Source organism: Miscanthus floridulus, chromosome 11 (genome assembly GCF_019320115.1).
Source record: "Miscanthus floridulus cultivar M001 chromosome 11, ASM1932011v1, whole genome shotgun sequence".
Lineage (NCBI taxonomy): Eukaryota > Viridiplantae > Streptophyta > Magnoliopsida > Poales > Poaceae > Miscanthus > Miscanthus floridulus.
This window is the reverse complement of record NC_089590.1, coordinates 59,903,334-59,975,422: the sequence shown is the minus strand read 5'-3', so window position 1 is coordinate 59,975,422 and position 72,089 is coordinate 59,903,334. Positions and strand designations below refer to the sequence as shown.

The following is a 72,089-nucleotide window of genomic DNA, read 5'->3' as shown; positions in this document are numbered from 1 at the left end:
GCACTCGTCGCCGCCCGCGCCCGCGCCAGTGCCACTGCCACCGCCCGCGCTGCCCGAGCCTGCGCCCGCGCCTGCCCGCGCCAGCGCCAGCGTCGCCGCCACCGCCCGCGCCCGCCTGCGCCTGCGCCTGCGCCGCCGCCGGAGGTGGAGGAGAAAGAGAGGAGGAGGAGGAGGAGAGGAGGAGAGGAGGAGAGGAGGAAGAGAAGGAGGAGGAAGAAGGAGGAAGGAGAAAGGAGGAGGAGGAGGAGGAGGAGGCATCCCGGCCACTACCAGCAGCTCGTCGTGGACGTCGCGTGGATTGTCCTCGGCACCAGCTCTAGTCCGATCCTTTGATTCATTTTGCTTCACCACTAACATGTCCTACAAATCCTATAGTGTGTCTTGCTTTTTTTTTCGAACGGATGGAGTAGTTATTAGTTGATATGATCATATACAGTTTAATTAATCTGGTGTATAGTTGACTCTGCAAATATGTTGATGACAACTAATTTAGAGAAGTACTGAGAAGCCTTACAATGTTAGAGAAGAACAAAAATGACCGATTATTTGCGAAAAAAAAAACAGATGTATCTACCCCATCTAGAAACAGTGTCAAGCCATAGATATGTCGGAGAAAAGAAAAAATGCTAAATAAAAAAGTGTGAACTCATTTTTTAGTGATATAACATAATTAATATCCAAGATTCTTTGAATATTAATAGAGAAGATAACACGATGGGTCTTCTTCAAAATTAATGAGCACTTATTGTACTGGAATGGGGTTAACTTTCCCTGTGGTTAGTTCAAGCATTTCAATCAAATCTTTCTATTTCATTATGACTTGTCAAATTATATGAATGAACAATATTTTTTGCGAGGATATGAATATGAATGAACATCTAGCTAAACATCATACAAAAAACAAAACCAAGTAAAGGCAAATACACACACACACACACACACACACACACACATATATATATATATATATATATATATATATATATATATATATATATATATATATATATATATATATATTTTCCTCACTAGCCATGTTTTCATTGGCAGACTTTTTTCTTATGTGTTACAGTTCTTGCACATTGTATCAAGCGATGAGCTACAACAACTGAAGAAACTAATTACAATTTTAACGGTTCTCATACATTCATATATATATATATATATATATATATATATATAGGGAGAGGCTATTCAGTAGCCGGCTACAAAATAAGTTATTCTGTAGCCACCTCCATTTACTATAATTTTATATACTAATTTACCATAATGTCAATACATATTTACGATAGTTGGGTTACTATAACACATGGGGATATTTACCATAACATTATATTAAACCACTTAGTAAGGAGTTACTATAATCTCGTAAATTAACATAGTAATTATCATAACTCAAAGTGGCTACAGAATAAGTTATTCTGTAGCCAGCTACAGGATAGTAGTTCTATATATATATATATATATATATATATATATATATATATATATATATATGTAACTCATTCTAAAAAATCTTACTACTTGTTTTCATAAGCAACATTGAGCCCATCACAACATAAACAAAATTAGGGCCTGTTTGTATGGGAGTTAGCTAAATTTGTGTCCAGGCATCCATCCCAGGCGTCCGATTTTGACGGTGGCGCCAGGATGCATTTGCCTGGCAGCGCTGCATCTAAACAGACCTTGCATGCAGGGACGGGACGACGTAAAACCTTATAAAATTTTCCTAGGAGCGCTGCATCTAAACAAGTGCTGGCAGACTTGAGCTACTTATTCCGCCAGCTTTGTGCCAAGGAGCTACTTATGTTTTGTTCATTTTTGCACCTATTTCTAATTATGTCTTGTTTTTCTTTTTTATTGCAGATGATTGAATAAAGATGGCGGGCGACCGTCATAGGTCTGTGAACTCGATTTACCAAAGACCACGCTGGCTGTAGGAGGAGGCGGAGGGGGCGTTGGAGGGATCGGATAGGAGGAGAAGGAGGAGGAGGACCGCCAGCCGCAGGAGGGGGCTGTCTCCTCCCACGCCGCATGAGGAGGAGCTGGAGGAGTAGGTGGCGCCCATGGACAAGTCGGACGAGGAGCTGGTTTGGCAGACGGACGAGGAGGAGGGGCCGCACGAGGACGACGAGTGCGAGGCGGCTGGCACGGGTTCCGCTTCCTCTGACTCCTCTTCGAGTGTCTACTTGCGAGGTCCCACGAGCCTCCCACAGGTTCCGCTTCCTCACCAACGTCTAGTGATTCGCCCCGAAGAGCAAAAGTAAGTAACTTTATATGTTATCACCACTACTTCATATGATATGATGAAAAAAACTAATAATTTTTCTTAATCACTTATGCAGGAACTGGGTGGTTGTGTCGGGTGGTAGCGCATGGCTAGTCAACGGCATCCTGGGTCTTCTGTGCAGGCAACACTTCCCCGGCATTGTCACGTACGCATCGAAGACGGAGCCGGCCTACTTGTTTGACCACTACGCCGTCGCCCTCGATGCGGAGTGCCCCAACAAGGCGACACGGGTGAAGGCAGAGTTTTGGGTAAGTCTCCTCTGCACAACATTGCTCAATACGTCGCATTCATTGAACTTTTCTTGAAATAATGAATGGATACATCGCTTTTGTATGCAGACTTATTACAAATGCGAGGAGGGATTTGAGGCCAGGGCGGAGCAGGTGATTACCAAAGCCTGTAAAAAACTCATCACCGACATGCGTCACGAGGTGCGCATCTAGGCCATCGTAACCTACTACGGGTCGAAGCTTGGAGAGTGGAAAACCAAGAAAGACGCAAGAGAGATGCAGCTGACCCGGGAGCAGTACCTTGAGGTAAATGAAGAACATCAATATTGATTCATTTTGAGATTAAGTTGGTTTAATTTGATCTTCTTATATGTCCAATACTTGATGACGTGTAGATAATTCCCTGGTGGTGCCAAGCGTATCCCGAGTGCTGGGCGATAATGGTGGAGAGGTGGTTCACGGAGGAGTACCTCAAGATGCACAGGGATGCCCAGGACCATCGTTTGTAGATGCAAGGTCCAGCACACCATCAAGGTAGCCGTAGCCTCGCCGGATACAAACAAGCATGGGTATGCGAATTCATTTATCTATTGTGACGCTCAGTTCTGCCTGATTTCTAATCATCGTGCTGTCTTTCTCGTAGTCGGCGTCACATAGTGGCTAGGCTTGCTCGAACTTCTAGGCATGGTGTATGGCCCACAACGATAAGGCGACGTCCGATGTCTCCTTCAACCTGGAGGACCCGCCCGAGGCATACACGAACCCAAGCATCCACTCCTACATCAGTGAGTACACTGAGGTGGCGAAGTCGCTCCATGGGCCAGACCACGATTCGAGCTCCCAGGACTTCGATGGAGAGGCTGTCATGAGGGCAGGGCAAGGCAAGAAGCATGGGCGGTTCTGGCTTGACGATGGCATCATCGACACGGCCTCTACTCCCTCTCTCTCCTAGATCCGAGCACAGAGCACGAGCGAGAGCTCGACCATTCACACACGGCCGACCACTGCACAGCACCGGGTCGACGCACTCGAGGTTATTCCTGTTTTACTCATCATACATTGATCTTTACACACCTTAATTAGCTTTGCATTACTGAAACATTGGAGTGAAATATTGCAGGCCCGGCTGGAACAAGAAATGAGGCAACGTCAGGAGCTGGAGGCCGGGCAGCAGAGGATGGCGGCCCAGCTAGAGGCCGAGTGAGCCGAGCGGTAGGCCTAGGCGCAGAGGCTGACAGACATTACGGAGTTCCTACAAGGGCTTGGGCAATGTGTGGGCTTCTCTCTGCCAGCTAGGCTGTTGGTTCCACCTCCGCCTCCGCGTCCTGCAGCTGCAACTACTCCTGTGAGTATGAAAGTTTTATACTTTCGCTTGTGCTTTGCTTGTATGGCCTCTACCTCCCTAGATTAGCTATCCAAATAATCTTGTCTCACATGTAATCTTTTCTCCTTTGTGTAGTCTCCATCTGACGGTGGTTCGAATAATCCACCTCATGCATCCCCGAATGATGGAGCTGGGCCTTCACCACAGTCGCAGTGGCTGAGATGAGTGCACGTTGTATTTTTTTTCATTTGTTGTTCACTTGGTGATGGACTTGTGATATACTTGTGATGCACTTGTGGACTTTGATGGATTTGTGGATTTATTTGGATGGACTTGAGCACTTATTATTATATATGTGATATATATTGTGATGGATGTGATATGTGCGGATGGATGTGTGAATGGATGAGATATATATATGATGGATGAGATATATATGTGATGAATGAGATATATATGTGATGGGTGAGATATATATGTGATATATGTTTGTATGAATTTATTTGTCATTATGGAATGTAAAAAAAATAAAAAATTGCCATTTTGGGTCACTTTGCCGAGTGTTGCACTCGGCAAAGGACCCTGTTGCCGAGTGCCATGGTCACATCACTCGGCCTCAAAAAACCAATTTTCCAGCTTTGCCGAGTACCATGACCATGGTACTCGACAAAGAATTTTTTTTAAAAAAAATCAAACTTTGCTAAGTGCTGGCCAAAGGGCACTCGACAAAGAATTTTTTTAAAAAAAATTCAAACTTTGCCGAGCGTCGGCCAGGGGGCACTCGGCAAAGAATTTTTAGAAAAAAAATAAAACATCTTTGACAAGGGCCGGATAGAGGGCACTCGGCAAAGAATTTTTTTAAAAAAAATAAAAAATCTTTGCCGAGTGCCTGCAGGGCTGGCACTCGGCAAAGGGACCGTCAACGGGGCCGGCACCGTGACGGTCGCTTTTGTTTGCCGAGTGCCTGATAAAAGACACTCGACAAAGAGGGCTTTGCCGATCAATTTTTTGCCGTGTGTTCTTTGTCGAGTGCCACACTCGGCAAAGGCTTTGCCAAATGCAATTTGGCCTTTGCCAAGTGCCTCAGGCACTCAGCAAAGAACCTAAATCCAGTAGTGACGAGCTTTAGACATTTCACCCAGGTTGGTCTATAGCAGCAGGGCGCAGTGGTCAGTGTTAGTGTTGATCCCTCCAGCTCAGCTCAACGGCTGAGTTGGACTTTGACCTCGCGCCCTGATCGGGGACACCTAATCCCACATGGTTGGTGGGCCTCCATCACACTGCACTATAAAGAGAGGTGGGGGACGATGGCTCTCAGTACGAGGTTCACCGTGGGCCACCACATCCACCGACAAACCCAATCTGATCTAGTGAGGGGCGCAACTAGCGACGGGAAGCTCCACTACCGTCTTCACTGCCACCTCTGCGCCACCACTGCACTACAACTGACCTCAACACCATCACCACCACACCATTGACCCGGACCGCATCACTCTCGCCATGGCTACGTCGAGCTCTTCCTCCAAGCCCATGGATGGTCGGTGACATCTCACCTCCCTTCCCCTCTCTCTCTAGATCATGTTCTAGGAAGTTTTATCCCATATGTAAGGTTGTACCCGCTAGATCTATGTCTAGGTAATCCACTATGTCTATCACTAGTATCGGAGCAAGGTTCGAGAGCCGTTCATCCCGGTCCATGGACACCAGCACCCTGTCTAGGCGCACTAGCGTTGGCTTGTCGCGTTCATTGCTCCACGTGAGTGAATGTCTGTGTAGGTGCTGTTAGACCTTGAACATAATCTTTAGGCATAGAACTAGCATGTCTACTTGCTATTGAATAGAATCATGAACCCTAGAACATCTATTAGTGTAGTAACAGTAGGTAGAACGAGAGAAAAAGGGAGGGGTATGAAAGCATCTAGGCCCCTAGTTGGATTTCGGTGGTTAATGACAATACAAGATTACTATGGCTAACGTGTGTTTTGCAGAGGCAATTAAGTTAGGTCATGGTAATGGGGATCGATTGGGCAATCGAGGTGGTCATGCCCCTACGATGGAAATTATTTCGGTTTTCATAGGATGGACAACAAGGTTAAGGATGACTAGTTCTAAGTGTCGATTGGAGTTGGAATGACACTTAGAGTAGTTTAGGACTTTGTTTTTCCTTTGGCCATACTATTAAGGGGGGTATGAACGGGTAGCTTGACCTAGATGAGTCTAGTGAGTTAGGTGTGGTGCACACTTGTTAAAACTAGCACTAGGTAGCTCCTAAATATGCCTAAGATCCAATGGAGCAAACTTCATTCATATATGATCGAGAGTTGGAAGTGAATGGAGGGTCAAATGCTGACCGAACGCTGGCTCCGGTGCGATCGGACGCTGGCCGTAGGGTCCGGTCAGTTCATTTGACCGAGGTGATTGCGTTCGGTGCGACCGGACGCTGGAGTGGTCAACTAACCGGACGCTAAGAGGCAGCGTCCGGTCGACTCTAGTAAGGTTCCAGAGAAGGAAATCTACGACCGGACACGTCTGGTCAGTACTAACCGGACCCTGAGGGTTCAGCGTCCGGTCGAGTACAGTAAGCATCCAGTGAGGGTTTAATGTGATCGGACACATCCGGTCAGTGGTGATCAGACCCTGCCAGTGTCTAGTCAACACTTACACACTGGTGTACGAGTTGAACTAACCGGAGCGTCCGGTCAACATGTCCCAAGCGTCCGGTCACCCCGCAGAGGCTCATAATAGTTCATTTTTCAGGCTGCCTTATAAATAGAAGCTCCACTTGTGTGTGGAGTGACTTTTGCTCATTCCAACAGCTAAGAAACACGTTTGTGAGTGCTAAGAAGAGCAAGGTCCTAGTGAGGTGATTGAGATTTGAGAATCCAAGAGAGTAGCCTCATTAGTGAATCAAGAGTAGCAAAGTGTGCATCCACCAATCTCATTAGGCTTCGAGTGGTCAAGTAAGAGTTTGTGCTTGTTACTCTTGGTGATCGCCATCACCTAGATGGCTTGGTGGTGATCGGGAGCTTGGTGATCACCCGGTGGAGCTTGTGGGTGACCCAACTCAAGTTATGAGTGGTTTTGGGTGATTCACCGCGACGGAGTGTCGAAGAATCAACCCGTAGAGAGCACTTGATCCTTGTGCGGATCAAGGGAGAGCTACACCCTTGCACGGGTGCTCCAACAAGGACTAGTGGGGAGTGGCAACTCTCTGATACCTCGGCAAAACATCACCGTGTTCCTCTCTCTATTTACTTTGAGCAATTCAATACTTATTCTTACATTCATAGAATTGCCATATTAGAGTAAGTTTGGAACATAGGTTGCAAGTCCTTTGTGTGTTAGATTATTAGAAACACTTTTCTAGGCACAAGGGGTTAATTGGGCTATCCATAGGATTTAATTATTGAAAGAAAATTTAGAATTAGCCTAATTCACCCCCCCCTCTTGGGCATCTTGATCCTTTCAATTGGTATCAGAGCCTCGTGCTCATGTTTTTAAGCTAAACACTTAGAGCAAGATGTCTCACGGGGATGGACCTCCTCCTATCTTTGAGGGAGATGACTTTCCATATTGAGAAATTCGCATGGAGGCGTACTTAGAAGCTCTAGACATTGGTATACTTAGAGCTGCCTCATAAGGCTTCCCAAAACCTCGGGATGCTACTAACTTACAAGGTGATGAGGTTAATTATGAAAAGTGGAATGCAAAGGCTCGAAACACCATCTTTAGAGGCCTTTGCAAAGATGTGTTCAACCACGTAAGGAACCACAAAGACGCCCATGCACTATGGTCGGACATTTGTGCGCTCCATAAGGGAACCAAGAGTGAGCATGAGGAACGCTATCATCTTGTAATTAAAAAGCTAAATTCATTTGAGATGCTTCCCAAAGAAAGTGCAAATGAGATGTATTTACGTTTAAATGTTCTTATAGAGGAAGTCAATGGGCTTGGACTTACTCAAATGTCACCATCTGACGTTGTGAGAAAGATCTTGAGTGTCCTCTCCATTGACAAATATGGGCATATTATGACCGTGCTACATCAAGGTGATCTTTCCGCCGCTACACCGACACAAATCTTAGGAAAGATCAATGCTCATGAGATGTACATGCACATCATGCCACAAGATGGCTCATCCTCTACCAAGAAGAAAGAGAAGGACTTAGCATTCAAAGCTAGCCAAGATAAGGGCAAAGCAAGACTTGAGTATGAGAGTTCAAGTGATGAAGAAGATGATAATGAAAGTCTTGCTCTCATGGTGAAGAAGATCGCCAAGATGCTAAAGAAGCTCAACAAGAGTGACATCAAGTTTGATGGCAAGAAGAAGAAGTTCTTCACAAGCTCAAGAAGAAAGCCAATCTCCGAGATGGAATGCTACAATTGTGGAGAACTTGGCCATCTAGCTCATTAATGCACAAAGCCCAAGAAAGACAAGTTCAAGAACAAGAACAAGGGTAAGAAAGATGACTCAAGCAATGAAGATGAAGATGAGAAGAAAAAGAACAAGCCATACAAGAAGAGAGATGGCAAAAAGAGGGACTTCCACAAGAAGAAGAAGAGTGGAAAGGCCTACATCATTGGTGATTGGCTCACGGACATTGATTCATCTAGTGGATCATTCGATGATGATAGTGACGATGAGAAGGTGGCCACCATTGCTATTGATCTTTCATCTTCACCACCACCATCGCCATCATTCTCTACACACCTATGCCTTATGGCCAAGGGTGATCGCAAGGTAACTAATAATGATGATAGTAGTGATGATGAGCAAGCTAGTGATGGTGATAGCGATAGTGATGATGATGATTCACCTTCATATGATGATCTTGTCAAAATACTAAGAAAATACACTAAGATCATTAGAAAGAGTAGAACTAAAAATGAAAAGCTTGATGCTAAAAATGATTCACTCTTAGCAAAATGCGACACATTGGAAAAGGCTAATGTTGAGCTTAAAGAAACAAATGATGCTATATCATTCAAACTCAAGGAGCTCAAATCTTCTAAGAAAGAGCTTAAAGATAAAAATGATAAACTTGAGTGGGTGCACAATGAGCTCATCACTAGCCACAATAAGCTAAAAGATGAATATACAACTCTTAAGATCAATCATGATACTCTTGTTATTGCTCAAGAATTTTTACCAAATGAGCCACATGATGCTACTAACCATGTTGTTAAGATTGATATAGCTACATCATGTGATGATTTAATCGATGAGAGCATTGAGCAAGGATCTAGTGGCAAAGGCAAGAAAGTGGTTGAGTGCAATGACTATGATGAATATATCAAGCTCAAGAATGCAAATGAAAAGCTCATGAAAGATCTTGAAGAGATGAAAAGCCACAACACCATTGTGCTAGAAAATCTTGATCATGATGAAGAGTTGATCCTTGAGAATGAGAAGCTCAAAGAAGAGAACAAGAAGCTCAAGGAAGAGAAGAACAATGACGTTCTCAAGGAAGAGAACAAGAAGCTCAAGATGGAGAAAGAGCATCTTAAGATGGGATTGAGCAAGTTTGCAAGAGGCAAGCATCTCTAAAGTGAGCTACTCATGAACACCGTCATAAAGATGGATAGAAGTGGCATTGGATATGTGGCAAGTGTAGAGAAGAAGAAGGCTCAAGTTCAACAACAACAATCAAAGCCAAAGCCAAAGCCAAAGAGATGTTTTGAGTGTGGACAAGAAGGCCACTTTGCTCATGAGTGCCAAACTCCACCGCCACAACCCTTGCCCAAGCATGCTAGACCCTTTGCGTTCAATGCTCACTACATGCTTAGAAAGGATTCTAGTGGAAAGATGAAAGTCATGTTCTTAGGACCCCCTAACAAGAATAGGCCTAAGAAGATTTGGGTGGCTAAGTCACTTGTTGAGAAGGTGAAGGGCCCTCAACAAGTTTGGGTTCCTAAAGCTTGAATCTCTTATGTGTAGGTGAACTACAAGACTGGTGGAAGTCATTGGGTTATTAATAGTGGTTGCACTCAACATATGACCGGTGACCCTCGTATATTCACCTCACTAGATGAAGAGGTAGATGAATAAGAGAAAATAACATTTGGAGATAACTGAAAGGGCAAGGTTAAAGGATTGGGCAAAGTGGCAATATCAAATGATCATTTCATCTCCAATGTGCTATATGTTGCTTCATTGAGCTTCAACTTGCTATCCGTTGGACAATTGTGTGATCTTGGCTTCCAATGCTTGTTCACCGAGAAGGAGGTTGTTGTATCCAAGGTAGATGACAATCAAGTGATATTCAATGGATTTAGATACAACAACTTATACCTAGTAGACTTCACCTCCGAAGATGTAAACTTGAAGACTTGTCTATTCACCAAAACAACACTTGGGTGGCTATGGCATAGAAGACTTGCTCATGTTGGTATGAGTTCACTCAAGAAGCTAGTGAAGAATGATTTGGTGAGAGGGTTGAAGGATGTGAAGTTTGAGAAGGACAAGCTTTGTAGTGCATGTTAAGCCAGCAAGTAAGTTGCAAATACCCATCCAACAAAAGCTTTCATGTCAACCACAAGAGTGCTAGAACTCCTATACATGGATTTATTTGGACCAACAACATACAAGAGTTTAGGAGGGAATCTCTATTGTCTTTGTGATTGTTGATGACTATTCAAGGTATACATGGGTATTCTTTCTTCATGACAAATCTGAAGTTGTATCTTGCTTTAAGAAGTTTGCCAAGAGAGCTCAAAATGAATTTGAAGTGAAGCTCAAGAAGATAAGAAGTGACAATGGAAAAGAATTTGACAACATAAACATTGAAGCTTATTGTGATGAAGTTGGCATCAAGCATGAAGTCTCCGCAACTGATACTCCTCAACAAAATGGTGTAGTTGAGAGGAAGAATCGGACTTTGATCACTCTTGCAAGAACAATGCTAGATGAGTACAACACCCCCAAAGCTCTATGGGAGGAAGCAATCAACACCGCATGCTATGCATCAAACCGCCTATTCCTTCAAAAGTTCCTTGGCAAGACACCTTATGAGTTGCTCAATGGGAAGAAGTCGGACATCTCTTTCTTTAGGGTGTTTGGTTGCAAATGCTACATCTATAAGAAACGGCAACACCTAGGGAAGTTCCAAAGATGTTGTGATATTGGTTTTCTTGTTGGTTATTCATCAAAGTCCAAAGCATATAGAGTATTTAATTATGCCACCGGCTTGGTTGAAGAAATATATGATGTGGAATTTGATGAATCTAACGGCTCCCAAGGAGCACATGAGAATCTTGATGATATAGGTGATGAACCATTGAGGGAGGCTATGAAGAACATTCCAGTGGGAGACATCAAGCCAAAAGATGATGAAGATGATGTACAAGCCATTGATCAACCTTCTTCATCAAGTGTGCCACAAGATGGTGAAAAAGATGGGAGAGTAGAAAATAAAGATACTCATATCTCCCATGAGCAAATGGTGGTACAAGCACAAGATGTTGATGCTCCACAACCTCCTCCTCAAGTGGTCAATAGAAGAAATACACCGCTCCTACAAAATCATCCACAAGATCTCATCATAGGGAGTCCATCAAAGGGTGTAATGACTCGATCTCAAAAACTTACTTCATTTATTGCTCAGCACTCTTTTGTCTCTTGCTATGAGCCTACCAAGGTAGAAGAAGCTCTTAAAGATCTAGATTGGATCAATGCTATGCATGAAGAGTTGAACAACTTCACTCGCAATGAAGTTTGGACTCTTAAAGAGCGACCAAAAGGTGCAAGAGTCATTGGAACAAAGTGGGTGTTCCACAACAAGCAAGATGATCAAGGTGTTGTTGTGAGGAACAAGGCAAGCCTAGTTGCAAAGGGGTTCTCTCAAGTTGAAGGTTTCGATTTTGGAGAGACCTTTGCACTGGTTGCAAGATTAGAAGCCATCCGTATCCTACTTGCATATGCATCACATCATGAAATGAAACTATATCAAATGGATGTGAAAAGTGCATTTTTAAATGGCTTTATTAATGAACTAGTCTATGTTGATCAACCTCCCGGGTTTGAAGACCCTAGATATCCTAATCATGTTTATAGGTTGTCCAAGGCACTATATGGGCTTAAGCAAGCCCCAAGAGCTTGGTATGAGCGCCTTCGGGACTTCCTCATTGAGAAGGGCTTCACCATTGGGAAGGTCGACACCACACTATTCACCAAGAAGCTTGATGGGCATATCTTCATTTGTCAAGTATATGTTGATGATATCATCTTTGGATCATCAAATGAAGACTCATGCAAAGAATTTGGTGAATTGACGTCGAAGGAGTTCGAGATGTCAATGATTAGTGAGCTTACATTCTTTCTTGGTTTTCAAGTCAAGCAAATGAAAGAAGGCATCTTCATCTATCAAGAGAAATACACAAAAGATCTTCTTAAGAGATTCAATATGGATGAATGTAAGCCAATCAAGACACCAATACCTACCAATGGACATCTCGACCTAGATGAGGGAGGTAACCCAGTTGATCAAACTCTCTACCATTTCATGATTGGTAGCTTGTTATATTGAACCGCATCTAGGCCTGACATCATGTTTAGTGTGTGTATGTATGCTAGATTTCAAGCTAATCCTAAGTAAACACATTTAATTGCCGTAAAAATAATCCTTAGGTATCTTAAGCACTCACCAAGCATTGGCCTTTGGTATCCCAAAGGAGCTATATTTGAATTAGTTGGCTATTCCGATTCGGATTATGCCGGTTGCAAAGTTGATAGAAAGAGCACATCCGAAGGGTGCCATTTGCTTGGTAGATCACTTGTGTCTTGGTCCTCCAAGAAACAAAATAGTGTGTCTTTGTCCACCGCCGAAGCGGAATACATTGCCGCGGGTGCTTGTTGTGCACAAATATTATACATGAAACAAACTTTGCTAGACTATGGTGTAGTTCTAGAAAAGGTACCTCTTTTGTGCCACAATGAAAGTGCGGTAAAACTTGCAAATAATCCGGTTCAACACTCTCGCACCAAGCACATAAATATCCACCATCACTTTCTAAGAGATCATGTTGCTAAAAATAATATATCACTAGAAGGTGTAAGAACCGAAGATCAATTAGTGGATATCTTCACTAAACCACTAGATGAGGCTACATTTTGAAGATTGCGGAATGAGCTCAATATACTTGATTTTAGTAACTTCACTAAAAATTGAGCTTGTGTTGTCCCTTGCATTCATTGTAATATACAACATGTTTAATTTTTTGTAATGCATATAGGGCTTGTCTAACATGGTTAAGATAACCACCGAAAAGCGTGTGAAGAAGCTTAACCTTGGATCAAACTTGACAAGCAACTAGATTTACTTGCAAGTATTGCATATGCATGGATGTTGTTTTGTCGTTTTGTTCCATTTACCCTTTTATTGCCTATTTTCTTAAAAAGAATTATAGCCTAAGGCAAAATATTTTGAAAAATATGAGGGTTTGAGAGAGGTCACTCACATCAGTCCCAATTGGTGTTTATTTGGATCTTATACAAGTTGGGACTTGATTGGGAATAGGCAGCATGGAGGAACATTGAAGATTCGCTGGAAAAGAGTGACCGGATGCTGCACCGAACTCTGCTGTCCAGCATCCGATTAGTTCATAGGAGGTGAATAGAAGCTGAAGGAGTGACCGAACTCTGCGTTTGAGCGTCCGGTCAGGAAGGGTTCCAGCGTCCGGTCGATCTACATTGCGTTAAAGGCAACTAACCAGACTCTGGCTGCGTCCGGTCATGGACCACCGGATGCGTCCGGTCATGATTCCAGAGGATTTGGACCTCTCTGGAATCGACCAGACGCTGGGTGGTAGCGTCCGGTTGCTACCACCAGAGCGTTCAGTTAGTAGATCTCGTGTAGCTTTAGGACTCTTTATCCGTTTCCTTTCTTATCACGTCGGGGGGACCCTATTTAATCAAATCGGCCATACCTAGCATTGCATCCGCCTGTGCCCTAGCCTTCCCTGTGCCGACACCACCTCAGCTCATCCATGCCACCACCATCACACTAGCTCACCGCACCAGCTCGCCATGCCATCGTCGCCGAGCCCTGCAGCCACCGTCTCCAATCGCCAGTGCACTCAACGCCACCAGCCAGCATGCCCGCCGCTACCAGCCCACGTCCACACACCGCCATCAGCTCACGAGCCTCCACCAGCCAGCACGAGCTCCACCACCGTCCACTCCTCGGGTGCCTGCTATGCTCCCTTATCGCCGAGTCACTGCAAAGCTCTCACAATGCCAGGCAATTGATTCATCGCGAACCCTAACCCTAGCGGTCCTAGTGTTCCCCCCGCGTGTCACTTTTCTTTTCATCGGATCGCCGGTTCGTCAGGTAGCAAGCCAGTCATTTCTATTTCGCATCTAAATTGCTTGCTCTCATAGGGTTTTGCATCTTTTAGATATATCATATTTACTTGTATATCCTTCTATTCCATCGTGCAACGAGTTGGTGTCATTGAGGTGTCTATGACAGTTGACAGTTAACTCGGAGCCAAGCTCGTGAGTACGGATCGAGGCCAAGCCTCGAAAGTGTCAGTGGACAGTTGATCTTGTTAGTGGTAGTTTTTTCTCTTGTTAGATCAGATGGCTCACACCAAGAACATTGGTGGTGGTCTAGGAGATGATGATTAGAGGCCTCTGCCTTGCTTGCCTGCAGGAACTAAAGGCAAGGCGATAAAGCAGGTTGTATCCAAGAAGCACAAGTACCCTAATGCAGAGACAGCGAGGGCAGTAGCAGTTGCTAAGGCCGCAGTGCGTGCCGAGTGAGGAGGTGCCCACAGTGGAGTTGTCATTGTAGATCATCTGGCACCAGACGCACAGGGCAGACTTGAGTAGATTGAGCATCTTCATGGTAGTCCAGCTGGGACTGTCATGATGGCAGGACAACGTCTTCCTGTTGTGGATCCTCAGCCTTAGGGGGAGTCATAGGAGAAGTCAGAGCAGTAGCCCCCACCAGTAGAGCCGCAGCCAGCTCAGGAGACACAGGAGGGACAGCAGTCATAGCAGCCTCAGGAGGGTGAGGAGGGCCACTAGGCCAAGGAGACCGAGCAGGCACCCCAGCCACTGCTACACCACTCTGGTCATTCTCGTGTTCTAGTCTCACCAAGGCCGCCTACTCAGCGGAGGGGATCTCGTCCACCGCCTAGACCATAGGGTCCGCCTCTAGTGACCCACCTTGACTTGAGGGCCGCCACGGCCAAGCAGGTCCGACAGTTGAGGTTTGTAGAGTTTGAGGTGTGGTTTCCTCTGAGGAGGGATGAGAGAGCAGCAGAGGGTTTCTACACGCCACTATAGGAGGATTTCTACAATGCTTATCTCAACAGTGGGGCAGTGTTCAGAACTCAGCGAGTATGTAGTATTGAGGCTATTGTGGCAGTAGCCGAAGAGCATATCCGCCCCTACTTATCATATTTGTTGAGGCTGATAGATCTGATTGGCTGGACAGGATTGTATGTACCATCTTGGGTTCGGCAGTTCTATGCTTCGCTCTATGTTGACCCATAGCATAACTTCATACACTTTGCATTCAGAGGTAGAGACTACAGGGTGATGAGTTTTAGGGCTAGGGAGATACTGAGGCTATAGGAGTAGCCTGTCAAGTAACATGAGGTATGTTATGGACAGCAAGAGCCTCCTAGGTGTCCTCATGGAGGTTTGGTGCCCCCTACAGATCTTGTGCGCTGTTGCTTCAAGGAGCCCTTTGGTGAGGGGTCGAGGAGGAACCCTAGTGACCTTACTCCTACAGCTCAAGTGCTAGAGGCTATCATTAGGAGGACACTACTTCCCAGGTTGGGATACAGAGAGGGCTTGACTCGCCTCCAGCTTTGGCTCCTCAATGCCCTGATGCAGCAGATCGTGTTTGACATTTGGGACCTCCTTCTATCAAAGATGGAGGATACTATAGCTAAGGGCTTCAAGGGTCATAGGCAGCTTCCATATGCACATTGGATCACATTCTTGATGCTCAAGGCTGTGTAGGTCAGGACCCTAGAGATGGTTGCCGAGTACAGAGGTGCCACCATAGAGTTTCTAGCTTATAACATGGCATAGAGGATCAGGCATAGCACACCACAGGCTCCCACTCAGCCTCACCATCGTCCAGATGTACCAGAGTCCATAGCTCAGCAGGACGAGATTATCAGAGGCATAGCAGCTACTGAGGAGGAGCAGCTTGAGGCTCAGCAGGAGAGGAGCGAGTCTAGTGATAGTTCAGATGATGACTACTGGCCTATTCCTCAGATGCCTCCACGTAGACATGATGTAGAGGCCGGTAGTTCTAGCTTAGCTCCACCTGCACCATAGACGGACCCCGTGTTGATTGCTATTCTTGAGCGGATGCAGCAGGATCAGGCATGATAGGCTCAGGAGACCACTACCAACTTTGCATAGTTTCAGGCTCGTCAGGACGAGTTCTAGCGACAGCAGCAGGTTCTCCAGTAGCAGCAGCAGCAGATGCATCAGCAGCAGTTACTCATGCAGCAACAGCTTATGGGATTTATGCAGCATGTAGTAACAGCACTTGGGGCTCCACAGTCACAGCCTACACCCCAGCTTGCTCTGCCTGCCACCACTATGATGACTCCAGCAGTATAGCCTAGTGGGCTTCAGAGTCAGAGATAGCCTCTAGCTCCATTTGCTTTTCCCATTGTACAGGTGTCCTAGTGGTTATCCTTGCCAGTGGTAGCCCCGTAGTTCACACCATATCATACGGGCTTCACACCGGATCAGTCACCCTCGCCATTTGTGCCTAACACATCAGTCTCCAGGAGTCTTGGAGCATCTTTTAGCGAGTTGATATGCATGCCTACACTGCCACATATGCATACTGCTGGTCCTTCTATAACAGCTCCCATCGTCGTGACTACTCAGAGGCTTCCTTTGTCTATCGCATCTTCAGATCCTACGATAGATATACTAGCAGCATCATAGGCAGCACCTACCCCAGCTCAGACCTAGACTGCTTCAGCAATGCTTCCAGCCACAAAGGGTCAGTCAGTCCAGAGCTCAGGGTCAGATGATGATGGCGCCCAGTTTTAGCTTACTCCACGTACCTCAGCGCCTAGCTCGTCCGCTATAGCCTCACCGATCGACCCTTAGGTTTTGGTGTTTGACGCCAAAGGGGGAGAGGGTTTGAGTATGTAGACTTAGGGGGAGCAACATTTAGGGGAAGCTAGTTATCTATTATTAGCTTATTATCTATTACATTTGGAGTTTCTATGTGTGTGATACATTATGCATCCATGTTTACTATTATATCTATGTGATAGCAATATCTACGTGATTGTGATATATGACATGTGTGCTCTCTACTTTGAATTCCTTTATATGTCATATCACTTGTGTTATGCTCATTTGCCTTTGCTTTCGTGTTTATACTCGGATGCAAATGAGTTTTACTACTTGTACTCATGCTTATTTCATATCCTTTGAGTACATCATGTTGGCTTGGGTCATATAAGCTTACCTATCTCTTTTTTTCTTGTTGACAAAAGCTTATATGAACCAAGCATGTCAAAAACCTCACTCTTTCACATACTCTAGGTGGTATTGTCATCAATCACAAAAAGGGGGAGATTGAAAGCATCTAGGCCCCTAGTTGGATTTCGGTGGTTAATGATAATACAAGATTACTATGGCTAACGTGTGTTTTGCAGAGGCAATTAAGTTAGGTCATGGTAATGGGGATCGATTGGGCAATCGAGGTGGTCATGCCCCTATGATGGAAATCATTTCAGTTTTCAAAGGATGGATGACAAGGTTAAGGATGACTAGTTCTAAGTGTCGATTGGAGTTGGAATGACACTTAGAGTAGTTTAGGACTTTGTTTTTCCTTTGGCCATACTATTAAGGGGGGTATGGATGGGTAGCTTGACCTAGATGAGTCTAGTGAGTTAGGTGTGGTGCACACTTGTTAAAACTAGCACTAGGTAGCTCCTACATATGCCTAAGATCCAATGGAACAAACTTCATTCACATATGATCGAGAGTTGGAAGTGAATGGAGGGTCAAATGCTGACCGGACACTGGCTCTGGTGCGACCAGACGCTGACCGTAGGGTCCGATCAGTTCATTTGACCGAGGTGATTGCGTTCAGTGCGACCGGACGCTGAGAGGCAGCGTCCGGTCGACTCCAGTAAGGTTCCAAAGAAGGAAATCTACGACCGGACCCTAGGGGTTCAGCATTCGGTCGAGTACAGTAAGCATCTAGTGAGGGTTTAATGCGACCGAACGCGTCCGGTCAGTGGTGATCGGACCCTGCCAGCGTCTAGTCAACACTTAAACACTGGTGTGCACGTTGAACTGACCGAAGCGTCCGGTCAACATGACCAGAGCATCCGGTCACCCCGCAAAGGCTCATAACAGTTCGTTTTTCAAGCTGTCTTATAAATAAAAGCTCCACTCATGTGTGGAGTGACTTTTGCTCATTCCAACAGCTGAGAAACACGTTTGTGAGTGCCAAGAAGAGCAAGGTCCTAGTGAGGTAATTGAGATTTGGGAATCTAAGAGAGTAGCCTCATTAGTGAATCAAGAGTAGCAAAGTGTGCATCCACCGATCTCATTAGGCTTTAAGTGGTCAAGTGAGAGTTCGTGCTTGTTACTCCTAGTGATCGCCATCACCTAGACGGTTTGGTGGTGATCGGGAGCTTGGTGATCACCCGGCGGAGCTTGTGGGTGACCCAACTCAAGTTGTGAGCGGTTTTAGGTGATTCGCCACGACGGAGTGTTGAAGAATCAACCCGTAGAGAGCACTTGATCCTTGCACGGATCAAGGGGGAGCTACACCCTTGCGTGGGTGCTCTAATGAGGACTAGTGGGGAGTGGCGACTCTCCGATACCTTGGCAAAACATCACCGCGTTCCTCTCTCTCTATTTACTTTGAGCAATTCAATACTTGTTCTTACATTCATAGAATTGCCATGCTAGAGTAAGTTTGGAACATAGGTTGCAAGTCCTTTGTGCGTAAGATTATTAGAAACACTTTTCTAGGCACAAGGTGTTAATTAGGCTAACCATAGGATTTAATTATTAAAAGAAAATTTAGAATTAGCCCAATTCACCCCCTCTTGGGCATCTTGATCCTTTCAGGGTAGAAGATGGATGTGTCAAACCTGACACCATAGAGGGAGTTGATCCAGAGGCGTCAGCCATCTCATTCATCGGTGAAGTCTGCGCATGGGCAGCGACGTTTGGAGAAGAGGTCGATGAAGCCATCGACGTCGGTGGAACGGGGCGGCGTGGCTGGTGGCTTCCCATCACTGGCTATGCCCCTCTAGATCGGATTAGGGTTTAGGTTTCAGTGGGGAGCTCGGCTCATGCAAACTTCATGACTTGAGCCACCGACCCCCACCTCTATTTATTGTGCAGTGTGACAGAGGCCCTCCAGCCATAGTGGGTTGGGCGCCCCCGATTAGGACACAGATCAAAGGCCCAACTGGGTTGTTGGGCCCAGTTTGAGATTAGAGATCAATCTAACAATCTCCCCCTTGATCTCCTACCATCTTTCAATTTCATTTCATTTACTTTTGTTTATTCCATTACAGATTAGCGCATAGAGCATGTTTTATAGTTACGGTCAATTGCTGATACATTTAACAGCTACAACACACCACTCTATTCTGAAATAGATACTAAACTTTGGACCTTCTTTTGTCCAAAAATTATAGGCTTTCCCTTAAACCCATGCCGGCTATATATTCTCTGAACATGTTGGGTGACAAGCCTTTTGTAAGCGGATCTGCGAGCGTCTTTTTGGTACTTATATGCTCAAGACTTATGATATGATCCCAAACTTTATCTTTCGCAACATAATACTTTATGTCAATGTGTTTGGCAGCACCACTTGACTTATTGTTGTGAGCATACTGTACTACCGAATTATTATCGTAGTATAACTTAAGTGGTCATCTATAGATGTCGTCAACCACCTTCAAACCGGGTATGAACTTCTTTAGCCAATTCACCTGCCCCGTTGCCTCATAACATGCTACAAACTCAGCATACATTGTGGACGATGTAGTGATGGTTTGCTTTGAGCTTTTCCATAAAATAGGTCCCCATGCGAGAGTGAATACATATCTAGACGTGGATTTTCTATGATCTCCAGCATAATTAGAATCTGAATATCCCACTATATGGAGTGAATCAAATCTTCTATATGTCATCATGAGGCTTTTCATTCCTTGCAAATAACGCAAGACTTTCTTTACTAATTTCTAGTGTTCTGTTCTAGGATTACTTAGAATCTGCCAAGTAACCCGGTAATAAATGCCAAGTCAGGGCGCGTACATACTTGAGCATATTGCAAGCTTCCGACAGCTGAAGCATATGGAACCGCTTTCATTTGATCGATCTCATATTGGTTCCTAGGGCATTGAAAATCCCCACATATGTCGCCCTTGACTATAGGAGCAGGTGAGGGACTATATTTGTGCATACTGAATTTCTTTAAGATCCTTTCTATGTATGCCTTTTGTGACAGTTCTAATACCCCTTTACTTCTATCTCGGTGAATCTCGATCCCTAGAACGAACGAGGCTTCACCAAGATCTTTCATATCAAATTTTGAGGACAAAAAATTCTTTGTCTCCAGTAGTAGACTAACATCACTAATAGCAAGTGAGATATCGTCCACATACTGGACAAGGAAGATAAACTTCCTATTCTTAAACTTTGTATAGACACAATTGTCCTCAACATTCTCTTTAAACCCAAAATTCTTTATTGTCTGATTAAACTTCAAGTACCACTGTCTTGAAGCTTGTTTTAATCCATAAATGGATTTCTTTAGGCGACATCCCATTCATTCTTTTCATTCCATGACAAAAACCTTCGGTTGTGCCATGTAAACATTTTCCTCCAAGTCCTCGTTGAGAAATGTCGTCTTTACATCCATCTGATGTAATTCTAAATCATAATGTGCCACTAATGCCATTATAATTCTGAAGAAATCTTTACATGAGACTAGAGAAAAGGTCTCATTGTAATCAATCCCTTATCTTTGCATAAAGCTTTTTGCCACAAGTCACGCTTTATATCTGTCTATATTCCCTTGAGGGTCAAGTTTTGTTTTGTAGACCCATTTACAGCCTACTATTTTGGCTTCTTTAGGAATTATTTCCAAGTCCCAAACTTTATTGGCATTCATAGATTTCATTTCATCTTCCATGGCCTCAAGCCACTTTGATGAATGATCACTTCTCATGGCTTCTTCAAATGAGGTGGGATCATCCTCTATTTGAAATTCCTCAGTGTTGTATACTTCATAGTCAGCAGGAATAGCTTATTTTCTAACTCTTTGAGACCTTCTAGGGGCCTCCACATTTGACACATCTTCTGTTTGATCCTGAAGAACAGGTTCCTCATCGTCATTCATTGTTGCCACAAGCGAAATAACAACTGGTGCTGGCACCACAGTATCTTGCACTGTCGGTGCAACGACATCAGGTAGTGAGAAAAATGGCTCATGAATCATCGGAGTGGGCGCATACACCCGCTTCTCTTCAAGGTCAATTTCTCGAGCTACCATGCTCCCCCTCATCATTTCATCCTCTAGGAAGACAGCGTGTCTCATTTTCACAAATTTTGTATGTCTGTCTAGACAGTAGAAATGAAAATCTTTTGACTTTTCTGGGTAGCCAATAAAATGGTAACTTACTATTTTGGGATCTAGCTTCCCAATATTTGGGTTAAATACTTTAGCCTCAGCAGGACTCCCCCACACACGTAAGTGGTTTAGTGAGGGTACTCTTCCTATCTACAACTCATACGGTGTTTTGGGCACCGACTTACTTGGTACTCTATTGAGAATATGAATGGCGGTTTTTAACGTCTCTATCCACATGTTCAACGGTAAGGTGGAGTAACTTATTATACTATGCACCATATCCATCAGGGTATGATTGCGTCTTTCAGCTACTCCATTTTGCTGAGGTTCGCCCGATGTAGAATACTGGGTTACTATGCCATTCTCTTGTAAGAACCTTGCAAAAGGTCCAGGAACTTGGCCATATAGGGTATGCCGATCGTAGTACTCCCCCCCCCCCACGGTCGGACCTGACTATCTTAATCTTTAAATTGTGTTGGTTTTCAACTTCTGCCTTAAATATCTTAAATTTATCCAATGCTTCTATTCTTTCTTTGATTGGATAAATGTAGCCATCCACACTCTTTACAGGAAATGGACCACAAATGTCTATGTGAATAATCTATAAAATTCCTACGCTTCATTTGTCATCTTTCTTAATTTTCTTTACATACTTTCCTTTTATGCATTCTCTGCATTATTCTAAATCTGAGAGCTCTAATGGAGGAAGGATATCATTCTTAACTAGTCTTTCTATTCTCTCTCTCGAAATATGGCCTAAACGACAGTGCCATAATTTCGACAACGCATCATGAGCTCTCTTTCGTTTTCTATTTACATCCACAGAAGAGGATACATTCTCATTATCGCACACAACGTTCCCATCATCGCATACAACATTCACATCATCACGTAGTGATAACAAATAAAGCTCATTTTGTAAGATAGCAAGACCAACACATGTATTATTAAATGTTATCTTACATTTGCCATTTCCAAAATGGCAATTATATTCATCATTGTCCAAGCATGAAACACTAATCAAGTTTTCTCTGTAAAGAGGGAACATAAAGTACATCTCTAAGTAAAAGTGTAAAGCCATCAGCAAGGTCTAGAGAAAGATCGCCAACGGCTTCGACATCTGCTCGGACTCCATTTACAACTTTAACGTATCTTTCTCTTCTTTGCGTAGTCCTCGTCGAACAGAATCCCTATAAAGAATTAGCAATATGAACAGTTGCACCTGAGTTAATCCACCAAGTAGATTTCGAATACTGTACATACATAGATTCATTTATGAACGTAATAATGTTCTCACCTTTCTTTGCCATGATCATCTTTAAGTAATCGGGATAATCTTTCTTATAATGTCTTGTCTTTTTGCAATAGAGACACTGATCTTTCTCTACTGTGAACTTGGTTTGCTGAGGCTAATGCAGTATGGGACCCTTTCCCTTTAGCTTTGAGGAGTTAGCATTATTATTCTTTTTCTTGTTGTCTTTCACATAATTAATAGTGCCACCATTGGCTGCTTTCATTCTCTCCTCCTCTTGCACACACATAGCTATGAGCCTCTCTAAGTCCCACTTCTCGGGCTGTATGTTGTAGTTGACAACAAAAGTGTCAAATTCTTTTGACAAGGAAGCAAAAATCAGATGGATAAGGAACTATTCCTTGAGAGCCAGATCCATTGGTTTTAGCTTGGATGCCAAATTGCTCATCCTTAGTATGTGCTCTCTTATGCCACCATTTCCAGAGTATCTCTCTGTCATCAGTTGCTTTATCAGCTGGGTAGCATATGTCTTTGAAGAGCCAGTGAACTGACTCTTTATTCTATCGAGGTACTCAGTGACGGTGTCATACTCTGGGATTGAGCCCATAATTGCAGGCTCAATTGTGTTCTTTATCACAGCCAAACATTTTTTATTGGTAGTAACCCACTTCCTATGCTCAAGGTCATAGGACATCTTTTGAGATACAAAATCCCTCTCTCTAGTTGCCCAAGCGGCATCAACCTCATTTGTCTCCCTCACCGGTGCCACAGGCTCAGTGGGACATGGTGAGGTGACTACCCAATCCACCTCAGCCAAGATGAAGGCTATGTAAATCTTTTTCTTCCACTCCGTGTAGTTGTCACCTTTAAGAGTGGGGATCTCTTTGATACAACCCATCAAGTTGTATCCGCCTGAAAATACAATTCATATAGAGTGAGAACATAAATAATAACAATAACAATTGCATACCTTATTTCCAACGTTGGACAAAATTAAAACATACAATTGTCCTCTACACTAATTCTACATCACCGTTGGGCCGAAATAGAATTAATGCATAACAAAACCCATAAATAACATCATAATATTGCCATTAATCAACGTTGGTCAGAATAATAACAATATTATAATTAACTAAAAATATATCCATTTTTTAAAATTAAATTCTCCCGTTGGTTCAAATTTAATAATGAAAATAACAACTTTAAATACGCAGCGGAAAATAATCTCAATTTAGTGAATTTTACCCACAGGAAAATTCTCTTTTCTATTTTCTTTAAGCCATTTATCCATTTTCTGGGAAATAAAACTTTTACTGGAAAAAGAAAAACAAAAAATGACTCAAATCTGCACCGTTCCTTCGGCCCGACCAAGAAATCGGCCCGGCCTGCCTCCCTTGCACGCGCGCTGCCCTCACCCAGCCGCAACCTAGGCCTGGGCCAGCAAAGCCGCGTGGTCGCACGCGCCCACCTAGGCCGACTGGCGGTCCAGTGAATCTGGAGTGTCCACGTTGATCCGACGGCCGAGCGATGATGTCGCTGGATCAAAACCACCCCGTGGCCGCGGCTGCCCCTGAAACCCTAGGCATTCTCTTCTTTGCTCTCTCTCTCTCTCTCTTCACCGCTCTCCTTTCTCTCCTCAACGCAGCAACAACAGCAACCGAGCGGAAGCAAGAGCAAGCGGTGACGGCGCTGTCGCCAGTCCCCTCGCTAGTGTGTGCGCTCCCCAGCGGGTGAGCATGTCGTCGTCAAGCAGTCTGGGCGGCGGTGCCCTGATCCCCTCCAAAACCCTAGATCTGACCCGACCTTCATCTCCTCCTTCTCTATCTCAGAGATGACGACGGCGCCGTCATCGGCCCTCTCGTCGGTGCACGCGCTCCCCAGTGGGTAAGCGCGTCACCGTCGAGCGGCCTGGCCGCGGCGCCCATTTCCCAAGCATTCGCCCGTGCGCGCGACGAGGCGGCAGCACGGTGCATCGACGAGGTAGGCCTCTTCCCCTTCCCCTTTTCTTTTCTTTGATTTTTCTTTCTTCTTTTCTCGGATCTATCCGATTTAGGGTTGGGGATGGGGTTAGGATCGAGATTAGGGTTTGGTTAGGGTTAGGGTTTCGTTCACTGTTCATCTTCCCCGACGGATTAGTGTACGGTTGAGTCACTGTTCTTCTTCCCAACGGGTTAGGGTTCATTTCCCGATTAGGGTTAGGGTTTCAATCCGAAAACGGATCAAATCCTCTGTTCTTTTTTCTCAGATCCGAATGAATCTAATCTAATAGGCTTGATCTATACCTAAACGAGGCTCTAGTACCAATGTTAGACTTTGAACATGATCTATAGGCATAGAACTAGCATGTCTACTTGCTGTTGAATAGAATCATGACCCTAGAACATCTACTAGTGCAGTAACAGTAGGTAGAACGAGAGAAAAAGAGAGGGGTAGAAGATGGACGTGTCAAACCTAACACCGCAGAGGGAGTCGATCCATAGGCGTCGGCCATTTCGTTCGTCGGTGAAGTCTGCGCACGGGTAGCGACGTTCGGGGAAGAGATCGATGAAACCGTCGACGTTAGTGGAGCGGGGTGGCGCGGCTGGTGGCTTTCCGTCACTGGGTGCGCCCCTCTAGATCGGATTAGGGTTTAGGTTTCGCTGGGGAGCTCGGCTCAGGCGAACCTCGTGACTTATCCGCCGGCCCCAACCTCTATTTATTGCGCAGTGTGACAGGGACCCTCCAGCCATAGTAGGCTAGACGCCCCTAATCAGGGCGCGGAACAAAAGCCCAACTAGGCCGTTGGCCCAGTTTAAGATTATAGATCAATCCAACAGGTGCAGGTCCTGCAGCTCTAGTGTGGCTACTGTACTCCTGAAACGGCGAAGGTTGGCCCTATCAATCCGGTCATTGTTCTTGTCCGCCTTAGACTGACTCCAACGGCGCACGCAATCCGTGACCCAAACGCAAAATCGTTCGCCCACAGTGTTTTGCCTTCGAAAACATCGCTCCAACGGATGACCCAATCACCTCACCCATTTTGGGTACGAGGCTTGCCGAGCTGCAAATGTGCGTCGTCGAGTGAGAGGAACGCAAATCTCTAGTGGCGTCGTAGTGGTGGGCCCGTAGGAGTGGGGCGTGGCGAGGCGCGGCCAGGCGGACCGCTGCGGGGAGCCGGCGCGGCGAGGCCGGCGGGTACCGCGTCGAGGCGGGGAGCGGGGATCCGGGGTCGAGCCGTCGAGCACGATTCCAACAGCAGCGCGCGAGCGGCGAGCCTCGCGCTCGTCCATGGCGTCCGTCTCCACTCGTCTGCTCTGCCGCCGTGACGTCCAGCGGCCAGATCCTCGCAGCAGGGGTGTCCTCCGTCGCGGATCGACCGACCTCCCAATCCGCGCAGGGGGAGTGGCGGCGGGCGCCGGAGGGCTTGGCCGGGGATTCCACGAGGCTGGAGACGGAGGAGGCCGGCGGCGGCAACGAGCAGCAGCTGCAGCAGCGGAAGAAGAAGGCCACCGCGGCTGCCGCAGCCTCCAAGCGGGAGAGGGAGAGGGAGAGGGAGAGGGAACAGGGAAAGTGGGACCAGGGGAGGTGGAAGCGGCGCGGGGGAGAGAGATTGAGGAGAGAGAGGACAGGATTTTGGGGTGGCTGTTGGAGAATGTGAGGTTTGCATGCTTGGACTTTTTTTTACTGTGCACGACCCAAGCTGCATAATGGATCGCTGATTTGGGGTGTGTTGTTGGAGTCGGTCTTACATAGAATTAGATTAAAATCCCCCGTGATCGCCCACAGTCCGTCGCAGGCGTATCTGATGGCTTCCAGTTCCTCCAAGAAGAGAATCTTGTCTCCGTCTTCTTGAGGTCCAAATACTGCTATGAGCCACTGGCGTTCGGCTGTTCCGGCATCCACGGCCACCGTGACAGAGTAGCATCCGACGAGGACATTTGAGAGTGAGACATCTGGCTGGCGCCCCGCAATTAGGATCCCGCCACGAGTGTCAGACGCCGGTAAGTAAGCGAAGTCACGGTAGTTTATACCAAGCATTGAGGATACAAGGAACTGCGAGATTACAGTTTGTTTCCTGCAAACACACTATCGTAGGTCTGATGTCCCCCACCAGTGACCGAACGGTGTCACGCTGCGCCCTGGCGTTGAGGCCACGCACGTTCCAGGACAGGACGGTTGTGTTATCCATAAGAACTGGACAACGGGGTGCGCACTGGCCGGCGATCAGGCCGCCACGGCCGTGGGCTGCCTGGATGCTCGACTGGTCCGTATCCTGACAGCCGGGAACATGTCGTCGAAGGCAGCGACGTCGTTCTCGGAGAGCTTGGAGACGAAGAGAGAGTCAAATGATTTCTTCGCTGCCGAAGACGGCGGTGCCACTCCCATCTTCTTCATTAGCAGTACCTCCCCCGCTTGGAGGCAGGGATATGGCCCATCTGCTGAGCTGCGATACGTCGGCTTCTTAGAGGGATAGCAGGCTTCTTGGGTATGGCCTCTGCCTAGGCGGCGATGCAATAAGAGGCTTTGGTCTCTGCAGCTGCACCTCGGTGGTAAACTTGGCAAGTCGCCTGGCAGCCTCTCCTAGAGTCGGCGTTGCTTCAACCGCGCCGTCGGAATCGGTCACGACGGCATCCCCCGCGGCAGTCTGATGCTGCGTCTCTGCTTCGTTAGACTCCCCCGCCGGCACAGGGGTGTGCTGCGCACGTGCTCGTGGAGATGCGTTGCCTTCTTGGGCCGTCCCCCTGTCGGTCACCGTCATGATTTGTTTCGGCCCGTTCATTGCGCCAGGGATTTCTTTGTCGACTCCCTGGGCCGAGTTTTGGGCCGGCGCGCCACTAGCACCCGAGGCGAAGGCGCCCGTGCACATCGATGGCGGCTGCGGGACCTCGTCTTGGGTCACCTGTTCCGCGGCATCCGCGGCGGTCGCGCTGGAGTCCTCGGCAAGGACGGTCGTACCCAGCTGGATCAGCGTGCACTGCGGGTCCTGCAGTGCCCGCTGTTCTGTAGCGTTTTCGTCCGCAGTGGGTTCCACCGGGTCACCTCCCAGCGGAAATTGCGGCGTAGGCGCGTAGCGTCGTCCTTGGTGCCTTCTGCTTCGTAATCCTGAGGCTTCTTTAGGGCGGTTGGTGCGCTGAGCAGCCCTGCCTCAAGGACCATGGGATCCGAGGCAGGCTGTCTTCCAGCGCAGTTTGAATTGAAGGGAGTCTGGGAGATGGCCACCTGGCAGAGCTCCGCACTGGTGTCACCCAATTTGGAGTGTGGGCCCAGCTGCTTTTTGTGCGCCCCCTGAACCGTGGCACTGCTTTTGATGGCGGCCTCGATCTCGCGGTTGTCTTGCAGCTGCATGTTGCGGGACCGTCCGCTGACGCCAGTGTTCCAGGAATTGGCTTCCTAGTTGCCATTGCGGGCGGCGGCCGGCTCGCCGAGTCGCCGTCGACGTCGACGGTTCCCCGGGCACACCGGAAGCCTTGAATCCGCGGCCCGGAACCTCTGGAGAAGTGGTGGTGGTCTGGGTTGCCGTCGTGCCCGCTGTCGCCGTCGTCGGACTCTGGCGGTGAAGGTGACGGCGACGGGTCTGGCGGGTTGAAGTCGTGGACGCTTCGAAGATGGACGAGCACCCGGTAGCGTAGAACGTCTTTCCAGCATAGGTAGGGCGGCAGGTTGCAGAACTTGACCTCATTCTCGGCGATGTAGAGCCAGACCACCTTTGGGATAGCGCGCGGGTCGCTAGTCCAAGCCGAAACCTTGTACACGGAGAGGTCCGACATGGCCGCCGTCTGCTGCTCGACGGCGTGGATCCCAGCTGGGTGCGAGGATCTTGGCCGCCGTATCCTCCGCCCAGTAGTGTGGTGGGATTCCCTCAAGCTCGAGGGCCACCTTGTACTGCATGGATGCCGCCTCCGCGTGCGCCAGGCGTGTCCAAGGGCGCATCACCAGCGAGGTTCCGGAGACAGGCATCAGCGGAGCCGCCAGGATCCGATCCCGCGTCTCCTGCGACCGGCATCTGATGAGGAAGTTCTCTGGGTAGAATAGGGAGATAGAGAATGACGCCTCCTAGACGCCATGAATGCTCCGCAGAGCACGAGAGGCATCGGCGGCGGTGATCTCGCGAGTGGTGTCCGCGGCGACCGCCGTGATGGCGAGGCGCAAGGAAGCTTCAGCGTCGTCGATGGCAGTATTGCGCTGGATGATGCACACGCTGTCCCACTGGCGCTCATCCTCTGCGGCGATGCATTCCCGATGCCTTGCCCCACGGCTGGAGAGAGGTGCTCCCTAGGAAACCTGTGGCGCAAGGCGTCGGGGATGCATCGCCGCCAAAGGAGCCCGGGTGCGTAGTGCGGCTGGTCTCCCCTGCTCCGCGGTCGTGGCTCTGTCGTCAGGATTCCTGGGGAGCACCTCTTGTTAAATATGTAGATCATACTAGGGATAGATTCGAGGGGCTACTTGCGGTTAAATAGAATCACGAGCCCTAGTACATCTACTATTGCAACGAGAGACATAGAGGGGTGGAGTAGAAGATGGACGTGTCAAACCTGACACCGCAGTAGAAGATCCACTCGTGTCCGCCATGGAGTCGATCTGCGCTAGGGCAACAATGGTCGGGGAAGAGGACGTCGGTGATGGGCAGTGGCGACCGGCAGTGAAGGCAGTGAAGTCCGGTGACGCAGTCTAGAGGCGGCGCGGCTGTTGGCTTCCCATCACTGGCTGTGCCCCTCTCTGATCGGATTAGGGTTTAGATGTCGGTGGACAGCTCGGCTCAGGTCAACCTCGTGATAAGAGCCGCCGGCCCCTACCTCTTTTTATAGCGCAGTGTGACATGGGCCCTCCAGCCATGGTGGGCAGGGCGCCCCAGCCCGATCAGGGCGCGAATCAAAGGCCCAACTGGGTCGTTGGGTCCAGTTAGGATTAGAGATCAATCTAACAATCTCCCCCTTGATCTCTTTCCATCTTTCACTTTCATATCATTTACTTTTGTTCATTCCATAACAGATTAGCGCATAGAGCATGTCTCATCGTCACGGTCCATTGCCGATAGATTTAACAGCTACAATATACTACTCTGTTCTAAAATAGATACTTATCTTTGTGCCTTCTTTTGTCCAGGATTTATAGGTTTTCCCTTAAACCCATGCCGACTACATGTTCTCTGAACAAGTTGGGTCGAAAGCCTTTTGTAAGCGGATCCGCGGGTATCTTTTCGGTACTTATATGCTCAAGACTTATGACTTGATCTCCGACTTTATCTTTCACAACATAATACTTTATGTCAATGTGTTTGACAACATCACTTGACTTATTATTGTGAGTATACTGTACTGTTGGATTATTATCGCAGTATAACTTAAGTGGTCTATAGATGTCGTCAACCACCTTCAAACCGGGTATGAACTTCTTTAGCCAGTTCACCTGTCCCGTTGCCTCATAACACGCTACAAACTCGGTATACATTGTGGACGATGTAGTGACGGTTTGGTTTGAGCTTTTCCATGAAATAGCTCCCCCTGTGAGAGTGAATACATATTCAGGCGTGGATTTTCTATCATCTCTCGCATAATCAGAATCTAAATATCCCACTAGATGGAGTGAATCAGATCTTCTATATGTTATCATGTGGTCTTTCGTTCCTTGCAAATAACGCAAGACTTTCTTTACCAATTTCTAGTATTCTGTTCCAGGATTGCTCTATAATCTGCCAAGTAACCCGGTAATAAATGCTAAGTCAGGGCGCGTACATACTTGAGCATATTGCAAGCTTTCGATAGCTGAAGCATATGAAACCATTTTCATTTGATCGATCTTATATTGGTTCCTATGGCATTGAAAATCCCCATATCTGTCGCCCTTGATTATAGGAGCAGGTGAGGGACTACATTTGTGCATACTGAATTTCTTTAAGATCTTTTTCTACATATGACTTTTGTGACAGTCCTAATACACCTTTACTTCTATCTTGGTGAATCTTGATCCCTATTACGAACGAAGCTTCACTAAGATCTTTCATATCAAATTTTGAGGACAAAAACTTCTTTATCTCCAGTAGTAGACTGACATCACTACTAGCAAGTAAGATATCATCCACATACAGGACAAGGAAGATAAACTTCCCATTCTTAAACTTTGTATAGACACAATTGTTCTCTACATTTTCTTTAAACCTAAAATTCCTTATTGTCTGATCAAACTTCAAGTACCACTGTCTTGAAGCTTGTTTTAATCCATAAATGGATTTCTTTAAGCGGCATCCCATTTGTTCTTTTCCTTCCATGATAAAACCTTTTGGTTGTGCCATGTAAACACTTTCCTCCAAGTCCCTATTGAGAAATGTTGTCTTTACATCCATCTGATGTAATTCTAAATCGTAATGTGCCACTAATGCTATTATGATTCTGACGGAATCCTTATATGAGTCTAAAAAAAGGTCTCATTATAATCAATCCATTCTCTTTACGTAAAGCCTTTTGCCACAAGTCGTGCTTTATATCTCTCTATATTCCCTTGAGAGTCAAGCTTTGTTTTGTAGACCTATTTACAGCCTACTGTTTTGGCTCCTTTAGAAATTATCTTCAAATCTCAAACTTTATTGGCATTCATAGATTTCATTTCATCTTCCATGGCCTCAAGCCACTTTGATGAATGATCACTTCTCATGGCTTCTTCAAATGAGGTGGGATCATCCTCCATTTGAAATTCCTCAGTATTGTATACTTCATAATCAGTAGGAATAACTGATTTCCTAACTCTTTGAGACCTTATAGGGGCCTCCACATTTGGCACATCTTCTGATTGAGGCTATTGTTGCTCCTCCTCATTTGTGGCAATAGGTTCTATAGGATCCTGAAGAACAGGTTCCTAATTATCATTCATTGTTGCCACAGGTGGAATAACAATAGGTGCTGGCACCACAGTATCTTGCACTGTCGGTGCAGCGACAACAAGTAGTAAGAAAAATGGCTCATGAATCATTAAAGTGGGCGCATACATCCGCTTTTCTTCAAGGTCAATTTCTCGAGCTACCATGCTCCCTCATTATTTTATCCTCTAGGAAGACAGCGTGTCTCATTTCCATAAACTTTGTATGTCTGTCTGGACAGTAGAAACAAAAACCTTTTGACCTTTCTGGGTAACCAATGAAATGACAACTCACTGTTTTGAGATCCAGCTTCCCAATGTTTGGGTTAAATACTTTAGCCTCAGCAGGACTCCCCCACACACATAAGTGGTTTAGTGAGGGTACTCTTCCTGGCCACAACTCATACGGTGTTTTGGGCACCGATTTACTTGGTACTCTATTGAGAATATGAATGGCGGTTTTCAACGCCTCCATCCACAGGCTCATCGGTAAGGTGGAGTAACTTATCACACTGCGCACCATATCTATTAGGGTACGATTACACCTTTTAGCTACTCTATTCTGTTGAGGTTCGCCCGGTGTAGAATACTAGGCTACTATGCTATTCTCTTATAAGAACCTTGCAAAAGGTCTAGAAACTTGGCCATATGGGGTATGCCGACCGTAGTACTCCCCTCTACGGTCGGACCTGACTATCTTAATCTTTAAATTGTGTTGGTTTTCAACTTCTGTCTTAAATATCTTAAATTTATCCAATGCTTCTGTTCTTTCTTTGATTGGATAAATGTAGTCATAACGGGAGTAATCATCTGTGAATGTTATGAATGAATCATAACCATCCACACTCTTTATAGGAAACGGACCACAAATGTCTTTGTGAATAATCTATAGAATTCCTACGCTTCGTTTGGCATCTTTCTTAATTTTCTTTACATACTTTCCTTTAATGCAATCTCTGCATTGCTCTAAATCTGAGAGCTCTAATAGAGAAAGAATATCATTCTTAACTAGTCTTTCTATTCTTCCCCTCGAAATATGGCCTAAACGACAGTGCCATAATTTTGACAACGCATCGTGAGCTCTTTTTCATTTTCTATTTACATCCGTAGACGAGGATACATTCATATTGTCGCACACAACGTTCCCATCATCGCATACAACATTCACATCATCACGTAGTGATAACAAATAAAGCTCATTTTGTAAGATAGCAAGACCAACACATGCATTATTAAATGTTATCTTATATTTGCCATTTCCAAAATGGCAATCATATCCATCATTGTCCAAACATGAAACACTAAACAAGTTCCTCTGTAACGAGGGAACATAAAGAACATCTCTAAGTATAAGTTTGAAACCATCAGCAAGGTCTAGAGAAAGATCACCAACGGTTTCAACTTCTGCTAGGACTCCATTTGCAACTTTAACGTGTCTTTCGCTTCTTTGCGTAGTCCTTGTCGAACGGAATCCCTGTAAAGAATTAGCAACATGAATAGTTGCACCTGAGTCAATCCACCAAGTAGATTTCGAATATTGTACATACAGAGATTCATTTATGAACATAATAATATTTTCACCTTTCTTTGCCATGATCATCTTTAAGTAATCGGGATAATCTTTCTTATAATGTTCCATCTTCTTACAATAGAGACATTGGTCTTTCTCTATTGTGAACTTGTTCTGCTGAGGCTGATGCAGCATGTGACCCTTTTCCTTTGACTTTGAAGAGGAGTTAGCATTATTATTTTTTTTCTTATTGTCTTTCAAATAATTGATAGAGCCACCATTGACAGCTTTCATTCTCTCCTCTTCTTGCACACACATAGCCATGAGCCTCTCCATGTCCCATTTCTCAGGCTGTATGTTATAGTTGATAACAAAAGTGTCAAACTCTTTTGGCAAGGAAGCAAAAATCAGATGGATAAAGAACTCATCCTTGAGAGCCAGATCCATTGGTTTTAGCTTGGATGCCAAATTGCTCATCCTTAGTATGTGCTCTCTTATGCCATCATTATCTGAGTACCTCTCTGTCACCAGCTGCTTTATCAGCTGGGTAGCATATGTCTTCGAAGAGCGAGTGAACTGACTCTTTATTCTTTCGCTATACTCGGTGATGGTGTCACACTCTGAGATTGAGCCCACAATTGCAGGCTCAATCGTGTTCTTTATCACAGCCAAACACTTCTTGTTGGCAGTGATCCACTTTCTATGCTCAAGGTCATAGGACATTATTTGGGATGCAAAATCCCTCTCTCTGGTTGTCCAAGCGGCATCAGCCATGTTTGTCTCACTCACTGGTGCCATAGGCTCTATGGGACACGGTGTGGTGACTACCCAGTCCACCTCAGCCAAGATGAAGGCTAGGTCGATCTTTTTCTTCCACTCAGTGTAGTTATCGCCTTTGAGAGTGGGGATCTCTTTGATACAACCCATCAAGTTATATCTGCCTGAAAACACAATTCAAATAGAGTGAGAACATAAATAATAACAATAATAATTGCATGCCTTAGTTCCAACGTTGGTCAAAATTAAAATATATAATTGTTCTCTACATTAATTCTACATCACCGTTGGGCAGAAATAGAATTAATGCAAGACAAAACATTATAATATTGCCATTAATCAATGTTGGTCAGAATAATAATAATATTATAATCAATTAAAATATATCTATTTTTCAAAATTAAATTCTTCTGTTGGTTTGAATTTAATAATGAAAATAACATCTTTAAATACGCAGCGAAAAATAATTCAATTTAGTGAATTTTACCCACAAGAAAATTCTCTTTTCTATTTTCTTTAAGCCATTTATTCATTTTCTAGGAAATAAATATTTACTGGAAAAAGGAAAAAAAACTGATTCATTTCGTTAAGTTCCTTTGGCCCAGCAACCAAAACTGCTCGGCCCGCTTCCCTTGTGCGACGCCCGACCGCACCCAGGCCTAGGCCAGCAAAGCTGCTCGACCACGTGCGCCCGCTTGGGCCGCATCGCTGGCCCGCTCGATCTAAGCCATCCGCACTGATCCGACAGCCGAGCGGCGATATCGCGCGAATAAAACGCCGTCGCGGCCGTGCGATCCAAAAACCCTAGCTCATTCGACACTTTGCTCTCTCTCTCTCTCTCTCTCTCTCTTCGCTGCTCTTGTTCCTCTTCTCAGCGCAGCAACAGCAGCCACCGAGTGAGAGCGTGCGTAAGCGAGCAGACGACTTGGCGCCATCGCCGGCCCCCTCGCCGGAGCACGCGCTCCCCACGCGGGTGAGCGCGCCGCCGTCGAGCGGCCTAGCTACGGCGCCCCTTTTGATGAGGACATCAACACCAACGATACATCCATGCCGACACGAGTACCAGTTTCTGGTCCTATTACTCACGCCCGTGCTCGTCACATTAATCATTAAGTAAGTTCACTCTTGAGTTCCTGTCCATTATATTTAGACCATGGAGACACGTGCACTCTTGTTTTGGTTAGGAACCAGGAAGAGGACCGAAAGGGACAAGGATTCGCGGAGGCTGAATTCGGACTCCAGGACAGCTCCAACTTGTGATGGTCACCACGGTCGCATACGGACTCGAATTGGGGCGTTCAAGTACTTCATGGAATCCTTATGAAGTCTACTTTCATATGGATCTGGAATCAAGTCCATATCTATTTTGAGGCGGCCACAATGACTAAATTACTACTGAGAGCTTGTCTATCCAAAGGTGCTACGTCACCTTAGTTTGGTCTAATGGGTCGTGTATCAAGTTGGGTTCATTAGGGATGCATCCTAGGGTTGGAGAACGACCCCAACACCCCCTGGTCATCCTTCCACCTTCATATACTCCTTAGCCACCACCAAGAATAGTCGGGTTTTGTTTAGATCAAGTTTAGCTCTCGCTACTTGCTTGTAAGCGCGCGTGCTGGATCAGCCGCCCGTCTTTTTGTCTTCGGAACCCCACCTTAATTGAGATTGAGTTTGAAACTTTCATCTACATCTAGTAATTCAGTACCTGCTATACTTGTTCTTGCTAATTCTTCGATTGCTTGCAGGATGAGTGCCCTAGTGGTCGGGTGACACGCTCCACAAGATCGCGGCAGCCATTGGAGGTGGTGTATCGGTTGCTAAGGCACAGCTTAGAAGGCTGTAGTCAGGCCATGAATGTCGTCTCCACCATCAATCGAGTTATCCCACACCTCTCATTGAAAGATCGGAAACTAACCCTAGCGGGTTCATATCAGTTGGTAATCAGAGCAAGGTTTATCGGTGAGAGTCTTCCAATCCTTCGTTGTTCTAATTTTTTTCCTATAGTCTAGAAAAGCCAAAAAAATATAGTAGATTAGTTTTACCGCGATCCTATAAACCCTTTGAGCCTTTGCTAGCACTGCTTAGTTAGGGCTTGTTGAGTCGTCGGCTACATCGGTTGTGTCGAGTTGCTGGTCTTAGTTTTTGTCCTTTAGAGTTTCGAGTTCTTATCACGTTCTAGTCACAGCCGTGTGCTAACATATAAACCTTCTGTTGGCTGAATCCGAATACATTCTTGTGTTCAAGACCGAGTAGGAATCTGAGTTGGAGACCGAATCCCACGTGGTGTTGAGTTCGAGTTGGAATCGGTTTTTAGTCTGAATTGACAGCTACCTGGCTGCTATTGTGAGTCTGAATCTGAGTACATCTTTGTGCAGTAGTAGTCCTACTTATACTCAAACACTCCACGTCCTGCATATACGTTTTGGCTCGGTTTTTTTTACTCTAGAGAGAGAGTATCTTTTTTTACCGGAATACCCCTGTCCTTCAAAAAAAGTTTGTGTGGTGTGTGACTCCTGTGAAGTCTTTTTGTTTATATAATCAGTTTTGAGGATCCCTAGAAAAAAAAGAAAAAAAGGAAAAAAGAAAAAAAAAGGAAAAAAAGAAAAAAGGGGGCTGTTCGTTGTGCTTCTCCATTGTTTCCGGTGCTGTGTTGTGACCTCCTTTGTGCCCAGGCTCGCGTCTCTAGCATGGTCTAGGCTAGGACGAGCACAGTACCACCGTTGAACGATTATTCAGCTTGCTTTTGTGACTAACATGGTGCTAGTACTTCCTTGCTTCAGCCCACCTATAGCTCCACATATTTCGACTACAGCTTGATAGGTGTTGTTGTTGCGGCACCGATACACTTCATTCCATGGTTGCAGACTTGTTGGTTGCCGTTTCCTCCTGTTGAGCAAGGTAAGAATTGGTAAGAGCTTTTGTAATAGGTTGAGAGTGAGCGCCTTGCAGTAGCTATATCCTAATAGCTGTAGGGCTTTTATTTCTTCACCTGTTTTCTTGTTGCCCTTGTCTTTTAAACCATGTGCAGGATCAGAGGATGTTAACAAGAGGCCACAATCTCCTCACACCAAGGGCATCATTCAACATTTTACAAGGCAAGTGCAGCTGCATACAGAAGGACTTGATCAAGATTTGCAGGTGACCAATGACAAGATTGGGCAATTGGAGGCCACCCAACTTGCCTCCACCACCAAGCTTATAGGATTGGAGGCATCTATTGCCCGTATGGACAGAAGCCTTGCTGCTCTTCTGAAGCGTTTTGATGACTTCCACATGAAAGACAAAGAGCAGCATAATGAAGACAACAAGGACGAAGAGCGACGCAAAGATAATTATGATGATGATTACACTGCTGATACTGAACATGATGCTCATGACACTCGTGACTGGCGTCGCCTACGCCACAATCGTAGAGGTATGGGTGGTCACCGCCGACGTGAGGTACCCAATAATAATGATGCTTTCAGTAAGATAAAATTTAAGATACCTCCTTTTGATGGTAAATATGATCCTGATGCATACATTACTTGGGAAATTGTTGTTGATCAAAAGTTTGCATGTCATAAATTTCCTGAGAATACACGTGTTAGGGCTGCTACTAGTGAGTTTACTGATTTTGCTACTGTTTGGTGGATAGAATATGGCAAGAAAAATCCTAATAACATACCACGAACTTAGAATGCTTTGAAACGAATCATGAGGGCTAGATTTGTTCCTTCTTACTATGCACGTGATTTGTTAAATAAATTGCAACAACTGAGATAGGGTGCTAAAAGTGTAGAAGAATATTATCAAGAATTGCAAATAGGTATGTTGCGTTGTAATTTAGATGAGGATGAGGAACCTGCTATGGCAAGATTTTTGGGTGGGTTAAATCGTGAAATCCGGGACATCCTTGATTATAAAGAATACACTAACGTAACCCGTTTGTTTCATCTTGCTTGTAAAGCTGAAAGGGAAGTGCAAGGGCGACGTGCCAGTGCCAAGAATAATATTTCTGCAGGGAAAACTAATTCATGGCAGCCCCGCACGACTACTACTCCAACTACACGTGCTCCTATGCCAACATCCAGCGACAAACCTCGTGCTACTTCCGCAAATTCAGTGGCGAAGACGACCCAGAAGCCTGCTGCGAGTGCTTCATCCATGGCATCTATAGGTAGAACAAGAGACGTTCAGTGTCACCGGTGCAAGGGATATGGACATGTGATGCGTGACTGTCCAAGCAAGCGTGTTATGGTCGTTAAAGATGATGGTGAGTATTCCTCTGCTAGTGATTTTGATAAAGATACACTTGCTTTGCTTGCTGCTGACCATGTAGGAAGTGAGGAACAACCAGAAGAGCAGATTGGAGCAGAGGATGCAGATCATTATGAGAGCCTCATTGTGCAGCGTGTGCTTAGCGCATAAATGGAGAAGGCGGAGCAAAATCAGCGGCATACACTGTTCCAAACAAAGTGTGTCATTAAAGAGCATTCATGCCGTTAGATAATTGATGGAGGTAGCTGCAACAACTTAGCTAGCAGCGATATGGTAAAGAAGCTTGCACTTACAACCAAACCGCACCCACATCCATATCACATTCAATGGCTCAACAACAGTGGTAAGGTTAAGGTAACGAGATTGGTACGAATTCATTTTGCTATTGGATCATATCATGATGTTGTTGAGTGTGATGTTGTGCCTATGGAAGCTTGTCATATTTTGCTAGGTAGACCATGGCAATTTGATACAGATTGTATGCATCATGGTAGATTAAATATGTATTCTCTCATACACCATGATAAGAAAATTGTTTTGCTTCCTATGTCTCCTGAAGCTATTGTGCGTGATGATGTTGCTAAAGCTAAGAAAACTAAATCTGAGATCGATAAAAATGTCAAATCTGTTAGTAGTAACAAAGATGAGATAAGATTGAAAGGACATTGCTTGCTTGCTACTAAATCTGATATTAATGAATTGGTTGCTTCCACTTCTGTTGCCTATGCTTTGGTATGCAAGGGTGCTTTGATTTCAGTTCACGATATGCAGCATTCTTTGCCCCCTGCTGTTGCTAACATTTTGCAGGAGTTTTTGGATGTTTTTCCAAGTGAGATACCAGTGGGGCTGCCACCAATACGAGGGATTGAGCACCAAATTGATCTTATTCTTGGTGCATCTTTGCCAAACCGTGCGCCATACAGGACTAATCTGGAAGAAACGAAGGAAATTCAACGACAAGTGCAAGAACTACTCGACAAAGGTTATGTGCATGAGTCCCTTAGTCCTTGTGCTGTTCCTGTCATTTTAGTGCCTAAGAAAGATGGAACATGGCGTATGTGTGTTGATTGTAGAGCTATTAATAATATCACCATTCGATATCGACACCCTATTCCACGATTGGATGATATGCTTGATGAACTGAGTGGTGCTAATGTGTTTTCCAAAGTTGATTTGCGAAGTGGGTACCACTAGATTCGTATGAAATTGGGAGATGAATGGAAAACTGCTTTCAAAACTAAATTTGGTTTATATGAGTGGTTAGTCATGCCTTTTGGGTTAACTAATGCACCTAGTACCTTCATGAGGTTAATGAACGAGGTTCTGCGTGCTTTCATTAGAAAATTTGTTGTAGTCTACTTTGATGATATATTGATTTACAGCAAATCTATGGATGAACATCTTGATCACTTACGTGCTGTTTTTAATGCTTTACGAGATGCACGTTTATTTGGCAACCTTAAGAAGTGCACCTTTTGCACCGATCAAGTGTCTTTTCTTGGCTATGTTGTGACTCCACAGGGAATTGAGGTTGATCAAGCCAAGGTAGAAGCTATATAGGGATGGCCTGTACCAAAGACTATCACACAAGTACGGAGTTTCCTAGGACTTACTGGTTTCTATCGCCGATTTGTGAAGGACTTCAGTACCATTGCTGCACCTTTGAATGAGCTTACAAAGAAGGGAGTGCCTTTTAGTTGGGGCAAAGTACAAGAGAACTCCTTCAATATGCTAAAAGATAAGTTGACACATGCACCTCTCCTCCAACTTCCTGATTTTAATAAGACTTTTGAGCTTGAATGTGATGCTAGCGGAATTGGACTGGGTGGTGTTTTGTTATAAGAAGGCAAACCTGTTGTGTATTTTAGTGAAAAATTGAGCGGGCCTGTTCTAAATTATTCTACATATGATAAGGAATTGTATGCTCTTGTTCGCACATTAGAAACATGGCAGCATTACTTGTGGCCCAAAGAGTTTGTTATTCATTCTGATCATGAGTCTTTGAAGCATATTCGTAGTCAAGGGAAATTGAACCGTAGACATGCTAAGTGGGTTAAATTTATTGAATCTTTTCCTTATGTTATTAAGCACAAGAAAGGAAAAAAGAATATTATTGCTGATGCTTTGTCTAGGAGATATACCTTGCTGAATCAACTTGATTACAAAATCTTTGGATTAGAAACAATATAATTTAGGGCCAATACGTTAATGATGCTGATTTTAAAGATGTGTTGCTGCATTGTAAAGATGGGAAAGGTTGGAACAAATTCATCTTTAGTGATGGGTTTGTGTTTAGAGCTAACAAGCTATGCATTCCAGTTAGCTCCGTTCGTTTGTTGTTGCTGTAGGAAGCGCATGGAGGTGGCTTGATGGGGCATTTTGGAGCTAAGAAAACGGAGGACATACTTGTTGGTCATTTCTTTTGGCCAAAGATGAGAAGAGATGTGGAGAGGTTTGTTGCTCGTTGCACGACTTGTCAAAAGGCTAAGTCACGGTTAAATCCACACGGTTTGTATTTGCCTCTACCTGTTTCTAGTGCCTCTTAGGAAGATATTTTTATGGATTTTGTGTTGGGTTTGCCAAGGACTAGGAAGGGACGTGACAGTGTGTTTGTGGTTGTTGATAGATTTTCTAAGATGGCACATTTCATACTCTGTCATAAAACGGATGATGCTACTCATATTGCTGATTTGTTCTTTCGAGAAATTGTTCGTTTGCATGGTGTGCCCAACACAATTGTTTCTGATCGTGATGCTAAATTTCTTAGTCATTTTTGGAAGACTTTGTGGGGAAAACTGAGGACTAAGCTTTTGTTTTCTACTACATGTCATCCCCAAACCGATGGTCAAACTGAAGTTGTCAATAGAACTTTGTCTACTATGTTAAGGGCTGTTTTAAAGAAGAACATTAAGATGTGGGAAGATTGTTTGCCTCATATTGAATTTGCTTATAATCATTCACTGCATTCTACTACAAAGATGTGCCCATTTTAGATTGTCTATGGTTTCTTTCCTCGTGCTCCTATTGATTTGATGCCTTTGCCATCTTCTGAAAAACTAAATTTTGATGCTACTAAGCGTGCTGAATTGATGTTAAAACTGCATGAAACAACTAAAGAAAACATAGAGCGTATGAATGCTAAATATAAGATTGCTGGTGATAAAGGTAGAAGGGAACTAATATTTGAACCTGGAGATTTAGTTTGGTTGCACTTGAGAAAGGATAGGTTTCCTGATTTCAGAAAGTCTAAATTGATGCCTAGGGCTGATGGACCATTTAAAGTGTTAGAGAAAATTAATGATAATACATATAAACTCGATCTGCCTGTAGAATTTGTGATTAGTCCCACATTTAATATTGTAGATTTGAAGCCATATTTGGGAGAATAAGACGAGTTTGAGTCGAGGACGCCTCAAATGCAAGAAGGGGAGGATGATGAGGACATCAACACCAATGATATATCCATGCCGACACGAGTACCAGTTTCTGGTCCTATTACTCGCGCCCGTGCTCGTCACATTAATCATTAAGTAAGTTCACTCTTGAGTTCTTGTTTATCATATTTAGACCATGAAGACACGTGCACTCTTGTTTTGGTTAGGAACCAGGGAGAGGACCGAAAGGGACAAGGATTCGCGGAGGCTGAATTTGGACTCCAGGATAGCTCCAACTTGTGATGGTCACCACGGTCGCATACGGACTCGGATTGGGGTGTTCAAGTACTTCATGGAATCCTTATGAAGTCTACTTTCATATGGATCTGGAATCAAGTCCATATCTATTTTGAGGCGGCCACAATGACTGAATTACTACTGAGAGCTTGTCTGTCCAAAGGTGCTGCGTCACCTTAGTTTGGTCCAATGGGCCGTGTATCAAGTTGGGTCCATTAGGGACGCATCCTAGGGTTGGAGAACGACCCCAACACCCCCTGGTCATCCTTCCACCTTCATATACTCCTTAGCCGCCACCAAGAATAGTCGGGTTTTGTTTAGATCAAGTTTAGCTCTCGCTACTTGCTTGTAAGCGCGCGTGCTGGATCAGCCGCCCGTCTTCTTGTCTTTGGAACCCCACCTTAATTGAGATTGAGTTTGAAACTTTCATCTACATCTAGTAATTCAGTACTTGCTATACTTGTTCTTGCTAGTTCTTCGATTGCTTGCAGGACGAGTGTCCTAGTGGTCGGATGACGCGCTCCACAAGATCGCGGCAGCCATTGGAGGTGGTGTATCGGTTGCTAAGGCGCAGCTTGGAAGGATGTAGTCAGGCTGTGAACGTCGTCTCCACCCATCAATCGAGTTATCCCACACCTCTCATCGAAAGATTGGAAACAAACCCTAGTGGGTTCATATCACCTTTGGCCAGAGCCCGGCGAGTAGCGCCCCCGGCTTGGTCTTCTTTTCCCCGCGCACCGGCGTGATAGCAGCGTAGCGCAGCAGTGAGGTAGGCCTCCCCTTCCCCTTCTTCCCCTTCAGATTTGGTTCTTTTTTCAGTTCTCGGATTCAACCGATTGGGGATAGTTAGGGTTAGGGTTTCTTTTCTTTTTAGGGTTTCACTGTTTATCTTTCCCGTGAAGTCTTCACGGGTTTAGGGTTCGGCTCCTACATTCTTAACACCGAAACCCTCTTCTTTTCTCCTTTTCTTAACCTAGTTAGGGTTAGCGTTCAACCGAACCCTTTGTTCTTGTTAGACCCATACTGGATCTAACCTTCTACTTACTTTTCTAATCGGTTTACCTGTTCTAGATCTAAAACCCTAGAAACCGATGGCTCTAGTACCATTGTTAAATCTGTAGATCGTACTAGGGCTAGATCCGAGGGGCTACTTGCGATTAAATAGAATCATGAGTCCTAGTACATCTACTATTGCAACGAGAGACATAGAGGGGTGGAGTAGAAGATGGACTTGTCAAACCTGACACCGCTGTGGAAGATCCACTCGCGTCCGCCATGGAGTTGATCTGCGCTAGGGCAGCGATGGTCGGGGAAGAGGACGTCGGTGATGGGCAGTGGCGACTGGCGGTGAAGGCAGTGAAGTCCGGTGACGCAGTCTAGAGGCGGCGTGGCTGGTGGCTTCCCGTCACTGGCTGCGCTCCTCTCTGATCGGATTAGGGTTTAGATGTCGGTGGGGAGCTCGGCTCAGGTCAACCTCGTGATAAGAGCCGCCGGTCCCCACCTCTTTTTATAGCGCAGTGTGACAGGAGCCCTCCAACCATGGTGGGCTGGGCGCCCCCAATCAGGGTGCGAATCAAAGGCCCAACTAGGCCGTTGGGTCCAGTTAGGATTAGAGATCAATCTAACACCTCTCTCCAGCCGTTGGCGCCGGGTGGCGAGATCCGACGGCGGCACCGTGGAGGAGCCCGTGGACCGAGGTGCTGGTGTGCCGGCACGCGGTCGTTCCCGCCGAGACGGAGGTGCACCGGCACCCGCTCCCTTCCTCCATTGCGAGGCTGCGTCGGTTGACGCTCCGCAGTGCCGATGCTGCGCCCCAAACGCTGGTGCACGGGGACGCGGCCGCCGGGTTGGCTGGTGTCGCCGTCACCACCCATGTGCCGCGCGTGCCTCCTCTTGCGTCTTCCCCGCTTGCGCCGTGGTGGGCGCTTGGTCTTCTCCGCCTCCGCTGGCTGCTCCTCGATGGCGCAGGCGGGCGGCTGGGCGAAGGTGCCCTCAGCTGAATCATCCGCATGCGCCGGAGAGCCCACGGCGGACGGCGTCGAGGTAGGAGGAGCCCCACACCTGTGCCGAGTCCAAGCTGCAATATACTGACACATGGAAATCAACGAGCGAGGAAACCTGAAAACACAGACAAGCAAGAGTAGCGTGCTCTATCGAGATCATTCGGCAACGCCATTCTCGCTAACAGACAGATGCAAGCCCGCGAGGCTGTACGCTCACACCCGCGTGACCGCGTCTCCCCCTCCAGGTCCACGGCATAGTACACGGTGTTGGGCCTCAGCGCGGGACACAACCTGGTGGAAGCGGCCACGGCGCCTGCCGCGTCCACGAGCACGGCGGCGTCGCTGATGTCTTCCGTATCCTCCCACATCTCCCCGCAATCGTCCAGCACGTGCACCACGAACCCTTATCCTCCCGCGGCCGTCGGGCGGAGCAGCTCCACCTGCATCAGCTCGCCGCGGGGGGACTCCACCAGGAAGCTGCGCTCCACGTACGCGTTCGGGGCTTCGGGCGGCGCGTCACCGAGGGGGATGATCTCGGGGAAGGCGGAGCCGAGGTCGTAGAGCTCCGGGAAGACGTCCGTATCTCGTGTTGGCGTAGACCTGGCCCTGGCGGATGACCACGTCGCGGATGTTGGTCGGCGCCACAGACTTCTACGCGCCGTCGCCCCCTGGCTGCGTTGGTGCTGCTGCCGGTAGATGGCCAGGACCATGACGCCGCCGCCGGGGGTGGGCACGGGACGGCATTCTGGATGACGGCGTCGATTGGGAGGCCGCCGCCGCCGAGGTGCTGCACCTGGAGGCCCTCAACGCGGGCGACGAAGGGGAGCGTAGCGACGGCTGGGAGCGGCCTGGATGCCTAGCCTCGCGCCGTCGTCACTCTTCAGAGACGACGACGAAGATGAACAGAAGCAGGGGACTGAGGGAGGATGATGAACCGCACGGTTTCGCCGGAGGAAGGGAGGGAACACCTGGATTGCAGTGCCCTGGGGCGCCTGAGGACGATCGTCTACGTGCGGCGACGACGAGAGAAGCGTGTATCGCATGCAGGGAAGGCTTTGGAGATTGATGGCGTTGCCGTCTTTTTGGGCAACGGATCTCGTTTGCAGCGGATATGGCGTGGATCGAGCGGAGTCAATCGCGTGTGAGGAGTCGATCGCAGGGGTGCTGGGTTTGTTTGCGTGGAGGGGGCTTGATCGCGCGGGCGCTGTTGTAGGCGCAGAACGGGGTTCGCAGGCACGCGGGAAAACCACCGGGGCGCAGGCGCGGATCGCGCGCACGCAGTGAAACCGCTGGGGCGCATAGATCGCAGGCAAGCGGTGAAGACCGCCGGGTGGACGAAAACGCTGGCTGTTTTTTAGTTGTAGAGAATGCGACTTGCGGACCAGGTCGTCGAAGTTTTTTCGTCAGTGCGCCGGAGGATCGGAGAGGCAATTGACCTATTGCCGTTTAATAGGTGCTGCAACTACGAGAAGACAATGCTAGTTGGAGCTGCATCCGAGCGTCCGGGATCACAGCCTTCACCCAGCGTACATGGTTCATTTTTATTACCTCGCCTATACAGTGTGTGCTATAAGTTCTACTTGGATACAATTTATTTGGATCTGATTGGTTGCATATATTAGCATGTATCTGAACTTGTACAATATAGTTTGTCCGTGTTTTATTGCCTACACAACCGCACAAGCTCTTACGCTAGCTTGGACAATGCTCAAAGCAAACCCAATGTTGCATTAGCTAGTACGCTAGATTTTTTGTATTAGACAATGCAAGTTTACATAAACCGATGCACGCACAAAAATAAAATATTCTGATCCTTGTATCTTTACTAAAAACATAATACTACAACTAGATATAATGAAGGTGTCTAAATGCAACAAAATGTAAACAACCAAATACAATTTTATCAATACATCTTGCCTGTGCGGAACAATCAAACACCAAAACATTGTAAACTTTTATGCTAGCTTAGGTTATGATGCATAAGATCTAATGCAAGCTAAAACTAACGCAAGCAACTAATCAGATTCTTTGTTTCAAAGCTAGAGAAAAGTATGAAAAAGGGCAAACGTGGGGCAAGGTGATAAAGACTATTAGTGCCAAGGAAAGAGAGGTACGATCAAATTGCACTGCGAGGTTGCCACTATGAGCAAGTCTAGTAATAAGCCAAATTAAGTCATTTACTTTCTCTTTTTCGCTCTTTTCTTACTTGCTCTCTATCTCTATGTATTCTACCTATTTTACCTGACATTAATTTAAACAATAATGTTATGACTTTATACAAATATTTAATATTCAAATCCATGAATTTAAATGTGTTAATTCAAATTTAAATGGTATTGTTAGTCACAACATTAAGTTCACACAACACGAAACATAGGAATGTATCAATTCTCTTCTCCATTGCAATCAGCCGATCACCACCACTAGCTATGTTACCTCCATCCATTGCACCACTTGATCCACCATTGCTGAATACCGTCATCAATTGATTTACAAGTTGAGCCCTAGTTTTCACCACATATGCTTTCACATGGAATTCTTATTGTGTGCTGATTCTTGCTAAGTTTGTAGCGAATAAAGTCCATTAGTTTTAAAAATACTAATTAAGAGGATAAACTAACCAGAGATATTTATGAGCATTTATGTAAGGAAAGAGAGAGAGATTAAGAAGATGGCATGCAAGGAAAAGAGATATACTACGTATTCAAGAGAGAAAAGGAAAGTTCTATCAGTTATGCAAGAAAATTAATCAGTTGAAAGAGTCATAGTTAGAAATTGTGCGCTGGTAACCTGAAGCGGTGCGCACAAGCGCTAAATAAAAATTGTGGTTTTCCCATCCATCGAAGAGGTCAATAGGAGTTTCAAATTGTGGGAATTTACACTTTGTCGAGTCTCCCAATCAAGCTCTGCTCCCAATCGGCAGAAAACCATAGCATATATATGTGCTATCATCATCCACAGATCAAATTAATGAGAAATTGATGAGCAAATAAACTCTGATTTGACAAACATGTGAACCATGAACATTGAGCAATCAAATTAATGAGAAATATTGACAAGCAAATGGACTATGAATTGACAAGCAAGTGAACCATGAACCTTTGAGAAAAGGAGGTAGTGGTCGGGTAGGAAGGCGACAAGCAGTAGCGAAGTATGAGGTAAAATCAGGGGGGAACAGTTACAGTAAATTGCATATGTTTGGACAAAAAAAAAAAGATTAGCCCCAAATTCTAGGCTCCAGACAATACAATATAAGGCAAGAGTGACATCCAAATGTGCATGCAAGAAGAAGATTGATGTAATGGATGAACTCACAGGCTTACGTGTTTAGACATATTGAGAGAACTTGAATGTCTCATGAAGTCAGGAGTCAACACAAGATTAATGTGATGGGAGAGCTGGGAGATAAAAATACAGAGATTTGTACGTATGTTCATCGCTTGAGGCACTTTTAGACTAATTGGGGCAGACACCTAGTATCGCCTCCACAAGACTCCGCTAGTGGCGACAGAGACCTCGGGTAGGAGCTCGAATCAGAGGCAGAGAGGGCGATTGGCAGGTCAAGCACACTGGAGGCAGGGAGGGCGACGAGTAGCTCGGGCTGGAAGGCAATGGGGGAGCTTGGGCAAATCAGATTTAGGATCCCTGGCTAGACCTATGGTTGAGCTGCACATACTCCAACCGAAGAAAGCTGGAGAGGAGATGCGGGAGGTGGGGGCTCGGATTTGGCTGATGGGGTTGAGGAAGGTGGTGGCCGACGGGCGAACTTGAATGCAGCGGCGCACGGGTGGGGACGGGAGCGGTTGTCCGTGCGAGCAGATGGAGGGAGTCACGAAAAACTCAAAGGTCGTTAGTTCGCTCGGTTTGTGGCTGGCTCGATTCAGCTTGGCTCGGCTTGTTATGATAATGAGCTGAGCCGAGTCAAGATTTTAGTTTATTGGCTATAACAAGCCAACTCGAGTCAGCTCGCGAGCTAAACGAGCCAAGCTTTCAGAAAAAGTATCATTTAAGGTTGTTAGATGCATGAATACTATAGTATTTTATTATACTTATATATATATTAGCACATATTAATTTTTTATTCGATTTAAGGTTGTTAGATGCATTTGTTTTGTATTATTATTATTCTAAAACTTTAGATAAATGCAAATATTATATTTTGTGTATTTTTTATACCTGGCTCGCGAGCTTAACGAGCCAGCTCGAGCTTTTAACGAGCCGAGCCAAGCTGACTTTCTGGCTCGTTAGGATAACGAGCCGAGCCGAGCTAGCTCGTTATCTTAACGAGCTAGAACGAGTCGAGCCGAAACATTATCCAGCCTTAGTCAAATGGCACAGACTGAAAAGTAGGTGAGCGTGAGGAGATTATTCAAGAACAGAGCTGGCTCAGTTTGACTCGGTGTAGCTCGAGTTGGCTCGTTAGGCTAACGGCTCGTTAATATTACGAGCTAAAGGAGCAGCTCGGCTCGGCTCGTTTAGCTCGCGAGCTATAAAAAAAATATGACGCACATGTTTATAATGTTTATGCTACATTAATTTTAAAAGGTGACGTACACCATTATGTAACCATACATGATTAATACATATCAGGTTCATCAAAAGTATCAACCATACAACATAGCTGGCTGTTTACACCAAAATTTAAAAGAAGGGTCACAAGGACTCGAAAGCTCCCAAAATCATATCATCAAGAAAACAATAGCATGATCGGAACCAGCTGATTCGAACGCGAAACTAGAATCGACTTTCTTCAGATAGCACCAGCGGATAATGACAAAGGTTATGATCAGCGCAAGGATGAGACATGTTGGACTCTACAAAAAGAAAAAGATTAGAGTCCAAACTATCTTAAATTAAAAATGTTTTTTCTAGATTCAAAAATTATAATGAGTCGTGCGGAGTCATGCACAGGGCCCGGATATAAATATGAAACCCCGGCTATTGTAAAAAAAACAACAATCAATATAATATATAAGTTATTTACCTTTTCGGCTCCGGCCACCCCTTAGGAGTAGGAGTAGAGTATATCTCAGCGAGTTTTTCAGCAAGTACGACAGCATCGATCTGGTCGACCTCCACTACTTGTTGTAAGTACCGTCATGACTTATACCTCTGTTCGTACGACTGTATCGATCCGATCGACCTTCACTGCGACTCTGGTATAAGTTAGTTATCGATTCTTACCTAGTTCAAGTTTGACTGCATCGATCCGGTCGACCCCCACTGCATGAACTAGATCAAGGTCAAGTTATCGGTTGTACCTTAGAATGACAGTCTTTGGAAGATTCATTAAGTTATCGATATTGCTTATTGCTTTCATTATTCATCTAAATTACAGTAATATCACTCTGTCTGATTGGGATTGATCTAGATCGGCCTTATATCATGTTTAGCCCATCGTTTGTTAATATAAAACTAATCTAATCTGTACATTAAACGATGAGTTACGTTTTATCGGCTGTTTTACATCAATCTTGATCGTGCATAGCGTGCGATTAAAACATGTTGCGTCTTGAGTAGATTTATTGGCTAGCGAAACCGTTCTATGGCCCGTTATCATGGTCTGTGTGATTCTGCCTCACATCCCACTGTTAGCACCGTGAAGTGGGGATCGTTATTTAGTAGATCTATTCCTGATAAGGCATGACTTTAACTGTGCGCTATGTTTGAATCGGCTATTTTAGCCAATATCGAGTGCTTTCACGAGCAGTTCGCATCACGAGACCGTTAAAGTAAAGATAGGTTGAAAGATGTGTTAGTCTCATGATCTTATTATTATATTATGACCTGCATGATTCTGCCTTATGCCCCAATGATATTAGTAATGAGTTAGTGTCGTTGAGTCTATTGTTATTTCTACGGCCTGCATGATTCTATCTCATGCTCCACTGGTCATAGCGATAGATGAGATCTAACATGTTCATTAGATTTATCTTTATTAAATGGTTAAATGGTGTTGAATTGTTTTTTTATATAAAATGGGTTCGGTTGCTTATAATCATTGGCTTAGCATAAATCAATCATTATTTACATCTTATTGACATTGATTAATATCTGCTCAAATAACGACATTTATCTTGAAAGATAATCGATTCTTCTTATACAACCCAATGAGCTTTAACCGATTTATTCTCATGAATATGCTGGAATCGACTATTTAGTCGATCTTCTTTCATATCGGCTCTCAGAGCCGTATATTCAGGACTGTCTGGCAACACCGGCAAGTTCCGTCCTTAATTACTGATAAGCTTTCTCTCGTCAATTACAGGGTCAAATTGACTGGCACATCTCGGGAGGAGTGCGCATGATCGATCATCCCTGTACTGAAGCTAGGCGGATCTACAGCTCCATCGAGCATACCCTTCCGGCTTGCTGTGTGTGTTCTCGGCACGGGACGAAAATTCTGTGTTAACACTGGTCCATCTATGATCATGCAGTTCCAGCATACTAAGTAGTTGCTTGCCACCACAAACTTAGAAAAGTCCATAAATTCAATGTCAACATCATCATCTTCTTCCTGAAAAACAATCCATAAAATCAACATTTAAGTACCACAACAATTATAAAATTAAAATTCATATGAAACAGCTGAAAATAAGAATTACATACCACTAGAATAGGTGCACACTTCTAGGTCAGCATCATCATCTTCTGGATTTATGGTCATGGGCTGATAGGCCTTAGCTCGTGAGCAGCTCGCGAGCTGGCTCGTTAAAATAGCGAGCTAGACTTCCAGCTCAACTCGTGAAAAAAATTAAAACGAGCCGAGTCGAACCAAACTGAGCCAGCCACGAGCCGAGTGAGTTGGCGAGCCACGAGTATTTTATCCAGCCCTACACAAGAATGACCGTGGATGTTGCTCGAACTCTTTGAAATTTCAGGCATCCGAAGAATGGGTCATGCATGATACCAGTATATACAAGTCATGTTGAAACTTACACGTACCCAACCTTTATTGCAGTGCATCCATATATGCAACATACTTAGGGGGTGTTTGGTTGCCTCTCCTAAATTTTAGTCGCTGTCCTATCAGATGTTTGGACACATGTATGAAGTATTAAATATAGACTAATTACGAAATTAATTACATAGTTTGCGACTAATTTACGAGACGAATCTTTTGAGCCTAATTAGTCTATGATTTGACAATGTTTTGCTAAAGTAAACATGTGCTAATGACGGATTAATTAGGTTTAAAAAATTCGTCTCGTAGAATATTGATGGATTATGTAATTTGTTTTTTTATTAGTATCCAAACACCCTATGCAACATTCTTCCGACACACATTCTAAATTTTAATAGCTAGATCCAAACACTCCCTTAATATCCCAGTATGCTACTAGTACACACATAATTTTGGAACTAAGAGAAGTTTCTCTTTCCGGCGGACTACTAGCCCGAACACGTGCGACACATCAATGTCGCGGCTCTCCTTCCCCGGTGGTAAACCCCAGTCAAAACGATGCACGAGGTTCGCCAGCATCAGCTCTACAGTAGCCGTCGCAAAGTTCATCCCGGCGCACATCCTTCGTCCAGACCCGAAAGGCAGGAACTCAAAGTCACCCCCTGAAGCTAACATGAACGGCGCTGCCGCCATCCATGAACCTCTCAGGGACGAACTCCCCGGCGTCCTCGCCCCAGTAGCGCGCGTCTCTGCCGATGGCCCAAGAGTTGATCAGGACCTGTACCCCGGCGGGGATCGTGTACCCCTCGATGACGCAGCTATCCATGGACAGGTGCGGTTGTGTATCCGGAGCGACTCTTTTGTGACAGCCCTCAGGTAGGCCATGTCCTTGAGGTTGTCTTCGCTGACGATTTCTTGCCCCTTGGACGTGCTGCTCCTTTACCTCGGCTTGTAGCTTGTTCATAACTTGTGGCTTCCGCATGAGCTCAGCCAATGGTGAATTCGAGCAGCGAAGATGATGAGTCTATCCCCCCGACAAACACGTCCTGCATGTTCAGGTTTAGTTAATGCCATGCCAGTCTGATGATTGTTGTAGCAACTTTTAAGTGCAGGCGAGACAAGAGCTGGATGCGCACTTACAAGCAGGAGAGCTTTCATTTGCTCCCTGGTAAGGCCGTACTCCCGTCGAACGGAGAGCAAAACATGTATGAAGTCATCATCATCCTTGAGATCACTCGCCGCCCTGTCGCTGCCACCATCTATTGCCTTGTGTATGAAAACTGTGCTCTTCTGTTGCATGGCATGCTATCCAGACAACCAAACACCATCCCAACCTAACAGTTGGGAGGTGGTTGGAAACACTAACAGCAGGACCAGACAAACAAACATAGTCCCGCATGGACCTGCCCCAGTTAGGAATAATGCCCAAAACAAGGTGCTGTTGCACCCGTTGGGCCTGGCCGGGCTGGTCCATACAGGCTGGCGACGCCCAGGCAAACAAACACGCCCATATTAGCTCTCATGGTCCTCGATCAGCTATGGAGTAGCTCGTCCCACCTCCTCCTCAATCTCTTGGACTTCACGCGGACCAGCTTGCCGAGCACGCCGAAGCGAGCCAGGAAGGGGAAGAAGTGCTCGACGTTGAAGCCGCCCAGCAGCTTGGTGGTGTCGCGGACAAGCTCCCGGAACAGCTGGTTCCGGCCCTCTCTCCGGAAGGACGTGCCCATGACGGCGCGGCACGCTAGGTCGTTCGTGAACGAGCCGAGCAGCTCGCCCACGTCCACCGCCGCGGCCGCCTCGGCGATCCGTGCCATCACCTTGCTCACCTACAAGTACGTACCAGGCACAGCATGTGTGTCACTCAGCGTCAAATAACCCAAATAAGCAAGTAACCACGCGTAAAAAATTCATCCTTGAATCTTGATCACCGCGTACCTCTTCTTCGCGGGCGTGGCGGAACGACTGCACCCTCCTGACGCTGAGAAGGTGCGTGGTGATGAGCTTCATCGCCCGGCGCCAGCAGTCGCCGTGCGGCGCGAAACCGACATCGGACGGGCCGTAGAAGAAGATCTCGGGCACTAGAGAGTGCGCCCGCGACGCGAACACGTGGTCGTGCGTACGCAGCACGGCCTCGGCGGCGCTGGGCGACGACACGACGAGCACCGGCATGCATGGAGCCGAGGCGGAGCAGCATGAGGTCCGCGCCGTGCGTCATGGCGAGGCTGCGGAGGGAGACGTGCGGGAGAGAGCCGACGAGGTGCATGTGGCCGAGGACGGGCACCGCCGGGGGCGACGGCGGGAGACTCTGCTGGCTGCTGGTGGTAGTCCCTTGTTCTCTTGGAACCGAACAACAATGTTGTTGCTCGCGCGTAGCGTACAGAGGAAGAGGACGAGAGGGAGGAGGAGCAGAAGCAATGCTCGTGGGCTCGTCATCTAATAAGCGAACTGCCCTGCTAGGTTCTCCATGATAACGAAATGGTACCTCTCCGCTCCGTTTTACAGAGCTCGATCGATCAAAATGGAGCTTGATATATCACTCAGCCTGTTCGCTTGCTTGTAAACAATCGTAAATATCTAGTCAGGAACAGTGTTTTTCTCTTACACTAAACTAGCCAGCAGTAAATAATCCACGATACGATACGGCCTCCCGAACAGGCCGCAGAAGACGGACACGATCGACCACAAGTGCAGACGTCACTGACGTGGTACAGACCTCGCATTTATTATGAGCTAATGTTGGGTTTAGGATGATTGGATTTGGTACGCACCAATAGCCAATAGGCGCACCATTGCGTGTACGAGAGGAGTAAAATAGTGAATTGCGTGACAAACGTGCTGCCACAGTGCCACTGGCCACTGCCACGGGAAATGTAATGCCAGGCGGATTGCCAAGCCCGTGTCGAATAAGCTTCAGTTATGTACGCTACGTGAAGGGTTGGGTCGATTAATAACAGTTATGGTGCTCTAGATTTGGACGAGCGAATTGAACTCTCTATGTTGGAACTCTCCAGACAACATTTCTAGAGACGTTTTTTTTTCCCGGACACAGGCATTTTTTATTTTTAGAGGTGGATAGGTTGTTCATCTCTAACCAAACGTCACTGTTAATTGTCATGAACCGCCACTGAAAATAACAAAAGATATTCCGTAATCTTGTATTGAATATTTTGACTAAGAAATGAACAAAAATGAAAAAAAAGTTTAAAGTACAAAGTTTTAAATCTCGTCCAGCACTATAACTTTGATATAGGACGTGTCTCCATCCAAGATTGTTTAAAAAATCAAAATTTTATATCTCAAAATATGTGAATTTGAAACAAATATTTGAGACACTAAATAACTTCAAATAAAAAAACTGACCAATAGAAAAATTGGAGATCAGATCGGTCACTCCAACTTTATTTAGTATTAATTGTGTGAACATTTAAGACCGTTTAGAAATTCTAAATTCTGGATTTCAAGATCTACGAGCTTACAATATATATTTGGGACTCTAAATGACTTTAGGCCAAAAACTTTTTAACTATACTATTCAGCGATTAAAAAATTGATTCAACTTGCTCTAAACTAGATCATTAGAGATGCCTTTAGAATCGGGTGAGCACACTTATTAATCTAGAATTGGGCGTCTTGAGTTTAGCTTGGAGGAAGAAAGGGAAGCGGGCTAAAAGATGTAGTGTGCTGCGTCTCAGTGGCTGCTGAGAGCCTCGGACTAATGGTTTGAGCTGTACAGAGATGGGTTGACTCGGGCCCATGTAACATTGGACGTGTTTTCCATTGCAAGATGAGGCAGGGATTTTATGGACCATTTATTTCCTACTAGGGGTTTCATAGAAGTATTTCACTATGAAGACTTTTCATGATACTATTATCAAAGCGACTCCAAGAGATGAGCTATTATAACATGAAGTTAAATTTTAGAAATTTTCAAAAGAAACAAGCCTCCAGCAGCTTTTCTATCCGGTGTTTCAAAATAAGAAGCGATCTATTTTGGACCTCTTGCTCGCTGACAAAAACATGTTGCACTGACTCGCCATTCTCCTCCCCCGCGCGAATTCTCGCTCGCCGCTGCCCTTCTTGCGCCGGTGGATTTTTTTCCCACGTGCAACCATGAAATGATCTATGGATGGCTAGAGGGGGTGGATAGCCTATTAAAATTTCTACAATCAGAGACACTAGGCAAAGTGCATTAGTATAAAAAAATAATCCTACTAGCCACTACTTTGCCTAGCCTAGTCAAAGCAATGTAAGCCTCCTACACAATTCTAGTTGCCAACTTAACTAGTAAACACACGAGCACACAAACAACTAGAGGCACTACTAAACAACTAGTGAGCTAGTAACAAGAACAACTAAACTACACTATTCATTAGAGGGCTAAGATACACAATCAACCAACAAGCTGGAGAGCTACAACTACCAAGCAACTACACAAGCACAAGATATGAAATGTAAATGCAAATGCAAATGTAGAGAGGATGCAAAGCACTAAAGGAAAGTGACACAATATTTATCCTGAGGTTTGGTTGCTTGCTGGCAACTTAACCCCTGTTGAGGTGAATCCTTAGATCACTATTTCACTTGACCTAGTGAGCACCCCAAGCTCGGCCCTTACGACAAAGGGCACCACTAGAAGTCGGTAGATCACCAAGGACCTCTCCAAATCTCGATTGATTTCACTAGAGTTACTTTTTGAGAACTCACGTGAGGTGAGCACAAAGCCCCTCACAATAACCAATGATCGAAGCCCCTACACAACCACCAAGTGGTGTCGACGATGGACAACGAGTCGATGACGAACTTCGAGATGTCAGTGAGGGACGACAAGTTGATGACGTGTGCCGTCGACAAGTAACGACGAGTCAATGATGAACTTCGAGCTATCGACAAGGGACAGTGAGTCGATGATGAACTCCGAGTGTCGATGAGGGGCGATGAGTCAACGACATGTGTGTTGATGAGGAATGACAAGTCGACGATGAACTCTGAGCTATCGATGAGGGATGACAAGTCGACGACAAACTCTAAGCTATCGATAAGAGACTCCAAGTCGACAACAAACTTGAGCCATCGATAAGGGACATCGAGTTGATGACAAGTTCTTTATTACAATCTCAAATTGTAATAATATCAAAGTAAAGTTCTTTATTACATCGCATATCTCATCACAAAGTTATCACATAGTCTTGCTCATCAGCAACATTATTACATAAAGTGGAAAACTAAACCCATGTCGCCACAGGGACTCCAGCTGGTGGACTTTAAACTAGTAGTCTAGGACATCTTTAGGAAACTCCTCATATGTGACATCTGTTACCCATCCGGGATTTTCATTGAATGTAAAACCATCCGTGATTTGGTTGGCAAAGCATCGCTGCATGCACCGTTGATAGGTGGCACCAATGTTCTTCTCTTCAGACCGAAAGGCATGGTTACGTAATAGTACGAACCATACAGGGTGATTAATGAAGACATGACCTAGTCAAACTCTTTCATCGTGATCTGGTGGTAGCCTGAGTAGGCATCCAGGAAGGAGAGGATTTCGCATCCTGAGGTGGAGTCGACTATCTGATCTATGCATGGTCAATAGAAGTGGTCCTTTGGGCACGCCTTGTTGAGACCAGTATAGTCAACACACATTCTCCATTTTCCATTCTTCTTTTTCATGAGAATAAGATTAGCTAGCCAGTCGGAGTGGTATACCTCTTTGACAAATCTAGCTGCTAGAAGTTTGGTGATCTCCTCGCCTATGGCCCTGCGCCTCTCGTCGTCAAAGCGATGCAGGCGTTGCTTGGTGGGCTTTGAGCCCGGGACGACGTGTAGTGCATGCTCGGTGACCTCCCTTGGTATGCCCAGCATGTTAGAAGGCTTCCATGAGAAGACATCACAATTTGTGCATAGGAAGTCGGTGAGCTCGCTTTCCTATTTGGTCGAGAGCTTAGTCCCGATACGAACTGTCTTGGTCAGGTCGGTGGGGTCGATCTCCACCGCCTTGGTTTCTTCAGTCAGATGGAAAGTACTCAAGGAGGTTGGCCTATTGTAGTTAGGAACTACTAGAGTCACTGAATTCCTGAGCTCTAGGAGCTTAGTGGAGTTGATGATGGCAGTGGCGAGCTCGTAATGGTCACGGTCACATGTGTAGGCGTGCGAGATGGTGCTACCTACAGTGATGATGCCATTTGGCCCTGGCATCTTCAACTTGAGGTATGTGTAGTTGGGGATCGCCATGAACTTGGCGTAGCATGGCCGCCCCAATATGGCATGGTAGGACCCTAGAAAGTCCACTACCTCGAAGGTTAGGACCTCCGAGCGGAAGTTGGTGTGGTCGCCAAACATGACGGATAGGTCGATCTACCCAAGTGAGTATGCCTGCGTCCTAGGGATCATGCCATGGAAGGAAGAGCTCACTGGGTGGAGCTTTGACCAGGGGATGCACATGGCATCGAGGGTGTCGACGTAGAGAATGTTGAGGCCACTGCCTCCGTCCATCAGCACCTTGGTGATGCACTTCTTTTGGATGATGGGGTCAATGATGAGCGGGTAGCAACCTGGTCGGATGACGTGGGAAGGATGGTCTCTCTGATCAAAAGTGATCAGGGAGTCCAACTAGCTAAGGAAAGAGGGGATGGCCGACTCGGTGGCGTATGCCTCTCTGTAGCGTACCTTGTGCTGGCGCTTGGAGTTTATGGCGTTGGATCCCCCAAAGATCATGAGGCATTCCTCAAGATTGGGGAAGCCATCTTCATCCTTGCCCACCACGCCACCTTTCTTGGTGACCTCCTCCTTGCCTTTCCCTTCCTTTGGCTTGGTGGCTTGCCGTAGGAAGCGCTTGAGGAGCTCATAGTCCTTGTAGAGGTGTTTGACGGGATAGGCATGGTTGGTGCATGGACTCTCCATGAGCTTGTTGAAGTGGTTGGGCTGGCCCTGCTGGGGCTACTTGCCCACATGGTCGGCTACAGTGACCAAAGCTAGGTTGGCCAGTCGGTGCTGATCCTTCTTATTCTTCTTGCCCTTTTATGTGGAGGGGCACTTGCCTTGGTCCTCATGCTTGGCCTTACCCTTATCTTGGCTGCTGCTGAAGATCGCCTGGACTACCTCCTTGCTGGAGGCATGGTTTGTGGTGATGTCGAGTAGGTTGTGGGTGGTATAGGGCTTCACACAGATAAGCTTGTGGATCAGAGACTTGTAGGTTGTCCCAGAGAAGAACACGATGATAATGTCCGCGTCGATGACATCAGGAAGGCAGTTGCACTTCTTTGAGAACCTACGGATTTAATCCCATAGGGACTCATTGGGCTTCTGCTGGTAGCTCCTGAGGTCCTAGGAATTCCTAGGTTGGACATACGTCCCTTGGGAATTTCTGACAAAGACCCTCTTGAGATCTGCCCAGTCATGGATGCTGCCGGGAGGAAGGAATTCGAGCCATGCTCGAACATGCTGCCCCACGCAGATGGGGAGGTACTAGATGATGAAGTAGTCATCATCCACTCCTTTAGCTTAGCAGGCGAGCCAGAAGTCTTTGAGCCATATACCGGGGTTCATCTCCTCGGTGTACCTGGCAATGTTGGTGGATGGTCGGAAGCGCTGTGGGAACAACACTTTCTGGCTATGGTGACCAAAGGCCCGTGGCCTCGGGCCATCTGGGCTAGGGCTCTAGTTGTTTGGTCGGCCTCCATGCCTGGGGTGCATGTCTTTGCACTCCTCGATGGCCAGGCCGATGCCCATGTTGCCTGCTCCTGCCGCCATTCGATGGATGTCATCATCATGCTGGGTGTGGCGTCGATTATTGATGACGCTACGAGCATCACGGTTTGGCCTGAGCTGTTCACGCACAGGTGGTCGGTGTGGAGCGAGCACCAGGTTGGGCAACAGTGTAGCCGTGGCCTCCTGCTCCATCCTCGGCAATTACTACAGTGAGTGGATGAAGTGATTTGACTGGTGCGGCCCTAGTCCCCCGGCTGGGCAAGAGGCCGCGTGCTGGTGTCATGACATAGAGCTTTCTGCATGCTGAACGGCGATAGTCTCCACCAGCGCTCGGAGGTTTCAGTGGATCGCCTGCTCCTAGGGGTCGGTGGGCTCAGGGAGGCCACGCAAAAGCATCGCTACAGCAGCAATGTTCTGGCTAGGCCGAGCAAACTGAGGGGGGTCGTCCCCTCCATCTAGGATGTTATGCTAGACCTAATGGGCATGACCCCAAGCACTGCTCGCTGGGTTACACACATGTGGCATGACATGATGCGCTGGGTGCACCGGCGCAGGTGGTGGCTGGCTCTACCGCCTTTGTCGTAACTCCTCACCATGCTCCTGCGCATGCACCAGGGCCTGCACATGGGTGTCCAGAGGGGTGTGAGTCTGCAGAGACTCCACTACCTCTGGTGGCTGTCCCAGGGCATCCGCCATAGCACACTCCTAGGACAGAGGGTGGCTAGGTGCAATGACATCGCCGATGCTGAAGCCATCGCTTTCGACCTCCTCATCGATGAGGTCATGGAAGGAGGCAGGAGCGTAGCCTGCCATCCCCATGAACTAGGACTTGAGAGGGGGTAGCGTTAGCATCCTTTAGAGCCCCCATGTGCATGCGTCCATGGGGATGCGAAGCCATAGGGGGACTAGTTGCATGGCGGTCGTGGTGGGGACAACGGGGTCCCTCCGGAGAGTTGGCAAAAGGTGTTAAATAGTGAGTAAAGAACAATATGTACATCACTCTCCATGGAGTTTGAGCCTAGCATGGGCTCGAGGTGAAGCGTGGGTGTCTCGACATTGAGGCCATTGAGTGGCCCGAGGCCGGTGGAGGGTGCTCCTCCTCTAGTGGATGCCAGGACAGACTCCTCCTCGGGGAGGTGGAGTACGCCGAACTGGTTGGCGATGAAGTCCAGACTCCCGAAAAGGAAGGTCTGGAGTGGCACGAAGACGGGAGGAGACCACATCCCAGCAAGTGGGAGCGTGGGAAACTCTAGCAAGCCAAAGCAAATTGTATCGGTCAAGCCCGCCATGTCAAAGATGGTGGAAAGGTGGGCCATCCGATGACCAAAAGCGTGAATGTACGACGTCTCTCCCCATGGACGGCGCCAACAGTTGGTGCGAAATGTGACCAACAAATAAATATTTGTAGTTTTGTCATGCGCTGTGATCGGATATGGCCTACCACGCGATGACATAGGATTTATACTGGTTCAGGCAACATACCCTACATCCAGTCTTAGTCGGTCGGTGACTTTATTCATGAGCCTAGGTGCTTGAAGTTTGCTGTGGGGTTACAAATGAGTAAGGAATAGGAAGGGGATGTTAGAGGCCCGGTCAGACTCTGAACTGAGTGGAAGAGAGTAATGGATGCTCAAATGTGCGATAAGTATTAGAGTGTATGCTCTATGTGTCTGAGCTTATCAGCTGTTGAGAGCGTGTAGACTGTGTAGCTATCGAGCTCTAGAGCTGTTGAGCTGTTTAGCCATCATTGTTTTAGGGGAGAGCGCATCCCCTTTTATAGATGAAGGGGATGACCTCACAAGTAAAAGACGAAAAGGGAGAGAATGTGTACATGTGCTACCTAGTCTTGATGCCCACGCTGTCGGGTATGGCACGCCATCGCCCACCTTGCTATTCATGACCTGCTGTATCTGATAGGCTATACAGTGTTCACCCACCTTACTGTTCATGACCTGGCAGGCTACATAGTGTTCGCTAGGGATGGCAAACGACGGCGCCCGCAATACTATTTGTGTTCTAACACGTCTGGAAGGTTGTATAGTGTTCATCTGACATGGCCTGGTGTCACCATCCTACATGTGCATAGGGCATGGTAGGGTAGGGTCCTCGGTATTGCGACTGATTTGAGCGCCTTACCTTATCTACTCCACCTACTCCCTAGGCCCACATCGAGCAGGCATCCTGGTCGGTCATTCCTAGTCGGCCCTGACCATGTCAGTCAGGAAAGAGAGGCGAGCAAAGGTCTAACATATCCCTGGTTGGAGGAATGGGGTTGGAGTTGGGCTGTGGTCCCACCACGGCCAGGCCTTTCGGTTGGGGCTCCGACCAGGTCTCCTGGCCAAAGGTGGTGGTCGGGGACCAGATCATGGTCTCGGCCTATCATTATGTATTTGGGCTTGCCCAAACACACACTGTCATTGTGCTGCCTGCTGGGCTAAGTATTGCAGGGAAGCGAGTCCATTGGGGACCCCCGATTTATGAACCCGACACAAATATTTTTGCAAGCCATGAAATAATCCAATAAATCATCATAACTTGGTAAATGACACTTGTATGTTGTAGCACATTTGGACTTCACTCAATTATCATGGCATTGGGTTTGGATGTGCACTAAGCTTCATAACTTGACTCAACATATGATGATCAATATGAAATCAATTGAATCAAGCCTCCAATGCTGATGGTACCTACAATCAATCATCGACTTTTTGATGGTACCCAAACTAGTTTGGGTCCTCTCAAGTTAGGAGCAACATACTTAGGCAATGCCTTTGTATAAGTAGCAGGATGTTTTACAATTGCAATCGATGTGGTACCATTGCCATCCTTCCAAAGCATTATATTTGCATCAATTGAAATGGGCTTATGGGAGTTACCTAGGGGACATGAATGAGCCATGTGTCCCCTTTCCCAGCATGAGTAGCACTTTCTCTTTAATTGAGCCTTCTCTTCCTTGCTCAAGTGGTGCTTCCCATTGTCTTGCCTCTCATGAATTGCTTGAACCTTCTTCCCAAGCTTGGTAGGACACTTCGAGGCAAAGTGTCCCATATCTTCATACTTGAAGCACTTGATGTGAGCATACACCTTCTTCTGATCTTCATTCTTGCTCATCATCTTGGCATCTTGAATTTGCATTGGATGCCTTGCCTTTCCACCCCCTCCTTGTCTTCTTCTTCTTCTTTATCATTAAGTCACCACCATCTTTATGGTTGATCTTGACTTGCTCTTGGGGTGTCTTCTCTTGATCATCTTGTGGCTTTGGTTGAGGCTCTTCTTGTTGCTTCACCAATTGCTTGGTTGGGCATATTGAGGTAAGGTGATCCCAAATGCGGCACTTAAAGCACTTCACATGCTTGAGCCTCTCTTCTTCCTTTATCTTCTTCAGCTTCTCTTTGTTTGAGCAAGTATTTGCAAGATGTCCCACTTCATGGCACCGATAGCACATGAAATGGGAAAGCTTCTCTTTCTCTTGCTTCTTCATCTTCTTTTCTCTATTTCTTTTGCCCTTTGTCATCTTCTTCTTGAAGCCAAGACCACTCATGTCACCAAACTTTCTTTGATTTGTCAACATATGCTCAAGGGTGACTTTTGAGTTGTAGCACCTCTCTATCTTGTTGCTCAATTTCTTCACTTCTCTTTTGAGCTCATTGTTCTCCTTCAAAAGGTTAGTCTCACAAGATATAGAAGTAGAACAAGCATCTATATGTAAAGAGCATGGCATATCTAATAAATCATCATAAGAGATGGATACATGCTTCTTCCCTACATTACAAGAGTCAGTCACATGTTGCAATTGATCACTTGACTCTTGTGATGAGCTCTCATTCTTTTTAATTTTCTTTATAAATACTTTAATGACAGAAGCATGTTGTTCTAATAATTCTTCATGAGATGCAAGTAATGTCTCATGAGTCAAGTTTAGCTCACCATATGAAGATTTAAGAACATCAAGTATGTGCTTATGTTCTTCATATGAGTTCTTTAGAAATGAGTTTTCATTTTTCCAATTTCAATGTTTTAGCTTTCTCATTTTCTAAAGACATGGTCATGCTAGCAAGTCTTCTAACAAGCTCATCATATGAATCAACATGATCAACCACATTAGCATTTTGTACCTTTGTGTCACCTTGTGACATGAAGCAATGTGGTGATGGAGAGCTTGTAGAAGCAATGTCATCTAGGCTTGATCCATCATCATTGCCATCAAGTGTGCATGGAGCACCTTATGACATGAAGCAATGTGGTGATGGAGAGCTTGTAGAAGCAATGTCATCTAGGCTTGATCCATCATCATTACCATCAAGTGTGCATGGAGTAGCATCATCATTGGCATCACTTGAGGCATCATCATCATCAATCTTGTCAAGTGATCTAGTGGTATGATCATCATCATCATCATCACTTGACCATGAGGTGGAGCAATCTTCCACAATCATCAAATTGTGGTCATGCTCAACACACTCATGTGCATCTTCCTTAGGCTCATCCTCCCTCTTAAACTTGCCATCATCCCATGTGGAGAAGTCATTGAAGGTGTGTTTGATTGATTCCCACAACTCATGAGTGGTTCCTCTGTGGTTCACCTTGTAAAACAACTCAAAGCTCAAAACATCCATTAGATATAAATAAGCATCGGCATCAAGTTCAAAGAGGACCTTTTGAGCTTTGGTTAGATTTTTATGGTCCAAGACATGGGTGAGACCACTTGTGACAACCCACCAAAACTTAGGTCCCTTTGCACGAATATGATCAAGCATATGGTGTTTCTACCATGCAAAGTGTGTACCATCAAAAATATGTGTGTCACAATCATCTAGCCCACTAGACACCATCCTCTCAGGTCAGTGAAGATCACAAATGAGAGACCTACTCCAATACCACATGTAGGGTCAAGATGATGGACTAGAGGGGGGTGAATAGTCCTTTCTAAAATTAATCGCGCTGGCTTACCAAAACAAATATGGAATTAAAACTATCAGTCTAGCCAAGACTACACCCCTCTATCTAAGTTCACAAACACCTTATAAAGATCCTAATTAGGCAACAAAGGTGTCGGGATTGCTAGAGCTCACCTAATCAATTCTAGCTTGCAAGGTCACACAAACCTATGCAACTAGTACTTCAAGCAAACCGGTGAGCACCTACACAATCTGGTAAGCAAAAGCACAAAGCCACCTAAGCTCACTAGCAATGCTCAATAACAAGGCTACACAAGACAAATTAGAGAGCGCAAATTACTTAGCAACACAAACTAAGCAATATGACTAACAAGGTTACTAAAAACCAAATTAGCCATGCAAGGGAGCTACTTCTATGCTACACAAGCAAGAAGGCAACTAGCAAGCTACTAAACCTAAACTAGTCACAAGAGCAACTACACAAGCACAATATATGAAATGTAAATACAAGCTTGTGTTGCATGGAATGCAAACCACCGAGAAAATGATGAAGACAATATTGACACGGTGATTTTCTCCCAAGGTTCACTTGGTTGCCACCAAGCTACGTCCCCATTGTGTCGACCGCTCACTTGGTGGTTCGGCGGCTAATTGGCATCACTCGCCAAGCCCACACATTGGGCACCACAAGAACCTACCTCGAAAGTGAGGGTAGCTCAATGACACGTTCAACTAGAGTTGCTCTTCACGATCCCCATGGGGTGAGCACAATCCCCCTCATAAATCCTCCTCCCAAGCATCACACATTCTTCTCGCATGCTTCAATAGAGTCACAAGCCACCAAGCCATCTAGGAGGTGACAACCTCTAAGAGTAACAAGCACCACCGGATTACAACTAGATCACCTAGTGCCACTCGATGCAACCTCACGACGCAATCGCACTAGAATCGCTCACTCACTCGATCGAATGAACACTATCAAGCAAGAGTGAGTTAGAGGGCTCCCAAGTACCACCACACAAGCCACCAAGGCTCTAGTGTTCTCAGCAACCGGCCAAAGGACGGCCAACACTTCTATTTATAGCCCCAAGGGCTAAACTAACCGTTACCCCTTCACTAGGCATTTTTTGGGCTGACCAGACGAGCTAGTCGCAATGACCGAACGCGTCGGCCCAGTGTCTGGTCACGCTATGCCATCCACGTGTCGCTCTACATTCAACTAGAGCCGCCCGATCTCAATGGTAACTTCATGCGCCAATAGTCAAGACGACTGGACACGCTAAGCCCACGACCTGACGTGCCCGAGCCATGTCAGATCTCCCCCACGCACATAGCCAACACCTGACCAGACGTGCCTCTGCTCCATGACCTAATGCGTCGTCGCCTAAGTTTGGTTGTTTCTAGAGAGCTCTCTGAGCATCTGTTTTGCGATCGGACGCATCAGGTGAGTCACGATCAGACACAGCACCTAAGTCTGGTCCTTAACCACCTACCACTTGTCAATGCTACCCCACACCGATGAGTCAGCGTACATCAGAGATGACCGAACACGGCCCCTGCACGTTAGGTCACTCTTTGCGCCAGCGTCTGGTCATAAGACCGAGATCGCGCGCTCTCTATAACCACTTGACCGGATGCGCAGGTCCTCCTGAGGCCAGCGTCTAGTCACTCACAGTGACCTTCTTTTGCCTCCTTTTCTTCACCGAGTTGATCCGTTTCAACTCCAACTTCTCCTCCTTTGCAAATGTGCTAACATCACTAAGTGTACACCACCATGTGCAAGTGTGTTAGCATTTTCACAATCATTTTCCAAAGGATTAGTCACTCAATTCACCACACCACTCGATCCTAGAAACGATGCAAAGTTAGATCACTTGAGTGGCACTAGATGACCGATATGCAAACAAGTTTGCCCCTCTTGATAGTATGGCCATCTATCCTAAACCCAGTCATGCACTTCTCTACACAACCTATGACCGGTGAAATGAAATGCCCTAGGTTATACCTTTGCCTTGTGCATTCTATTCCATCTCCTCCATTTTTGATGCAACACATGCACCAATGAATCACCAAATGATATGATCCACTTCGTATCATCATGTGACCATATTGGTTCATCGATCTTGACTTCACTTATTTTTCACCGTTGCCTTCATCCATCGACGCCAAGTCTTGCTCAAGCTTCACTGGCACGCGGTCCATCGCTCCAAAGCCTCCAACTTGCCCTTCACGCTTGCAACCGGTCCATCAAGCGAAGTCTTGTCTTGATCTTCTCCACCTTAGTCACATGACTCTATGTCATGTCTCATATGCAATGAGCTCCTTCATCACATATGTGAGCTTTGCACCAAGTTCAAGCCATCTAACCTCCATGGCATGTATTGCTCACACACAAGTACCTATGGACTAATCACATGTGTATCTCACTCAAACACATATAACATATTAGTCCACCTAAGGTTGTCACTCAATTATCAAAACCAAACAAGGACCTTTCACCTGGTCATCATTTGCCCGATTGTGGGTGTGTTGGGCCAACGAGGATGTCGGTTCCTTTGAGGTAGGGTGTATGTCACATTTGGTCCAATTTGGAATTTGGCCCATAGTGGCCCATGTGCATGTTAATGAGATATTGTGGGGGGGGGGTTAGTCCCACATTGGTTGTTTAAAGTGGGTTAGACCAACATATAAGGCTTCTAGAGTCCATTCCACCATCCTTGGGTTAATCCTTTTATGTGAAGCGAGGATGAAAGCGTAAGTGAGATGGTGGTAGGTGTGGTTCGCTCAGCGTGTAGAGTGGATCTAAGATGTTTGGACTCTAGGGCATTACAACTCTAATTTGATCTTCAAAGCCTTTAGATATGAGAATCCATACTTGGTTGATTTCAATGCAAGTGAAGCTCAATTGTCAACATGCTTGTTCACAAAGTCTAGTATGGGTTGGTTATGGCATAGAAGGCTTGATCATATTGGAATGAAATAATTGAATAGATTGGTTAAGCATGATCTAGTTAGAGGCTTAAAAGATGTGGTATTTGAGAAGGTTAAACTTTGTAGCTCTTATCAAGCCAGAAAACAAGTTAGGAACACCCATCGTAAGAAAAGCATAATGAGCACTAGCAAAGCATTTGAGTTATTGCACATGGACTTGTTTGGGCCAACAGAATACACTAGCATCGGTGGAAACAAATATGGCATTGTGATAGTGGATGATTATACTAGATACACTTGGGTATTCTTTCTAGTGGACAAGAGTGATGTGTTTGCAACTTTTAAATCATTTGTTAAGGGCATACACAATGAACTTGAGACAACCATCAAGAGAGTTAGAAGTGACAATGGTAGTGAGTTCAAGAACACTAGAATTGATGAGTGTTGACGGTCGATAGCGAACATTACAAACCATCAATGTAACAAGTATAAGGGCATGAATACAATCACTGACAAAGGTTTAGGGGTTTCAACTAATAAATTCCATAAGTTTTGGTGAATCTGTGTTTTCAGCAGGGTTTATTCAAAAAACCATCAAGGTGGACCTATATGTCAGAATTAATCATGCTTATTTGTGGCATAAACAACACTAGAAGGATCTAGAAAACACAAGAAAACACCACACCACGGCAGAGGGCAAGAGGCCACTAGGTCCCACCTACTGATCGGATGGCCCCCTAGGCCCACCACTCAGTCTCATGTTGCTACGTCGGTTCTCCACCGCCTTAAAGATCACATATATGTCATTTATTCAAGTTGGTTTGATTCGAGGGTCCAGAATTGATGCTACCCCCTATATATATAGCACTATACCCCTCTAAGAGAGCCATCCTGAAACCCTAATTCATGTTCTCCTCATCAGGATTAGAGCCAGCTATCAAGAGAAGATTAGTCCTCCAAATGATTTAGTCTTATAAATAATAGTGAGACAGAGTGTGAGAGAAGAGTTTTGAGAAAGTGTTGGCCTATTGGTGCTCTCTCTATGGCTTGTACCTTGGCGGATCCAAGTTCTATTTGAGCTTGCTTCTAAGACTTCTCTTGCAATCAACTTCTGATTTAAGTAAGCATCTTGTTTATATTGTTCATCAGGATCACAACTCTTTTGAGTGCTTTATTCTCTTCCTAGGGGGAGTAAAGCATTAATCATAAGTGTAAGCATGGTGCTTAGACTTGGGTTAATCATGGATGCACCCTACATTCTAGATCGGTGGTAGATCGCGAAGTAGCATTAGAATGCAAGTGTGACATATTCATTGAGTCCTCTGTAGTCCACCTCCCATTTGTAGGCCAAGTAGTACCCGGTTATGAAGGAAAGCATCCTATGCTGGCGTCTTTCTCTAAGTAATGTTCCTAGTTGAATAGTAGAAGATATAGCTTACCAAAGTCAGAACTAGAGAATCTTAGTTATCATCTCTACGCTCCTGTTTTATCCTAATCTTGTTGCTACCCCTGGTTAAGTTAGATTGTAGTTAATCTCACATGTTTTCCTATGGATACAATACTTAGAATACTTCCAGGTGAAAGCTACAGCGGTATCCGTGTACTTATGGATCTTTTCTGTGTGCGTTAATAAATACCAACAAGCTTTCTAGCGCCGTTACCGGGGAAACGGTCATTGAGTTAACTATGAACCTAGCTTAACTTTTTATCATTTTTTTCTTTTGTTTTAAATTTTCTTTTAGCATGGATAACACACCTATATATCAATATGCTAAACCCACGAGCACAAGCCTAAAGCCACCAAAATCTTCAGAGCCTATCCTAACACCTGGCTATGAGCTGTGCCTGTATTTAATAAAACTAATTTGAGAACAATCCTTCATGGGAGAAGGCAATGAAAACCTATACTCACACCTATGGGAGTTTGTATAGACCTGTGCATGCTTGTGTATCACTGGCATGCCTAACGAGACCTTAAGATGGAAGTTGTTTCCATTCTCTTTGACGGGAAGAGCTAAACGATGGTATAGTCGAACTGTAGGAAGTATGCAAGGAGATTAGGAAACAGTATGCTCTAAATTTTGTTTATGTTTCTTTTCCATCTCTAAAGTGGTTAGCCTTCAAAAAAAGGTTCTAAATTTTAGACAACTAGAAGAAGAATCTCTTGCCACATCATGGGATTGTTTTAATGACCTCATCATCACAGGCCCGAACCTTGCCATTCAAGACCCAGTACTTCTTCAATATTTTTATATGGTCTTAGCAAGGATTCTATGCAATCCCTTGATCAAGCCTCTAGAGGAGCTTTCCTTCATTTGTCTGCTAGTGAAGCAAGGTCTATGCTTGATAAAATTAGTGGAAAGACTCCCTACACTAGCATTCATAACGAACTCCCCGAGGAAGAGAATGAATCATCTCCCTATCAGGAAGAGCAAGTTTTGATAGCCAAATCACAACCACTCCAATCTCAAGATTTAGCTATCAATCTCAAACCATCAATACCCCAAAATCCTCCAAGGGAAGAAGAAATTCCACCTTTAGAAATCCCTTTTGAAATTTATTGTGAGGATGATCTTTTTTATGCTAATTTTGGGAAAAGCTTAAACTTCTAGTTTCACAAGAGACCTTCGAGCGAATATAATTCAAATCCTCTCAAGAAGGGATTGTTGGTGGTCCTTATCGACCAAATTCGACCGCCAATTAAGACACAAACAAAGTATAAACTAGCATGATTACTCACATATGTTATTTATATTGACCTATTTCCAAATGTATTGCAGAATCATTGTTTTACAAGGCATATACATGAAACACATGGAAATGGAGTCAAAATGTGCAACCTGGAAAGCGTAAAAGCAGAATCCGCACAAAAGAATGAAGAGAAGGCCCATGTACCTTACAAATCCGAGCCAACCAATAACGTAGCAGTGGCCCAGACCAACTAAGGAACCGACTGAACAAATACGGTGGTGAGAGGAGACACCCTTGGTGCGTCCCCTTCCATGTGCGCTTCCTGGTGGTCTCCCCTATGGCAGTTGCAAGGGCACATGCAAAGAAACCGACCATAGCTTTGCTATAAATAGAGGGGAGGAGCTCTCACATAAACACACACCACACAAGAGCCATTCTCCCTCTCCACTTGTATTCTTTTCTACTATTTTTAGTATTAGGAGCTTGGCAAAGCTTGTAATTAGAGATCAAGAACATCTTGAAGATATTTGGTATGATCAATACAATGTTCTTCATCTTGTTCTTGTTCTTGTTCTTGTTCTTGTTCTTATTCTATCAATGTTGCTATGATCATGATTTAGGGCTAGGTTCTTATGTTACTAGTTTAGCATATGATCTTCTATGCTCTATCATTCATACAACACACAAGGAGAAGAGCTACATTATCCTTTGAGATAAGAGCATCACTCCTAGGGCTCATGCCCTAGTTAGCTAGTTAGAGTTGAGTAGAGAGAGATGTGAGGGAGAGTTGGGAAAGAACCAGACTAGCCGGTAGCCTTCCCCCGCTTGCACCTCAGCGAACACTTATTTTGTGGATTCATTCCCAAAGTAAGTGTTCATGGTTCTTTTGGTGTAAAGTCCTTTAGTTAGTTCATCTTTACTCTTATTTGCTTGTGGGTTCATCATCTGTTCTTGTAGCAGATACTCTAGTAGAGGGCCCTGATAAAGATGGATAACCCTACCGGAACGCTAAAGTAGTAGTTGATAGTGTAGACATGGTGTTTAGGCTAGAGGCTACCTTTGTTTGCCTCATATCCTCATTTTGAGGGGTAGGCGGCAGGTGGTAACAGCCTTGTTCGCCCTTCGTAATCCCCCACATTTGGATACGGCGTAGAGCCATAGGCCAGCAACACTTGACAGACCAAGTGTTATCCGGTGCCCGAAGTAAGCAAGTAGAAGTAAAGTTTATCTATCCTTAGACCCTAAAACCATAGGAATTTATCTCTATCCTCATCAACTCTTCCCTTGTGTACACTAGGATGCCTGCTCCTATTTAGGTTTTATTCTTTTATTCCTTATTCTTTCTTTTATCTTTATCCTTGAGATTGGCTTGAGTGTGTGTGTTACACTATCCCATATTTATCCTGGCTTACCCCTATTATGAACTTTGGTCTACTATACAACATGTCCCTACTAGAGACTTTTATAACATGCCTTCCTTTGGGAAAATATAAATGAACGATACTCGAATACTTCTGGGTGAAATGCTACAATGATATATCTGTGCGCTTGTGGAATATTTCTACATGTGTTCAGAAATATCATCATGGCGTTTTTGGTGCCATAGCTAGGAAACACCAATCCTAGTGGTGATGCTAAGAAACGCCAACAAGCATTTCTGGCGCCGTTGTTGGGGAAGGCAAATGGTTAAAAGAATCTTTTAGGACATGTTCATGATAATATGTATGTGTAGTAGCCATTGATCATAACAGGATAACTTTGCTTGTTTTCTCCTATTGTTGATGAAAATAGGATAGTGTAAGATGATTTCAATTTACCGACAATCTTCACCAAGAATCTAGAGTCATTCCTAAAGTAGGCCTGACCTCGTGTTGATGCTCCTTCCGCTACTCCACCGGCAACCTAAACCATCACCCTAGCACCATCTGTACCAAACACCATGGCTGACAAGACGCTGCACGAGTACTTCATCCCCACTATTGCCAATGTTCCTGTTGGGCCCGCTGTCAACATGGGCGATGCAAACTTTGAGTTGAAGACTGGCCTAATCATGATGGTGCAGGCAAATCCATTCTGTGGATTGCCTAGCAAGGATGCCAACGTACATCTCCAAGACTTCCTGGAGCTATGCGACACCATCATCATGGAGGGTGTCGCATTAGAGGTAATTAGACTCTGCTTGTTCCTATTCTCCCTTTGGGGGAGGGCGAAACAGTGGTTCTACAAGGATCAGGAAGCTATCAACACATGGAACAAATATTCCACGACATTCCTCGCAAAGTTCTTCCCGATGGACAAAACCAATTCCCTTCATGGAAGAATTTCCAACTTCTAGCAGACAGCATCAGAATCCATCCCACAAGCGTGGGAGAGGCTGCAAGAATACATCCTTGCCTACCCACACCATGGGATGGAAAACTGGTTGATCCTTCAAAACTTCTACAATGGGCTAACTTCCACGTCCAGAGCCCACATAGATGCTGCTGTCGGAGGAGCCTTCTTCTCACTCACAATCAGTGAAGCTACGACCCTCATTGAGAAGATGGTCTCTAACCAGGGTTCGAGTGAAGATAGACTCCAAGCCCAAAAAGACATCATGCATACCGTGGAGGAAATAGATATGCTGGCCACAAAGTTGGATCTCTTAATAAAACACTTGGACAAGCACGGTGCCATAAAAGGAGCAACTTATGGTACCGTCCAATCGCTCTACTCGCATATACCATGCGAGATGTGTGGAGACTTCGGACATTCAAGGAACAATTGCCTCAAAACCTAGGTAGATGCGTGGTACAACAACTACAACAGGTTCTATCCACAAGGAGATCCAGGGTGGAATCAGTCGCACCCACAAAATCAGGATGGTAACTATGCTCATTCAAATTTTGCAAATCAACCTTCCTTGAAAGAACTTATGTTAGGGCAAGCTAAAATAAACGAAAATTTAATTATGAATCTTGATTCTAACAATAAAATTTTGGAAAACATTAATTCAAATCTAGAACGCTTAACCTTTTAGTTTGAGAATCAATTAAGCCTTAATCAAATGTTTGAAACCCAACTAGCTCAATTTGCGGCTACAACTCCTGTTTATGATTTTGAAAATATCTCGGGGCAACCCAAAATTTCATTTGAAAATGTCAATACGGTAATCACAAGGGATGGTAAGTCCACTCGTGATCTACCATATCCAAACTATGCAGGAAAAGCCA

At 45.6% G+C, this 72,089-nt stretch overlaps 1 protein-coding gene and 3 pseudogenes across 1 annotated transcript; 2 read left to right on the top strand and 2 right to left on the bottom strand.

Annotated features, from left to right (window-relative positions):
* Nucleotides 1-32,829: 32,829 nt before the first annotated feature.
* On the bottom strand, nt 32,830-44,909 carry LOC136494674 (uncharacterized). The gene is made up of 4 exons (XM_066490846.1): nt 43,248-44,909; nt 42,987-43,170; nt 33,110-33,979; nt 32,830-33,002 (listed from the first exon to the last, which is right to left on the bottom strand). The coding sequence occupies exons 2-4, from the start codon at nt 43,021-43,023 to the stop codon at nt 32,956-32,958; spliced, it is 954 nt and encodes a 317-aa protein (XP_066346943.1). The 5' UTR covers nt 43,024-43,170; nt 43,248-44,909; the 3' UTR covers nt 32,830-32,955.
* LOC136492960 (uncharacterized) lies at nt 37,233-38,393 on the top strand (annotated as a pseudogene).
* A 6,179-nt stretch (nt 44,910-51,088) lies between the features above and the next one.
* LOC136491485 (indole-2-monooxygenase-like) lies at nt 51,089-53,119 on the bottom strand (annotated as a pseudogene).
* A 17,697-nt stretch (nt 53,120-70,816) lies between these two features.
* On the top strand, nt 70,817-71,656 carry LOC136492036 (uncharacterized; annotated as a pseudogene).
* Nucleotides 71,657-72,089: the final 433 nt, after the last annotated feature.

What these genes read in the sequence shown, in the direction of transcription:
- LOC136494674 (XM_066490846.1), bottom strand. Translation starts at nt 43,023, where the DNA reads ATGGCGGACGCGAGTGGATCTTCCACAGCGGTGTCAG. An exon ending in ATCTTCCACAGCGGTGTCAG is followed by an intron (nt 33,980 to 42,986) that starts GTTTGACAAGTC and finishes TTGTGTTTTCAG; the next exon opens with GCAGATATAACTTGATGGGT. An exon ending in GATGATCATGGCAAAGAAAG is followed by an intron (nt 33,003 to 33,109) that starts GTGAAAATATTA and finishes AATTCTTTACAG; the next exon opens with GGATTCCGTTCGACAAGGAC.